The following is a 66,566-nucleotide window of genomic DNA, read 5'->3' as shown; positions in this document are numbered from 1 at the left end:
CACACTCTCTTCCCACTTAGCCATTTACTGAAACACATGCCCATTTGGAAGGGGCGTATCCATTCTACATTGCTGCAATCTCCCCTAGTCCCTGTTAACCTAGCATTGGGGAGTGCTTATTGGCCAATAGAGACTTGAGAGTCAGGCCTGTGCATTTCAAGTGTGATCATCTCTACACTATGACTGCGTACACGCAGCTCTACCTTTATAGTCAAAATGACAATAGGAGGCTTGGAATTCGCATCTTTTAAAAAGGGTTGTTTTTTTTTTTTTCAGGAGCAGATTTATTTATTTATTTAAATTTTATTTTATTTTTAAATTTTACAATATTGTATTGGTTCTGCCATATATCGAAATGAATCCACCACAGGCATACATGTGTTCCCCATCCTGAACCCTCCTCCCTCCTTCCTCCCCATAGCATCCCTCTGGGTCGTCCCAGTGCACCAGCCCCAAGCTGGTGCATCGAACCTGGACTGGCGACTCGTTTCATTCATGATATTATACATATTTCAATGTCATTCTCCCAAATCATCCCACCCTCTCCCTCTCCCACAGAGTCCAAAAGACTGTTCTATACATCAGTGTCTCTTTTGCTGTCTCGTATACAGGGTTATCGGTACCATCTTTCTAAATTCCATATATATGCGTTAGTATACTGTATTGGTGTTTTTCTTTCTGGCTTACTTCACTCTGTATAATAGGCTCCAGTTTCATCCACCTCATTAGAACTGATTCAAATGTATTCTTTTTAATGGCTGAGTAATACTCCATTGTGTATATGTACCACAGCTTTCTTATCCATTCATCTGCTGATGGACATCTAGGTTGCTTCCATGTCCTGGCTATTATAAACAGTGCTGTGATGAACATTGGGGTACACGTGTCTCTTTCAATTCTGGTTTCCTCAGTGTGTATGCCCAGCAGTGGGATTGCTGGATCATAAGGCAGTTCTATTTCCAGTTTTTTAAGGAATCTCCACACTGTTCTCCATAGTGGCTGTACTAGTTTGCATTCCCACCAACAGTGTAAGAGGGTTCCCTTTTCTCCACATCCTCTCCAGCATTTATTACTTGTAGACTTTTGGATTGCAGCCATTCTGATTGGCGTGAAATGGTACCTCATAGTGGTTTTGATTTGCATTTCTCTGATAATGGGTGATGTTGAGCATCTAAAAAGGGTTGGTTTTGGGGACTTCCCTGGCAGTCCAGTAGTTGACTCTGTGCTCCCACTGCAGGGGGCTATATGCTGTGCAGCACTGCTGGGGGAAAAAAAAAGAAAGAAAGAAAACCACAACACAACAAAACAAAAAACGATTGGTGTCATCTAGGTTCTAACTAGACACTCCAGTGATCCTTCTGTGTGACTTGTGTAGACAAAAGCCAGCACCTTCATTGAGGGTGTAGCAAACTTTCCTCATGGCTATGCTAGACTTTTCTCCTGTCTTTAGCTCTTTCAGGACATTCATTACCCTCCCCTCTGGCACTAAGGACACTTTAAGCCAATCCACCAGCCCTTAAGATCCTTCTTTTATTCTCTGTGATCTGTGTGGATGGAATCTTGCATCTCCTTCTAAGGTTACAGCTGACGCCCTGCAGCAATTTCTTCCCACGTAATTCAGTTCTGAATGCCTGCGGTCTTCCTGGTGCTCCACCTTGACTCCGGGTGCCTGGTTGGATTCTGCGCACCGGCCAAGCTCTCACCCGCTTCTGAGGCACATCCTGAGGTCAGGCGGGTGAGAGCTTGGTTGAGGATGGTGACTTCCTGTTTGGTGGAGAAGCCAAAGTGGCTGGAATTGAGAGAGATTTTGAGAGAGTTGACAGGATTTGTTGATAGACAGGATTTGTTGATAGATTGGATGGATGGATCAGGGAGAGTGTTTCAAGGGTGACTTCCTGTTTTCATCTTGAGCAGCTTGGAGGATGGAGGTTCCATTCCTGAGGAGGGGGGCTCAGAGAAGGAGCGCAGGCGCGGTAGTTACAGCTCCACATTCAGGGGACGCTCGGTATCCACCCAGCTCCCCGCAGGCCCGAGCACCCCAGTAACCCAGGAGGAGAGCCGACCTGCCTGGCAGCGGGGTGAACGCCACGGTATGCCACTTGTAGAGCCTGTTCTGCAGAGGTCGTCAGTGGCCCCTGCCGTGCCCACCTCCTCCCTACCCTTCGTCCCTGCACTCCCGCCCGTCCTTCCTGGAGACCCCAGGTCTCCCCACCTCCTCACTCATTCTAGTCTCTTTGCCTTTGAGATTTGAGCTTCCATCCCATTTTAGTGTGGATGGAGGTGCAGAGAACTGGTTTTCCGATGGGATTTGTGTGAGCCCAAGAGCACAGGGGCGCTGAGGACTGGAGTTTGGAAGAGGAGGGGGCCGTCCAGTGAGGAAATGGCCTTGGCCAGGGCAGCCATGGGCTCCGAGGACAGACTGTGCTCTTTTCCTGACTTTGCCCCTGACAGTAGGTGGTCGTCCGCTCCCCACCACTAAACTCATGGATGGACAGAGACCTCTGACCTCTGGGGTCGAAGAGCATCCTTCCTGCCCAGGAGTTTAGGGTTGAGGCCGACAGCCATGGCAAACCTTCCCCAAGGACTGAGTTGGAAGGCGTGTGCTGGGCCACACTGGTGTCCCTGAGGCCCTTCTGCAGTCTGTGTCCAGTGACACACGGCCAGACTGGCATCAGCCTCCGCCTCCTGCCTGCCTCCCTTTCCTCCTCACGCCCACAGAGCACTGCCCTGTACCTGCCTCTGTCTTTAGTTGAGGAGGTGGCGAGGAGGATGGCCACATTTCCAAGGTCACTTTTACCCCAGGTGTCAAGGATAAGGGTCAGGCGGCATCTAAAGAGACTGTAGGACTTCAGCATTGGGGTGCATGGATTGTGGATGGAGCACGGATTTGAGGGGAGAGCACAGATTTGATGAGTGAGCACAAGGGGGCGCTATTTACAGGCGGTCGAGGAGGGCCCAGAGAAGTAAATGTTTTGAATGGCAGAGACCTGGGGAAGAGCTTTCTAGGAAGGGTGAGCCGCTCTGCCCACTTGGACGAGGCAGTGACCAGGTGCGTTTGCTGTGCACCTGAGCTCTGCACATGCAGACAGAGGGTCTCCCCACGGTCGTCTGCATTCACACTGTCCGCCTTGTCTAAGCACCCTGACTGGGGTTACTGTTCGTCCTCCTCCTGGTCCTAACTACGCCTCCATCATCCCACTATTTACATCTACTCCTATTGAAATGTTTACAAGCCCCGGATACGCAGTAAATACCATAGAAGTGTCTGTAAAATCAAAGAAATGACCAGGCTGTCTGTGGGAGAACCAATTTAAGCCACCAGTCCCTTTCTGCAGCACGGATTTATTTCAAGACCAGAGCGCGGGCAAGGGGACGACAGATGCTGTCCGGAGGCCACAGTCTCCTCTGGCCCCAGGAGGCGGAGCTTCACGGCAAAGCTTCGGGAGAGCGCAGACCATGAGAGCAGGAGCACGGAAACGCGAAACGCGAGCACGGGCTTTCATTCGGGCCAGGACTCGCCCAGGGCCCATCTGGGGTGAGGGAGCTGGTTGGGGAGGGGAGGTGGCTCTGTGGCTTCTTCTCATGGTCCCTCGACTGTGAAGGTCCCACTGTTCCCAGCTCACTTGGACATTTGGTCCAGGTATTCGATGTACTTCTGTACCCAGGCCTGGCCTGGGTTGGCACAGATGGATCGCCCACTTCTGGTCTGGAAGCTGAGGAGCAAGAAGGAGAAAATGAAAAATGGAGAGTCAGCAGGCAAAGAAGAGTCCGTCCCACCACTCCAGCCTCTCCCCCGACCCCCACCAGCAGCGCCTCCTGTGTCACCCCCACCCCACCCCGCTCTTGTCACTGTTCCTAGAGAGTCCCGCCCCCTTCCCTCTCCCAGCCCTACTGGTTCTTGAGATTGCACCCTCTCCATTGTTGGGGGGGCTGTACTTACATGACCGCTTCCTGGGGGCACTTGTCACCGGTCCTTTCATAATTTTTCACCAAAGAGAGTGGGATTTTCCTTGTTACCGAGGAGAAACAGCAGACTCTCATGTTACCAGCTGGTTCTGCAAGGTAGAGGACTGTAAGATGCTGGAAGCTTCTCCATGAGAAAGCTTAGACCTCTATCTGCATTCCCCGCAGCCCCTGAGGAGGGGAGGGAGACAGGAGATGGGAGCACCTGGCAGGAAATGGCCTGCTCTTCCTCCTCTCTCCGCCTTTTAAAAAATGTTTTGGCTAAGCCACACTGCATGTGGGACCTGGGTTCCTTGACCAGGGATAGAACCAGCGGCCCCTGCATTGGCAGCACAGAGTCTAACTACTGGACGATGAGGGAGGCTCCCTTGCGGCCCCCCCAACCACCCCCTATCCCCGCTTAAATTGTCCTCCTCTAAGTCCTTTCCTCCCTCCGTCTGCCTCTCCAGCCCCTCCCAGCCTCTTCTCCCAGACCCTCTCCAAGGCTGGGATGGGACTCTGTGGTCCTAGTGTTTCAAATTTCTGGTTTTCCTCAGGATTCAGGAATATGAAATCAGAATTCCTGGAAATTCTCAGATCATAAATTATTCTATATTCATATTTTTTAAAAATGAGATAAAAATCATTTTAGGTTGTACTACATATTAATTTTTTTTTTCATTTTAAGGTTTTATTTTATTTTGAAGTATAGTTGATTTAGTGTTGTGTTAGGTGATTTTTTTAATATATAACACTTTATTCTCATGTTTTAAAAATAATGTGACTACACAGTAAACAGTGAATCATTTTTCTATGAAGGTTTTTTTTTTTTTCCCAAAAAAAGGTTTTCTATAAAAATAAATTCAAAGTAACAATAAGGGATGTTTCTATGTATGGTGACAAGATTATAAACTCAGTAACACATTTAATGTTCTCTAGCAGCTAAAGACAGTTGATAATAAAAAACATGAAAAGATGGGAACATTAACACAAAATAAAGGGCCAATGAAAACCATTTAAAAACCAAAAAAAGTGCAACAACTATTTAAAATATTTAAAGTTCTCATTCAAAAATAAAAATTTAAAACACAGGCAGCATCAATTGCAAACTGCTTGTAGTCTTTACCTTTCTTTTGTAGCAAGTAATTCCATAGAACATTTTTTCCATTCTGGATTGGCCCAACTGTTGAAAGAATGTCTAAATGCATTTTCAGTTGGAGTTTGAGTACTAAATGCTTCCTTCACGTGAGCTAATTTCCTATTTTAATGATGGACATATCTGGTCTGCTTCTCCTGAATTTGTTTTTCTCATTCAAATTGCTATTGCATTCTGCCCACACAACACGTGGAATCTTAGTTCCTGGACCAGGGATCAAACCTGTGTCCCTTTCATTGAAAGTGTGCAGTCTTAACCACTGGACCACCGGGGAAGTCCCCTGCTTTAGCTAATTTAGATTGTATATAAATGTTAGCAAATGTTTTTGGTTTCATGTCCCAGTATTCTGTGACATTTATGCATTTTCTCTTTGCATTTCCTCTTACGTGATTGGGCTTCCCTGGTGGCTCAGATGGTAAAGAATCCGCGTGCAATGCAGGAGACCTGGGTTCAATCCCTGGGTTGGGACTATCCCGTGGAGGAGGGCATGGTAACCCACCCCATTATTCTTGCCTGGAGAATCCCCATGGACAGAGGAGCCTGTGGGCTACAGTCCATGGGGTCGCAAAGAGTCAGACACAGCTGAGTGATTGTGAAGGTGTATGAATTTTACAAACTTACTAGCATTTCTTTGGAGAAGGCAATGGCACCCCACTCCAGTACTCTTGCCTGGAAAATTCCATGGATGGAGGAGCCTGGTAGGCTGCAGTCCATGGGGTCGCTAGGAGTCGGATACGACTGAGTGACTTCACTTTATTTTTTCACTTTCATGCATTGGAGAAGGAAATGGCAACCTACTCCAGTGTTCTTGCCTGGAGAATCCCAGGGATGGGGGAGCCTGGTGGACTGCCTTCTATGGGGTCACACAGAGTCGGACACGACTGAAGCGACTTAGCAGCAGCAGCAGCAGCATTTCTTAGCAGCAGACAGAGCTGTGAACTGCCATGTGTAACAGGGCAATGGTCTCAAGAAGCTGGATCAAGACCACTTCTCCCATTTGTGCTCCAGCCCACATCCCCCCACGTGCTGATCTTAACCTTAACTCCACGTGCCAGTGTTTCCTGCTTTCATGCCTGGTGTCAGCAAATTCCTTTAAGTCAGTGACATCTCTCTGTTGAATGTTAAGCTTTATTCCATCAACAGAATTAGAATACTTTTGCCCGTTTTCCCCAATTGCTCAACTGACTTTTCTTGGGATTTGGAATTTAGAAAAAACATATACTGTCCTGAGAAATGCTGAGAAGAATTCCCACTTGAAAATGCTAGTGGACATCCAGGGTGGGCCACAGCAGGGCAGGACTGTTCCCTGCGTCTAAGAGGACCCTCTCTCACAGGTAGGGGCAGGGTTGCTGCTAGAAGCGGACGTTTGCTCGGCTCAGAGGAGCAGGGCCTTGGCTAGGAGACAGGAAAGTTCAACTTGTCCTTGTTTTTTTTTTTTCCTGAAAGCTGTGTGACTCCAGGCAGGACACCCACCCTTTCCTTTGTCCTTGAAATGGCAAATAATGGCCTTGCAGCAATAGCCTTGTGCAAACTGATTTTTATACCGATGATTGTTTTGTGCAGTAAAGGCCTTATTACCCCCACGGAACAGACGAGGAAGCTGTGGGTCCGGAAAACTAAACAAGGCACAGAAGGTCACAGGCTGCCCAGAGCAGAGCTTCCAGACCCAGGCTCTCAGGGAGTGATGATCTGCTTCTGCTCCCAGTGCATTCCAGCGTGTTGCCCGAGCAAGTGGCACAAAGTCGGCTTTTTATGTATATATGGGATAGATCCTCTCTTGAGATGCTGTGCAGAGCAGCTGCAACTCTGGGTCAGGCATGGGATCATTGGGGTCAACACTGACGCACTTACCACCAGTCTGGACCCAGACAACCATTCTGTGGGTCATTTTCAGTACAGTGTTCAAAAACATTACCTGTGTTAGACAGCATTCCATCACAAAATAGGCCTGTGTTGGATGATGTTCCCTGACTGTCAGCTAAGGTGAGTTCTGAGCACCTTTGAGATGGGCGAGGCTAAGCTATGGTGTCTGGGAGATTAGGTGCATTATATGCATTTTCAACTTCCGGTATTTTCCATTTCCGATTGCGTTTATCGGGAGGTAACCTGAGAAGGAAACGGCAACCCACTCCAGTATTCTTGCCTGGAGAATCCCATGGCCAGAGGAGTCTGGTGGGCTACAGTCCACGGGGTCGCAAAGAGTCGGACATGACTGAGCAACTTAACTTTCAACTTTCAACTCAACCCCCTCGTGAGTCCAGGAAGATGTGCCCTGAGACTCTACTACAGGCCTGGTGCCTGGCTTAGTTCCCGATGTGACTCATCTCCCTTCCTCAAAACCACCCTTTGAGAAGTTATCACTGATCTGGTTTGCAGATGAGAGGTCATATGACAATAACTGAAATTATTGGAAAGCAGTGAAAAGCTCTTTCGCAGTCAAAATTTCACAGTCAAAATTGAAAAACAGCCATCATCCATCGAACTAGCAGGATGTCAAAGGACAGTCCTAGTGTGGAGTATTGGTTGGTCTCTGATTTCAGTTGAAATTCAGCTCAGGAGATCTGTTTACAATAGCCAAAACTTGGAAGCAATCTAAATGTCTATTGATAGAGGAATGGGTAAAGAAGATGTGGTACATGTGTACATATATACATACATACATGTATACATATATACATACATGTGTACATATATACAGTGGAATATTACTAAGCCTTTAAAAATAATGAAATGATACCATTTGCAGCAATGTGTATGGATTTAGAGATTGCCATACTGAGAAAACTCCGGGAGATGGTGAGGGGCAGGGAGGCCTGCGTGCTGCAGTCCATGGGGTCTCAAAGAGCTGGACACGACTGGGTGACTGAACAGCAACAATAGCGACATGCTAAGTGAAGTAAGTCACACGGAGGAGAAATATCCTACGACATCCCTTATACTCGGAGTCTAAAAATAAATGATACAAATGAACTTATAAAACAGAGACTCACAGACTTAGAGAATGAACTTGTGGTTGCCAGGAGGGAAGGATGGGGGAAGGGAGAGTTAGAGAGTTTGAGATGGACATGTACACACTGCTATATTTAAAATGGATAACCAATAATGACTTACTGTAGAGCACAGGGAACTCTGCTCAATGTTACGTGGATGGGAGAAGAGTTTGGGGGAGAATGGATGCGTGTATATGTATGATTGAGTCCCTTCCCTGTTCACCTGAAACTGACAACATTGTGAATCATCTATACCCCAATACAAAAATAAAAGTTAAAAAAAAAAAAAAAAAAAGAAATTCATCTCAGGAGAGTTGTTTCCTGGGAAGCCTCCTCCCAGGTCCCTCTGTGCCGCCTTATCCCCTGGCTCCAGCCCCCCGCAGTGAGGCAAGCAGGCCTGTTAAGGGCAGTGAGCTGGGGGTCAGGACACTGGGGTTTAGCCCTGCCTCCTCTTCCTGTAGCACAGGTATTTACCGAAAGCTCGTACACGGCTCTGTGCTGTGTACACACTGGACAGGTCTTGCAGGGAGAGGAGGGAAGCTGACCCGCGTGTCTCAGGCTCAAAGTCCCCCGAGACCACGCAGACCACAGCTGGGTGTGGCAGGCAGTGGGGACCCTGAGGCCTGGGCAGCGCCCCCTGTCTAAGGGGACAGCACCTCCACCTCAGTCTCATTTGGAGGTGAGCTTGTGGAAACTCGGGCTCATGTCTGCTTGGTCTTCCATATTTGTGAAAGAAATGGGCAATAGGGATTTTTAACGTTTCCAGTTTTCAATGCTGGCAACCATTCAAATACAGTCAACCCCTCATCTAAGCCGTGAAGAGAGCGTGATCCTTTGTGGGTTCCTCTTGCCCAGACTCTGCTCCTGTATGGAGGCAGCTGAGCAGACACCTGGAGGGCTCTGGGTCAGCTTCTCGAGGCTGGGGACCAAAGGCCAGGAAGGCTGTTTTCAGAGGCAGGTTTTCCCCACCCCAGGGGAGGCAGAAGTGAGCCCCGACCGGATATGGGGAGACACCCTCGGGAAAGACACTGTTTTGCAGGAACCCCAGACCATGTTTTCCAGACCACCCACAGCTCCTCACTGCAGCCCCACACCCTGCCCACCCCCACCTTCTGTCTCCAGCCCCTGTGTTCTCTTTGTTCAGAGCAGTGGGAGTAGCAGGCTCACCTTCATTGGCCTCCGAGTGCAGGACGGCAAGAGTGAGGAGGAAGGCCAGGGCAGCCAGGCTGACCCTCATCGTTCTGGGTGCCGACCAGCAACAGGAACAGGGCTGGGCTGAGGACTCCTGGGTTCTCTGGCTCCTTGAAATCTCGGCTCTGAGCCTCCTTTATAAAAAGTTGCTGCTCAGGAAGTCATAAGATCCAAAAATTTAAGCTTGCAGTTTTGATTCTTTGGAATTGTGACCAATGACATATGTAAATTATGAGAACTCAGTCAATTTAGACGAAGAAAAGAGGAAGGCAGAGAGTGGCCCTGGCTTTCACGTTTGGCTGATGTCTTGAGGGTGGTGGTGGGGGAGGCCTGAAGACCAGGAGCTATGTCAGAAATGGCCCCCCTTTCCTGGTCTCCCCTGGGAGGCTGGTTAAGCCCCCTCGGAGAGCCCGACCTAAGGGGTGGACCGTGAGCTCAGAGGCTGGGTGACTGTCTCAGGATCAGCAGCTCTGGCTGGACACCAGAGAGGGATGTGGGGGTGAGTGCAAGTTCACCCCGAGCACAAGACCCACGACTGATGGGGGCTGGGCGGGGGGAGCAGCGTCCAGGGGGGTCCTGGGACGGCTGGGCCTCACCAGCCAGGGTGGATTAGAAACCTTCACCTACGTGGAACAGAAGGGCCCTGCCCCCTGCCCAGCCCAGGGAGCTTCATCAGACCCTTAGCTACGCAGGCAGGGGCCTGGGCTCTCTGCTCAGCCAGGCCGGCCTCCAGGACAAGACTGAGGGACAGTTTCTTCTGGACTGAGCTGGGGGAGCCAGAGGCAGGGCAGTGTTGTCCACAGAATACAGTTGTGTCTTGTCACCCTAAGTGTGTGCGGCAGGGGCCGTGCTCAGGATGCCAGGATGGTTTGGTGACCGAGATGGAAGGTGCCAACCACCCTGGTTTGCCTGGGTAAGAGGGTTCCAGCAAATTTGGAAAACTCCACAGTGGCCACAGGACTGGGAAAGGTCAGTTTTCATTCCAGTCCCTAAGAAAGGCAATGCCAAAGAAAGCTCAGACTACTGCACATTGCACTCATCTCACACGCTAGTAAAGTAATGCTCAAAATTCTCCAAGCCAGGCTTCAACAATATGTGAACCGTGAATTTTCAGATGTTCAAGCTGGTTTTAGAAAAGACAGAGGAACTAGAGATCAAATTGCCAACATCTGCTGGATCATCGAAAAAGCAAGAGAGTTCCAGGAAAACATCTACTTCTGCTTTATTGACTACGCCAAAGCCTTTGACTGTGTGGATCACAACAAACTGGAAAATTCTGAAAGAGATGGGAATACCAGACCACCTGACCTGCCTCTTGAGAAATCTGTATGCAGGTCAGGAAGCAACAGTTAGAACTGGACATGGAACAACAGACTGGTTCCAAATCGGGAAAGGAGTATGTCAAGGCTGTATATTGTCTCCCTGTTTATTTAACTTATATGCAGAGTACATCATGTGAAATGCCAGGATGGATGAAGCACAAGCTAGAATCAAGATTGCCAGGAGAAATGTCAATAACCTCAGATATGCAGATGACACCACCCTTATGGCAGAAAGTGAAGAAGAACTAAAGAGCTTCTTGATGAAGGTGAAAGAGGAGACTGAAAAAGTTGGCTTAAAGCTCAACATTCAGAAAACTAAGATCATGGCATCCGGTCCCATCACTTCATGGCAAATAGATGGGGAAACAGTGGAAACAGTGGCAGACTTTATTTTTTTGGGGTCCAAAATCACTGCAGATGGTGATTGCAGCCATGAAATAAAAGACTTTTACTCCTTGCAAGAAAAGTTATGACCAACCTAGACAGCATATTAAAAAGCAGAGACATTACTTTGCCAACAAAGGTCTGTCTAGTCAAGGTTATGGTTTTTCCAGTGGTCATGCATGGATGTGAGAGTTGGACTGTGAAGAAAGCTGAATGCCGAAGAATTGATGCTTTTGAACTGTGGTGTTGGAGAGGACTCTTGAGAGTCCCTTGGACTGCAAGGAGATCCAATTAGTCCATCCTAAAGGAAATCAGTCCTGAATGTTTGTTGGAAGGACTGATGTTGAAGCCGAAACTCCAACCCTTGGCCACCTTATGCGAAGAGCTGACTCATTGGAAAAGACTCTGATGCTGGGAAGGATTGAAGGCGAGAGGAGAAGGGGATGACAGAGGATGAGATGGGTATGGCATTACCAACTCGATGAACATGAGTTTGAGTAAACTCCGGGAGCTGGTGATGGACAGGGAGGCTTGGTGTGATGCGGTTCATGGGGTCACAAAGAGTTGGACACAACTGAGCGACTGAACTGAACTGAACTGAAGAGGGTTCCTGGGATATGGGACTGTTATTTCCTGTATCTTTGAGAGTAGCCAACTAATGATGTGGGGTGGTAGTTCGTGGTGTTAAGTACCTGTGTTTTATCAGCTGTACATAGTAGGGTTCCAGTTTGTTGTCCCAAAAAAGTTTCCCACTGAAAGGTAAAAGCATTAACCCCCTGTTCTCATAGAAAGAGCAGAAACTTTGGACCTAGTCTGAGGCATTGTTTTAGGTCCCAGAGTCCACCACGTACAAGCTATGGGAACTTTTGAGTAATTTCATTAAGCTTGTAAAGCTTTGCATGCTTTCTGAAAGGTGTGTGTGACCTAACAATGTAAGTGAGTGAAATCTCCCTTAGGTGTCTGCATTGAGACCTTCCCGAGCGCTGAGGTTCACTCATTCAGTAGATTTAAAAATTTTAACCTTATTTTTAATTTTAATTAAAAATTTTTTTTAATTTAATTTTTAACCTATGTTTACAGATTAAAGATAAACAGATAAATGGTTAACATTGATTGACCATTCACCAGATAGTCAATACCAAAATCACATTGATTATATTCTTTGCAGCCAAAGATGGAGAAGCTGTATACAGTCAGCAAAAACAAGACTGGGAGCTGACTGTGGCTCAGATCATGAACTCCTTATTACCGAATTCAGACTTAAATTGAAGAAAGTAGGGAAAACCACTAGACTATTCAGGTATGACCTAAATCATGTCCCTCATGATTATACAGTGGAAGTGACAAATAGATTTAAGGGATTAGATCTGATAGACAAGGTGCCTGAAGAACTATGGATGGAGGTTCATGACACTGTACAGAAGGCAGTGATCAAGATCATCCTCAAGAAAAAGAAATGCAAAAAGGTAAAATGATTGTCCTAGTGGGCCTTCCAAATAGCTGAGAAAAGAAAACATGTGAAACACAAAGGAGAAAAGGAAAGATATACCTATCTGAATGCAGAGTTTTAAAGAATAGCAAGAAGAGATAAGAAAGCCTCCCTCAGTGATCAGTGCAAAGAAATAGAGGAAAACAATAGAATGGGAAAGACTAGAGATCTCTTCAAGAAAATTAGATATACCAAGGGAACATCTCATGCAAAGATGGGCACAATAAGGGACAGAATTGGTATGGACCTAATAGAAGCAGAAGATATTAAGAAGAGGTGGCAAGAATACACAGAAGAACTGTACAAAAAAGATCTTCACGACCCAGATAAGCACGGTGGTGTGATCACTCATCTAGAGCCACCTGTCCTGGAATGTGAAGACAAGTGGGCCTTAGGAAGCATCACTAAGAACAAAACAAGCATAGGGGATGGAATTCCAGTTGAACTATTTCAAATCCTAAAAGATGATGCTGTGAAAGTGCTGCACTCAATATGCCAGCAAATTTGGAAAACTCAGGAGTGGCCACAGGACTGGAAAAGGTCAGTTTTCATTCCAGTCCCAAAGAAAGGCAATGCTAAAGAATGTTCAAACTACCACACAATTGCACTCATCTCACACACTAGCAAAGTGATGTTTAAAGTTCCCATAGCCAGGCTTCAACAGTATGTGAACTGTGAACTTTCAGATGTTCAAGATGGATTTAGAAAAGGCAGAGGTACCAGAGATCAAATTGCCAACATCTGCTGGATCATCGAAAAAGCAAGAGAGTTCCAGGAAAACATCTACTTCTGCTTTATTGACTACGCCAAAGCCTTTGACTGTGTGGATCACAACAAACTGGAAAATTCTGAAAGAGATGGGAATACCAGACCACCTGACCTGCCTCTTGAGAAATCTGTATGCAGGTCAGGAAGCAACAGTTAGAACTGGACATGGAACAACAGACTGGTTCCAAATCGGGAAAGGAGTATGTCAAGGCTGTATATTGTCTCCCTGTTTATTTAACTTATATGCAGAGTACATCATGAGAAATGCTGGACTGGATGAAGCACAAGTTTGAATCAAGATTGCTGGGAGAAATATCAATAACCTCATATATGCAGATGACACCACCCTTATGACAGAAAGGGAAGAAGAACTAAAGAGCCTCTTGATGAAAGTGAAAGAGGAGAGTGAAAAAGTTGGCTTAAAGCTCAACATTCAGAAAACTAAGATCACAGCATCTGGTCCCATCACTTCATGGGACATATATGGAAAAACAGTGGAAACAGTGGCTGACTTTATTTTTTGGGCTCCAAAATCACTGCAGATGGTGACTGCAGCCATGAAATAAAAAGACACTTACTCCTTGGAGGAAAAGTTATGACCAACCTATACAGCATAAAAGCACAGACATTACTTTGCCAACAAAAGTCCATCTAGTCAAAGCTATGATTTTTCCACTAGTTACGTATGGATGTGAGAGTTGGACTCTAAAGAAAGCTGAGTGCTAAAAAATTGATGCTTTTGAACTGTGGTATTGGAGAAGACTCTTGAGAGTCCCTTGGACTGCAAGGAGATCCAACCAGTCCATCCTAAATGAAATCAGTCCTGAATATTCATTGGAAGGATTGATGCTGAAGCTGAAACTGCAATACTTTGGCCACCTGATGCAAAGAGCTGACTCATTGGAAAGGACCCTGATGCTGGGGAAAATTGAAGGCAGGAGGAGAAGGGGATGACAGAGGATGAGACAGTAGGATGGCATCACCGATTCAATGGACTTGAGTCTGAGCAAGCTCTGGGAGTCGGTGATGGACAGGGAAGACTGTGTGCTGCAGTCCATGGGATCGCAGAGTCGGACACGACTCAGTGACTGAACTGAACTGATCTTTATTGAACTTCTTCTGCATGCCAGATACTTTCTACAACCTGGGGATACTAAGGCAGACAAGAAAAGAAGGCTTCTGCTTTTTAGATGCTCAAATTATAGTGGAGAATCAGACAAACAGGGAGTAGGAGATGGAATTAGAAGTTAGAAAGAGGAAAAACCAAGGTGTTCTGATAGACCTGAGGGTCGAGTGGAGGTTGCTTACCAAGCCAGTCAGGGGAGCCTCTTCAGAGGGAGTGTCACTTCTGCTGGGGCTGGCCTGTTGAGGATGAGCCAGACTTGCTTGGGGGAGACTGGAGGAGGTGTGTCCTAGGAGTGGGAACAGCAAGACCAAGACCTAGAGGAGGAATGAGATTGGAGCATTCGAGGAATACACAGATGAGCAGGTGACTGAAGAGAAGGGAGGTGAGGGCCATTGTCCAGGTCCTTTCTGTCTGGTCACTCTACAGTTTACTTTCCCTTTCATCCATGTGGGCCCTGAAGGTAGCTGCATCCTGGAGAACAGGTGGGTGGATGTAACAAGAGCTCTTGTCAGCTGCTTTAAGGGAAAACAGGAAGAGAAGACTGTGAATGCCTCCCCCTGAGACTTCAGTCTCCCCCCTGTAGGTGGATGGAAAGGATCTGAGCTGCCTAATTTCTCCCAGCAAACCAGAGCCCAGTGGGGAGCAGGGCCTCTCCCAGTTCTTTTTAAGTTCAGAGAGATGGAGAGACATGTAGTGGATGCCTCTGATGGCTGCCTTTGTCCTCCCTGCTGACTGTGGGCTCCTGGGTGTGCACCAGGAAGGGGCAGGTGGCCGACACTGGTCTTTGTCCCTTGGTGAGCAGAGCGTCAGATGTGGGGGAGGTGGGGGACACACGTGGGCAGGAGGAGGGGAGAAGCTGATTCATTCACATCATCGCTTGCATCCCTGTGCCAACTTCTGGACTCTTGAATCTAAGTTCCTGTTAACACTCAGGTATCAGCTTTCCATACTTTTGTAAACAGCGTGTACCCTCCTCCTGAAGCTTTATTCTTGCATAACTGACCCTACTTCTCTACTCAGAAAAGAAGGGCTGGAGTGAGGCAGGAGGCCTGGGGAGGATTAAGGCTGGGTAACTTTTGGGGGGTTAAAGTTTTTGTTTTTTGCACTGGCACATGGGATAATGTACCAGCCCACAGTAGACAGTACATTAGTTTCCTGAGTTTTACTGTTTTCCTAGCTGGAGAAAATTTATTAAATGCTGGAGAGCAGAGCCTTTGCTCGCAGCTTTTTCCAGCCCATGGCTCCTCAGCAGTTCATTGCTGCTAGAGAAGGAAGTGAAGTTGGCCCAGCCTCATTGCCCCAGCTTCACCCATGCTGACTTGCAGTGAACACTTCCTTTTCAAAGTGCCAACAAAGGATGTCTTACCAAGAATTGCAAAAGCATAGAATCTTGCCCTTAACAGAGGTGGATGACCCCTCTCAAGTTCATGGAATCCCTCTTCTTTCCACTTCTTCTTTTTTTTGAAACTCGGTTGCTGTTTGTTCATCTTATTCTACAACCTCCCTGCCTCCTAAGAATCCACAAAGATGGTCAGTCTGTAAGGTGTCTGGGCTGCTAGAAAGGACTTCATCCAAGCCAAGGAATGAAACACCATACCCTCTCCTACCCATCTTGGGCTTCAATTTCTTCTCATCCATGGAATTTATACCCTTTTCGACTGTAATGGACAGAGAAGGAAATGGACAGAGAAGGGACAAATAAATATTGGAGACCAACTGTTGTGCTTTATCCCTTCCACCTGTTTATTCATCAATTCACTCATTTACTCTTTCATTTTTTCTGTAAATAATTAATGAATGCATCCTGTGAGTAGAGCGCTTCCAGGTGCCAGAGATTAAGCCATGAGCAAGATGCATAGAGTCCTCTGAAAGTGTACGTAAGCAGTAGGCTTTTGGCACATTCTTCTTCTTTTTTGGGGCCATACTGCACAGCTTGTGGGAGCTTAGTTCCCCAACCAGCTACTGAACCCGGGGCCTCCACAGTGAGAGAGCAGAGTCCTAACCACTGGACCACCAGGGAATTCCCTGGCTCATCCTTCTTAAAATGAGACAAACAAAAAGCTTTCATCATGATTTATTACTGAAAAAGTGGTACTGTGAAGGAGCTTAGAAAATACTTAAGCAAAATGAATTAAACAGAAATTCTGTGTGGTCACACAGTATCACTTTTAGGTGTATCTTTTTCTTTTGTCTCTGAATGCTTTCTCTGAGCTGGGATCATACACAAAAATGTCAATTTCATAGCCCAGGCTTTGACATATTGTGAGCAATATCATTTCATTATAAAATTCTATATGTGGCTGAAAGTAATTTTTCAATAAAAATGGTGCATAATTCTTACAGACTTTTTAAGAAAATCAAACTATAAGAAAAAACTCATTGTTTAATACTATTCATATTTTGATGTGCAATTTTCTAGTCGTTTTTATATATATAATCATTATACATATTAAATACATATACCTTTAAACAAAAAATGGGGTCATTCTAAATGTTCTTTTCTATAACCTGATTGTTATGGCTTTATAATTGCTTTTATTTAGCAATGAGTAGGCATTAAATCAGAGAAGGCAATGGCACCCCACTCCAGCACTCTTGCCTGGAAAATCCCATGGACGGAGGAGCCTGGTGGGCTGCAGTCCATGGGGTCCCACAGAGTCGGACACGACTAAGCGACTTCACTTTTCCTTTTCACTCTCATGCATTGGAGAAGGAAATGGCAACCCACTCCAGTGTTCTTGCCTGGAGAATCCCAGGGACAGGGGAGTCTGGTGGGCTGCTGTCTATGGGGTCGAACAGAGTCGGACACGACTGAAGCAACTTAGCAGGAGCAGCAGGCATTAAATAGGGCTTCCCTGGTGGCTCCAGATATCTGCCTGCAATGCAGGAGATGTGGGTTTGATCCCTGGGTTGGGAAGATTCCCCTGGAGAAGGGAATGGCCACCCACTCCAGTATTTTTGCTTGGAGAATTCCATGGACAGAGGAGTCTGGCAGGCTATAGTCCATGGGATCTCAAATAGTAGGACACAACTGAGTCACACACACACACACACACACACACGCACAAAACAAAGATTGAGAATGAAGAAAAACAGCATAACAAACATCCCTGCACTCACTACCCCATGTAGCCCTCTGCAGTTCTGTCCCTTTCCCCTTTCCTCCAAACAATCTCTCTTCCAAACATAATCTATGCTATACTCTCACTTTTCCTGTGATTTTATTACCGAGTCCAAGCTTGTACTGCTCACCCCAAATGGGCCAATTAATCAAGGGACAAGTTGCTAGGGCAAGGGATAGTGACTCTCTGCAGAAAACCCACAGAAGGAGAAGACTGTGGACTAGTGAACCATCTTTCCTGAGTTAGAATTCAGCCTTTTTTTACACTAAAAGGGGAGGGAGTAAGGTACTGTTTCTGGTCAGACTCCGGAGGAGATGTGTTAATTTCTCCTGTCCGGCAGCCATTCACAAGTGGGGCACAGTCTGGAAGTTTCCCATGAGCTAAACAAAGGTATTTTAGCTTGATGATCATGACATGGGAGCCAGGGATCCCAAAGATGGGTCACTGCATAATTTAAGCTTACAAGCAATATCCCTTTAGTGATTGTGTGAAAATACAAAGTTTCTTTCCTATTGCAGTTTCACCAAGCACACTTGAATCTTAAACCATCTATTTTTAGTTTTGTGTATTTTTGAACTTTATATGAGTAGAATCATTATATGTATTCCCTCATAGCATTTTTTCTCAACATTATACTTCTGAAAATTCACCCATATTACTGTATCTAGCTGTAGTACATTTTCTTTCACTTCTGGTGGTATTTCAGTATGTGAATATATCATAATGTATTTTTCATTTTCCCATTTAAATTTTTGCTAGTAATTGATTTTATTAATTTATTTCTGCTAATGCCAACAGGGCTGCTGTGAGTATTCTTGTGCATATTCCCCAGTGTACATGTGCAAGGGTATTTGGGGGATGTATTTAGGAGCAGGTAGGAAATGGCAACCCACTCCAATGTTCTTGCCTGGAGAATCCCAGGGACAGCGGAGCCTGGTGGGCTGCTGTCTATGGGATCGAACAGAATTGGACACGACTGAAGTGACTTAGCAGCAGCAGCAGCATGCTAGGTCCTTGGATAAGCTTCTGAAATGGAGCAGGACCCTATGATCATTGCCCCCCACCCATGTTCTTTGCCTGCCTTTTGTTTGTGGAAAACTTTAGTCAAAGAATGAGTTTAATTAGAGAAATGAGAAATGCAAAAACAGAGGGAAACTGTCAAAGGAGACCAAATAATAATAATGTAGTCACTAAGCACAGTTACGGAGAAGGCAATGGCACCCCACTCCAGTACTCTTGCCTGGAAAATCCCATGGACGGAGGAGCCTGGTGGGCTGCAGTCCATGGGGTCTCGAAGAGTCGGACACGACTGAGCGACTTCACTTTCACTTTTCACTTTCCTACATTGGAGAAGGAAATGGCAACCCACTCCAGTGTTCTTGTCTGGAGAATCCCAGGGACAGCGGAGCCTGGTGGGCTGCTGTCTATGGGGTTGCACAGAGTTGGACACGACTGAAGCAACTTAGCAGCAGCAGCAGCAAGCACAGTTAAGGACGTTTAGTTCCTTCTCAAGGACTGTAGCTAGTATTTTGAACCATATCCTGTGAGCTACCTTATGAAACCCCATGTGGAAGACTTCAATTATATGATGACCAGACTGTACCCCCACCACATAAGCTGCCACAATTCTGAGAACTGACCTCAAAGAAGTGGAAACAAACCGACCCTGGAACTGAAGATTAACTGTACCTAAAACAACCAAGATGACATTGGTCGCACCACCGATGACCAATTTGAAGACGATTGTCAGAGCTGATTGTGCTGTTTCTACATATAGCCCCCTCCTTCTGAATATAAGAGCTCTTACCCCACGGGTTGCCAGTGATGGGGAGTCAGCCTTTGAACAGATGTCTGCCTAGCCCCATCTCCCTCCACACAGTTGCCAGGATCTGAAATAAAGGAAGCTTTCCTTCCCACCCACCTGGCCTGTTTATTGGCTTTTGAGCAGTGAGCAGCTGGACCCCAGATACTCTTTTGGTAACACTTTTACTATACAGGATGACAACAGAATTTTCCGAAACCACAGGACCTAGTCACAGTGCCAGCGGCAGCATGTGGGTGTCAGTAGTTCTACATCCTCTCTAATATTAATACTCCTCAAATTTAATAATTAAATTCAGAGGGAGACACACAGGAGGATGGAAGGAAGGCCAACTTTATTCTTTCCAAATCCAGAATCCACAACTGGGTACACATAGTCAATAAATATTGCTGGTTTGATAAATTTCTTACAATGTCTGCCCTGGACCCAGCTGATTTCAGGCACTGAAATCCCTGTGTGACTGAAGGTGACAAAGTGAGGGGATGTGAGAGCAGGCCATGATCTCTCAGCATATTTTGTAAATAATACAATTTGAAGCTGGAAAGGAATTACAACCAGAACATAGCATACATAAATTTAGCATAAAGGGAAAGTGAGCCCTAGAGTTTGTCTGGAAGTGGTTAGTGAGATTGCAGGGACCTCACCTGGCACAGGTCCCTGTAGCCAATCTGTTCACGTCTCTAGCTCTTTCCCTGCTGATTGTAGAGCCCTCAGGGGTCTAATTCCAATTACTGATGTAATCCTGGATTCACACCTTGCTGGGGTTGGCACAGACTTTACAGTCTCTTATATGAAGGAAACAGTGGTAAAAGGGAAAAACGCATAAAAGAGACGGTTCAGGAGCAGAATATCTGTGGGATTCTTTCTCTTTCTACTCCGTGTTTCTCTCTGTGCTGGGGAGCTCAGATTCAGTCTAATTTCAGAGTGAGAAATATTTCCTCAAGCCCCAGGATCCCCTAGACATTTGTTTCATTGCTCATGGGGGCTGACTTCTGTCTTCTGCAAAAAGGTAGCTCTTTCTTGACCCCTTGTAGGCCCTGGGCCTAGGCAGAAACTCCCCAGGAATCTCTCCTGTGTCCTGCACACCTAGCAGGGCCCCAGGAGGCTGGTCCTTTCCAGGATGTTTTCTTGCCCACCTGTCTATGCTTTGTGAACTGTGCCCACTCCATGTCCTTCAGGATGTCTCTCCTATGGAGAGTCAGGAGGACTGGCTCTGACATAGCATCAGGATAGAAGGATAAGCTGCTGGTCTCTAATGGGAAATTTATGAGGGACCCAATGAGTAAAGTATGAGAAACAACAAGATTTATCAATTTCATTAATCTTTCCAAATGACCAATTTTTGAATTCACGGATTTTTCTCTTTTCTGATTTCTGTGTCATTGCTTGCAAATCTTATTCTTTTCTTCCATGAACTTTCTTTGGGCTTAACTTGCTCAGTTCTTCCTAGCTTCTTAAGGTGAAAGATTTATTTAATTTTTCTATATCTTTCTGGTTTTTGAATAGAAATATTAAAAGCTCTAAATTCTTTTGTAGGTCTGCTTTAGCTTCAAAATGACAGGTTTTTATATCATGTATTTTCATCATCATTCAGTTCAAAATATTTTCTTGTTTATCTTGTGATTTTTATCTTTGCCCCATGAGTAATTTAGAATTGCATTCTTTATTCCCAAATAGTTTAGTGTTTATTATATATTTTATTGTTATTGATTTCTAATTAGATCAATCAGATTTAATTGATTCTACTATGATCAGAGAATATACTCTGTGTTATTTTAATTCTTGGATATTTATTTAGACTTGTTTCTTGGCCCAGTGTGTCTTGGTGAATGTCCCATGTACACATGAATATGTATACTGTATTTGGATTTTCTGAAGTTGATTTTATTGTGCTTAGCTGTGGTCTTTTTTGTATTTATCTTGCTTGGGACTCCTGAGCTTTGTGGATCTGTAGTTTAATGTCTTTGACTTTTTTCCTTCCTAATTCTCTCACCCCTTCTGATACTCCAACAAACATACATATTTATTTCTTTATTTGATATTTTTATACATATCTTGAAGGCACTCTTCTTATTTTCAACATTTTTTTCACTTTTGGTATCTTAATTAGATATTTTCTATTGATCTATCTTCAAGTCTACTGGTTCTTTGCTCTGTCTAGTCTGCTGTTAGCCTAGCTAATGTACCCTTCACATATAAGATCTTATTTTTCATTTTTAACATTCCTCTTTGATCCTTTTTTAAGGGTTTTCAGTGTCTCTGATGAAATTCCCATCTCTTAATTCATACTGTTCACTGATCAGATTTCTGTCCTTATAGTTTCATCCTAGTGGAATAATTCAATATGTAGCCTTTTCAGTCTGGATTCTTAATGTTATGCTCCTGACATGTATCCGTATTTTTGCATGTATCAGTTGCTTCTGCTAAGTCACTTCAGTCGTGTCCGACTCTGTGTGACCCCATAGACAGCAGCCCACCAGGCTCCCCTGTCCCTGGGATTCTCCAGGCAAGAACACTGGAGTGGGTTGCCATTTCCTTCTCCAATGCATGAAAGTAAAAGTGAAAGTGAAGTCGCTCAGTCGTGTCCGGACCCTCAGCAACCCCAAGGACCGCAGCTTTCCAGGCTCCTCCATCCATGGATTTTCCAGGCAAGAGTGCTGGAGTGGGGTGCCATTGCCTTCTCCAATGTATCAGTAGTTGACTCCTTTTTGTTGCTGAGTAATATACCACTGTGTGAATGTATAGTCAGTTCTGCTATAATACTTGTTTAGAAAATGTGAATTTATTCTAATATGACTGACACATTAGGAAACAATTTGAGCTTAAAACAAGTTATTCCATTTGCTTACATGTGATTTTATCCTCAGTTCATTGCGTATGTTATGAGCCACACCCATCCACAGCTCGAATTACAAGTTTCTGATTTTAGACAACCCTCCTTCTACTGCTTCACAATAACTTACAAGCTGCAACCCCCTGACTCTCACTTCCACAAGCAAACTTTGGGCTTTTTTCCACGTGTCATACTTACTGTAGTATTTATGTTAACTATTTCACATACATAAAGTTGTGCTATTATTTTATTAGATTCCTAGTTTTTCCAGTGTATCTTTGAGCAAGTGTTTGAGTGTTGTGTCCCAATCCCATTTCCCTGAAGCCCTCTGGTTTTTATTGCACACTTTCTCATATTTCAGTGATTTTTAAGAATGTATGTTTCATGTTATAGCAGAATAACGGTACCACAGTTTGTTTATCCATCCACCACTTGAAAGATATTTGAGTTCTATTTGGAATGAAACTTGGGGGTATTTGAATAAAACTTGTACAAACATTTGTGTACAAGTCTCTGGACATAAGAGAAAAAATAGTGAGATGTCTGAGGAAGTAAATGTAAATGTTCTGATGTGGATGGAGCTGTGACCTTGTCTGGAGATGGGAGAATGTGGCATGGAGGTCACTCTTCATTTGCACCCCAAGCTCCCTGGCTACCTGCTATATCCAGTGCCATCAAACCTCCTCTAGATGGACTAATAGTAAGGAAAAATACTGAGAAAAGGAAAAGGAAAAATTTTTATTTCTTTTAAAAGCAAAATTTTGTGTTCTATATACACTTAGGTATGTAATATGTTTGTTATTTTTCTAATTTTTTGATATGTGAAGAATATTAACCATTACACAAGTAGGGTATATCTTTCCTAAAATTGGGGCCATACTTGTGATTTCCTAAGTTGCAGAGTTCTACTGTAACCTTATGAGTAATTCTTCTGCTTTATTTTCCAGGATCAGGCAGTGTCACTGCCCTCCATCTTCCTGAAATTTTCTATGTAATTTAATAAGATGTTGGTTGGGAATTTATCCTGCATAAAACTGTTGTCTCACCCCCCAAAGACAATTCCATATATCCCTTCCAGAGACAATATCCCCTGGAGATGGCAGGACTATCCCTGTATCTCTCTTCATCCTTCCAGACTATTGGAGCCGGAGATTGAAGAGAGAGGGAGAGAATCATTGCCCCGGGCAGGGAATGTTATTGCTGTACTACTCCCATAAATGCAGATGAGGGAAGACCAAGGGAAATACTTGTAGAGATCAGAGGTGCCATGAAGGATAGAGGAAGTCGTCTCAAAACCCAGGTAGATTCAACATAGACAGTATATTTGCTGATGTGCCCTGAATGTACCTGAGTAGGGGTAAGGGGAAAGAGAGGGATGGCAAACAGAAAGTTTGCCTATACTCTGACTTTTGTTTGATAAGCAAGCATAAAGCCAAGCTGCCATAGTGGGGAGAGGGACTTGAATCATCTTACCTTTGACCACCCAAGAGAATGATCTCTTGGCCAACTGCAAGCAGAGTACCAACTGAAACAGGGAATCATGAAACAGGGAATGTTAGGTTAAAACGTTTCAGGTGGAACCACACCTTGAGAGATGGATCTGATGGTTAAGAGCATGGGACATGGATGGACCCAGGTTTATTCAACATTGCTAACTACACAGCATTGCTGGCAGCACAGCTATAAGGAAGTTAACCTAAACTCTCCGAACTTTCATTTCCTCCTCTATCAACGGGGGGTGCAATAAAATTTGCACCATTAGTAATATTTTGAGGACTAAATGAACCAGTACAGGAAAATGCCTTATCTGGCCTACCATCTCTGCAGGGAGGGAATTTCATTTAGCCCATGAAGTCACTAAAAATAACAGGGATCAAACCTGGGCTATCTCTTATGCCACCAAGACAACAGGACTTTCGGGGATAACTAACATGAATCTGAACTTACCTGGCCCAGTGAGAAATAAATAGGCTTGGAGTATGTCTCTTGCCAACTTTCAGTGAATTTGGCCTCAGTTATTTCATCTGTAAAGTAAAATTAACCTCCCTTGCTCTTCCTTTCTGAACCACTTGGTAGAATATGATAGCCTGGACCCTCTGGAAAGAGTGACTTCCTTCTTGGGTTCAAGCCATTGCCATTTTTCTTTATAGAGAGAAAACCTCATGGCATTGAAAGACAGAAACTGGGGGTGACTGGAGGGGAATATTTTAATCACTGTGTTGGTGTCATGGTGTCAGTTGCACAACCCAGGGCTGTCAACACCCTTTGGTTAACAGAGGGGTGTTCAGAGTATCTGCATGAATATCTCCGTTTCCCCATTGGTTGGAAACACTTCTGGTGAAATTGCTTGTTCTTTGAGGTTCCTCTGAAGAAATGATTTCCTAGTTAGAGGGTGGCCAGGAGCTGGTATTGCAGCAGGCCTCCTTCAAGGTCAGATAGATCTGTGAAGCGTGTGCTAACTGCTGCTCCCCACAGAGCAGAAGGTGCTGATGTTCTTTCACAACTGATCTGACCACACAGATGTGATATCAGTGATGATGCCACCAGCGGTCCAGGTCAGAAATAGCCCTCACCATCTGGGCTGGAAGATCCACTTCTAAGACGGCTTCCTCGGTCACATGTGGTGCCTGGGCTGGGAATTTCACTGGAACTGTGTACATATGGCCCTTCTAGATGGCAGTCTTAGGGGTCAAAGATGAGTGTTCCAGGTGAATAAGGTAGAAGCTGCCTGGCTTTTTATGACTTAGTCACAGAAGTCCTATTGTATCTCTTCTACCATAATCAACTGGTTAAAGCAGTCACAAGCCTGATCAGATTCAAGGAGAGGGGACCTAGATCCCTGTTTCTGCACGAGAAGAGAGTCAAAGAAATCTTGGCCATGTTTTAAAACCACTATAGTATAATTTTATCCATAAGTATTTGTATTAGCTTCTTATTTTTTTATTTTTATTTATTTAAAAAATTTAAGTAGAATTGATTTACTGTATCATGTAAGTTTCAGGTGTACAGCAGTGATTCAGTTGTATTAGCTTTTTGTTGCTGCTGTAACAAATGACCCCAAACTTAGTGGCTTAAAACAATTCAAATGTATTCTCCTACATTTCTGGAGAGTCTGAAATGAGTCTCACTGGGTTAAAATCAAGGTATCTGCAAAGCTGCCTTCCTTTTTGGAGGGGTGCCCTCCTCTGTTATTTGGGGCTTCCCAGGTGATGCTAGTGGTAAAGAACCCGCCTGCCAATGCAGGAGACATGAAGGATGCATGTTGGATCCCTGGATTGAGAAGATCCCCTGGAGAAGGAAATGGAAGTCCACTCCAGTATTCTTGCCTGGAGAATCCCCATGGACAGAGGAGCCTGGTGGGCTACAGTCCATAGAGTTGCAAAGAATTGGACACAACTGAAATTAAAAGACGCTTACTCCGTGGAAGAAAAGTTATGACCAACCTAGACAGCATATTGAAAAGCAGAGACATTACTTTGCCAACTAAGGTCCGTCTAGTCAAGGCTATGGTTTTTCCAGTGGTCATGTATGGATTCGAGAGTTGGACTGTGAAGAAAGCTGAGTGCTGAAGAATTGATGCTTTTGAACTGTGGTGTTGGAGAAGACTCTTGAGAGTCCCTTGGACTGCAAGGAGATCCAACCAGTCCATTCTGAAGGAGATCAGCCCTGGGATTTGTTTGGAAGGAATGATGCTAAAGCTGAAACTCCAGTACTTTGGCCACCTCATGTGAAGAGTTGACTCGTTGGAAAAGACTCTGATGCTGGGAGGGATTGGGGGCAGGAGGAGAAGGGGACAACAGAGGATGAGATGGCTGGATGGCATCACTGACTCGATGGATGTGAGTCTGAGTGAACTCTGGGAGTTGGTGATGGACAAGAAGGCCTGGGGTGCTGCGATTCATGGGGTCGCAAAGAGTCGGACACGACTGAGCGACTGAACTGAACTGAAGCAATTTAGCGTGCACACACAAGGGATGATCCATTTTCTTGCTTTTGTTGATTTCTAGAGGTTGTGCCACGTTCCTTATCTATAGCCAGCAATGGCCCTTCAAGTCTTTCTCACATTGCATCACTCAGACATCGACACTCCTGCTATCCTTATGAGGATCCTTGTGATGACACTGGGTCATACAGATAACCCAGGGTAATCTCCTTATCTGAAAATCAGTTGAAGGCTATTTTGATTCCTCAGCGCTGTGTAATGTCACATAGTCACAGTTACTGGAGATTCCAGAGTGGCCACTTTGAGAGAGGGGTCATTATTCTGTCTACCCCACTACTTCAGTCTGTATCTTAAAAAAATAAAGATTAAAAAGACACAATCACACCACCATTGCTTATTTGCCATCTGTATGTATCCTTCACTGAAATGTCTGTTCATGACTTTGCTCCATTTTCCAATTGGATTGTTCATTTGTTTGTTTAAGGTTAGGATTTGAGTGTTCTTTATATACTCCAAATATAAGTGCTTTGTTAGACCTGTAGTTTGCAGACTTTTCTCCCTTTCTGTAGTTTGTCTTTTCATCTTCTTCATGGGTCTTTTGAAGAACAAACGTTTAAAACTGGTGAGGTCCAATTTATAGATCTTTCCTTCTATGGGTTGTATTTTGGATGTAAAATCTGAGAACTTTTTGCTTTGTCTTAGGTCCAGAAGATTTTCTCTTTTTTTTTTTCCCTAAAAGTTCTGTGGTTTTGTATTTAAGTCCATGATCCATTTTGAGTTAATTCTTGTGTGTAAGGTGTGAAGGTCAAGATGTCTTTCTTTTGTTTGGTTTTGGTCTATGGATGTCTTGTTTTTCTGGCACCATTTGTTGAAAAGATTATTCTTTCTCCATTATCTTGTCAATAAATGTTTGAAGCCAAATGTGCTTTTGAAGCCAACTAGGTATGAAGATTATTTCTTTTTTTGCAAAGGATTTAAATTACTGGTGTTATTTCCTTAATAGATATAGGACCATTCATATTTTCCATATATTCTTTGTTACATAGTCTTCTCATGTCAGTAAATTATATTTCTGATAAGAGAGGAAAGGGACTAAACTCCAAAGGAACAACAAAATATAGCACACATGTACCAGCCTGAGCTGGGAGAGTACCTTGGGTCTGGATTTTGAGAATGCTTGATCAAGGAAGCTGGAACACAAGAATGTATTAGGGGAAACTTATTGACTTAGGAGAACTCTTTCTGGACATAGGCTATTACTTCCGTTAAGGATCCCAGAGGTTGGTTCAATTTTGCAGACAGGAAAGCTCCAGAATCCTGGAGAAATTAATGACTCATGTGGAGTGAACTTAAAATATTTGAATTGCATGACAGATGGAGAAGGAAGGGATGAAAATGACCGTGGAAGTGGGCATGGTGGAGTTGGTGTACCACGTGAGGCTGAAAGGCCATCCACGTTATATTCTGTGGGAAGTCCCAGGGAACACTATTCATCAAGCCGTCAGGACTGGCTGGTGAGACAGGGACCAGCATCAGTGGTATTTCTCCTTTTCCAGCTAGTACTGAGGGTAGGAGTGGCTGATACAAAACTTGGCCCATTGGTAGCAATGGGGATAATGCCCTCCCTCCTTGTATCTTCAGAATTATATCTTTCATATGTTTTCTAAAACTGTTAGCTGTTATCTCTTCAGATCTGTTTGCTGTCTCATTCTCTCTTTATTTTTTTTGCCACTTTATTTCTTAATTGAAGGATAATTGCTTTACAGAAGCTTGTTGTTTTCTGTTAAACATCGATAAGAGTCAGCCATAATTACACCTGTGTCCCCTCCCTCCTGAACCTCCTTCCCATTTCTCTTTCTATCCGCTGCCCGCCACCCCCACCCCCCCAACCCCGCCCCGCCCTTTCTGGGTTGTCACAGAGCTCCTGTTTGAGTTCCCTGAGTCATACAGCAAATTCCCATTTCTCCTCTCGTTTTGAGATTCTGGTCACCCAGACCACAGATGCCCTGCTCTAGCCTCTGTGTGCTCTTATCCTCTCTTTTGTATTTTTTAGTTTTCTGTTTCCCCTTGCTTCATTTTGATCTGTTTGAACTTTACCGGTACGTCTTCTATTGGTTTTAACCTGTTCTGAGGTTTTATTTCAGTTTTTGCATTTTTTTGGTTACGGAATTTATTTTACTCTTACAAATCTGCAAGGATACTCATGATAACCTCCAGTTCCTCACCAAAAAGCTCAAGCTTCCTTGTCAGGCATTTGTGGCATCAGCATCTGGGATCGTATTTAAAAATACTCAATGAGTTTGAGATTTTCTAAATTCCCCAAATGATGGGAGCTGGCCTCCTCTTGTTCAGGGATGGTTTCCTTCTCATTTATTTTTCCTTCTAAGGCATCAGCCCAGACAAAGGATGGTTTCTTGTTGTCCCTTCATTTGGGCAGCCCTGGACTTTGTTCTCCACCAGTCCAGCAAGGCTGAGAAAGGTTCAGCTCACCTTCTTAGCCACCTCTTCTGAATTGCCAATATCCTCAGTCTAGAAGAGGTCTCAGTGCCAGGCTATCTCTGGATTTCTATCCTTTCTTTAACCAGCAACTCACTTCTGGCTCACTGAGGTAGTCTGTCTCTTGGCAGGGAATTGTGCATTCCTGGTAAATCTGCTTCAAGTGATTTACACACTAAGAGACAATTTCTTAGTGTTAAGTTGAGAGTGTGGGTCTTGCTCTCATCTGCAGGTTTGACCATGGCGTTACTAGCTGTATGACCTTGGATAAGCTCACTGAAACTGTTTTCTCATTTGTCAAAGGGAGATACTCAGAGTACACACAGCACAGTGATTTTGAAGAACAGACTATGCATGTAAATCCCTTAGTATAGACCGTGGTTCATAGTAAGTCCTCAAAAGCTGTTAGTCCTTATTCTTAAGAAAGCTTAAATACACATGATCGAATGCTTTGCTTTGGTGTTATTTAAGTGATGAATTTCCTTGCTGCACATTAGTTTACATTTGTTTTCAATCCTTTGCTTTTTTTCTGAACTACAAGAAGTATTTCTCTGGTATAAAGCTGGTGTGGTTGAAATGACACTTATCCTCATTCTCTTGACTTCCCTTTCTGCTCAGATGCCTCTATGCATTCTTTCTTATTCTTTCCAACCAATGAAACTGATTTGTCAAGGGGGAAAAAAAAAGTGAAGCCATAAGTCTAAAATATATTTAAGAAATAAAAATAATCTTTATTATTCTGACATTTTTAACAGAGGAAAAGTCTCAGAAAAACTCAATAAGCATCTGTTGATGGATGTGTAGCCAGAGACAGAGTATAAATCATTACTCATCAGCCTCCGCGTGATTGACTGGGAAGGGGCTTGGGAATGAGAGGGCATCATAGGATTTCTCAGAGAAAGCATCAAATGAATAAAACAATTTACATTTCAGTAGTTTAACTAAAGTAAAGAAAGTTTCCAGAATGTGGTGAGTGGAGGGGAGAGGGACTCATGGGAGAGGAAACTTCCGGGCTTGCAGTCCCCTTGCTCAGGTCCCTGAGGCCCAGTCTCTGCCCACATTTCAATAGGTTCCTTCTGGACCACTCAGGGGCTCTTCTCCAGGTCCCTGATGTATTCCTGGACCCAGCTATCAGCAGGATTGACACAGACAGATAGGCCTCTTCTGGTGAGGAAGCTGTGGAGAGGGCAGACGTATAGTACAGAGAATGAGTAGGGATGGTTTTGACCACCTGTGGTCTCTGCATCTTCATCCCTATGGGATTTATGGAGATAACCTCAGGCCACCTCCTTTCTGCTGCCACCTTCCTTTCCTCTTTTCCCTCCACTTCTGGCCACATCCTCCCTGGCTCCCTGCAAGCCTCGTCCCATGTCAGGAGACAGCCCATTGACCTCTCCCTGTGTCCAGTATGGACAAAAGGCCCAAGAGTGCTGAGCACCTTCCCAGGATGACCCTTTGCCATGAACTGGTGCTCTTGAGATCTGCTCCCTGCTCTGACCCCTATGGATACCCCTCACCCTCGCCTCCATGTCCTGAGTCTCCCCAGGGTTGAACAGGAGGACTGACACTTACATGATACCAGATTTGGGGCAGTTGCTGCTGGTCTTAAAATAGTTAACCACATTTCCACGGGGGATTTTCCCAGAGGTGTAGGTGAAGCAGCAAGTGGGTGGGGTGTGAACCCTTTCTGTACAGGAATAAGAATAACAGTTACGCAGGAGCAAAGACAAGCCCCAGAGGGTCAGGAACACATGGTGGGCAAAGGAAACTGGAAATCATTTGATTCTTTCATTTGCTAGTTTCTCATTAATATCCCTAGTCTTGTCTTTGGATTTGTCTCTTCATTTGATCTCTATCTTTCTCTACAGGGAACTAAACCCTAGAACATCTACTCCCTACTCCCAGCTTCCTTTGTGGAAATGTTTTCCTGATCAATTAAAGCATAAGTGCATGCTAAGTCACTTCTGTCATGTCTGACTCTTTGTGACCCCATGGACTGTAGCCCAGCAGGATCCTTTGTCTGTGGGATTCTCCAGGCAAAACTAATGAAGTGGATTGCTATGCCCTCCTCCAGGGGATCTTTCCAACCCAGGGATCAAACCAGCATCTCAAGCATCTCCTGTATTGCAGTCAAGATTCTTTACCATGGAGCCACCAAGGAAGCCCCCCTCTACCTCATGCTAACAAGCAAACATGTTAGACTTCAAGTTTCTCACCTAAAAAGTAGGATAAAACTTCTCCTAACTCCAATCTGCAGCCCAAATCAACGCACTCCTTTTGAAGCTTCTTGAAAAAAGCAACCATGTCATTTTTGAAACCCCATTCAATGTTCTTTAATTTCACACAAGGGTTCTTACGCCACAGCACTCGGGCTGGACTTCGGACTACAGTATGAGTAGCAACTGACAATGGATAGCAGACTTACTTCGTGCACAGGAGCAGAGGGCCACAGTGCAGAGGACAAAGACAGCAGCCACGAGGACCTTCATGATGCTGGACAGGCAGGCAGAAGAGTGTGGGCAGAGCTGAGAAGGGGCTTGGGAACTCACTTCTGCTTGTCTCCTTCTTGGATGTGAGCTGTCTTCTCTTCTTTTTCTGGATGCCCTGGGCTGTGGAAATATAAAAGTCAGAGGTGTCTATGGTGGAATTTTAAGTGTAGTCATGTCCTGTGAGTTGCACCACGCAGGGCTGCCTTTGATTACCAGAGGAGCTCAGGGAGCACATAACACATAGTTCAGTTACCAATTTGCTTGGTGCTTATGAGAAAGTTGTTTCTCCAGATGGTGGACCAGAAGTTGGCACCGCCCAGGGATCAGCCTTAGCTGTTTCCTTTCCATGTGACAGATTTCTCTCTGAAGTGAGTGATCACAGCCTTCTTCCATAGATCAGGGTGCCTTGATGCTGCTGCTGCTGCTGCTAAGTCGCTTCAGTCGTGTCCGACTGTGTGTGACCCCATAGACAGCAGCCCACCAGGCTCCCCTGTCCCCGGGATTCTCCAGGCAAGAATACTGGAGTGAGTTGCCATTTCCTTCTCCAATGCATGAAAGTGAAAAAATAAAGTGAAGTCGCTCAGTCATGTCCGACTCCTGGCGACCCCATGGACTGCAGCCTACCAGGCTCCTGCATCCATGGGATTTTCCAGGCAAGAGTACTGGAGTGGGGTGCCATCACCTTCTCCGAGGGTGCCTTGATAGACTCCCATAATTGTCCTAAGTGTCTAAATGTGACATGTAAAAACTCCACTGAGCCTCAAGAAGGATACGCTGAGCTTAACCACTTCCTAGATGGAAAGAACAGAATTGGAAAGCCTGGAGGTGCAAGGGTGGTGAAAGTCAGGATTAGCTTTCCAGTAACTGGACTATTTGCCAAATAATCATTGCAGCCCTACAATAAAGTCTGGATTTAATGCTGGATGAGGGTCAGCAGATGTAAAAATGTCTATACTCTGAACCAGAAATTCTATTTTTCAGAATCTATCTTATGGAAATGAACTCATAAATGGGGAAAATTTTAAAGACAGTGTTATTTGGGGTAGCTAATCTATGATAAAATAATTGACACTAAACTACATACTCTACAATGTTGGAATAATAGAATAAATCCACTGATAGACATAAAGGCTAATGTATAGGAACCTAAAGCCAGCCTCTTAAACAAATAGAATGACAAGAACAGACTTAATTTTTTTAGCATTAATTTTTATGGGAGATCAATCCTGGGTGTTCATTAGAAGGACTGATGCTGAAGCTGAAACTCCAATACTTTGGCCACCTCATGCGAAGAGTTAACTCATTGGAAAAGACCCTGATGCTCAGAGGGATTGGAGGCAGGAGGAGAAGGGGACGACAGAGGATGAGATGGCTGGATGGCATCAGTGACTCGATGGACATGAGTTTGAGTGAACTCCGGGAGTTGGTGATGGACAGGGAGGCCTGGTGTGCTGCGATTCATGGGGTTGCAAAGGGTTGGACACGACTGAGCGACTGAACTGAACTGATAGTTTCTTTACAATGTTGTGTTAGCTTCTGCTATATAGCAAAGTGAATCTCCTATTTGTTTATGTATGTCCCCTCTTTTTTAATTTTCCTTCCCATTTAGGTCACCACAGAGCATCAAGTAGATTTCCCTGTGCTATAGTAGATATGCAATAGTTATCTATTTTATACATAGTAGTGTATATATGTCCATCCCAATCTCCCAATTCATCCCATTCCCCTTTCCTCTATGGTACCATATGTTTGTTCCCTATGCCCATGACAGACTTGATTTTTAATATTAAATATTAAAAAGCAAGATGCAGAAAACATCCTGGGAAGAGGAAAAAACAGAAAGAAATAAATCTACTATCTGTGCTTATCTGCTTTTCATCCCATGTCCCATGGGTTGTCTTCCTCCACAAGCCTTGCCTGTCTCTAGGAAGCAGGAATGATCCTGATATGATACCAGGGTAGGAGCATGGGCTGGAGGTACTACCATGATCATCAACAAATTTGTGGTGAATCTGGATAGAAATAAGAGAAACAGTAGGCACTGAGGTGTCTGCCCTAACCATGAGGAAGTGGCAATCAAGAGCCACTTCAAAAGAGCCACAATCAAAAGCCAGGTCAATTTCTTCCCCCGTTGGAGGGCGGCCGGCCAGAAGTTGGTGGAGATGTTAATGCTCAGGGCCTGCAGAGTAGGGCACAAAATGAACCAAGTAAATTAAGCATTTCTTCTTGACCGTGAATTACTGTTTTGAATCTCTGCCTGTCTTGTTCTCAGTCTCTGGCTCCCTCTTCAGCGAATATAGCTATTGGAGCAGGGAGCCCCTGTTCGTCTCTTTCGGGGGAACTTCATCTGGTCCATAGAGACATTTGCTAGCAAGATGCCACCTTCTGTACATCACCCGAAGAGTGGAGCTCCTTGGGAGAGTCGAGGGGCTCTGTCATTTGGCTTATCCTAGGAACCAATCAAACCTGGCATTTGCATCTTGTTAATGAATGCTGAAACTCCAATATTTTGGCCACCTGATGCAAAGAACTGACTCCTTGGAAAAGACCCTGATGCTGGGAAAGATTGAAGGCAGAAGAAGGGGACGACAGAGGTTGAGATGGTTGGATAGCATCATCAACTCAATGGACATGAGTTTGAGCAAGCTTTGGGAATTAGTGATGGACAGGGAAGCCTGGCGTGCTGCAGTCCATGGAGTCACAAAGAGTCAGACATGCCTGAGTGACTGCACTCAACTGAATGAATGCATTAGACCTCAATTTTCCCCACTAAAAGTGGGTCCTAGTCCTCTTCTGCCTATCTAAGAGAGCTACAAGTTTTGGGGAAGTTTGGGAAACAGCTTGGAGCATTTTGAAAGCTTCTGTGAAGTTTTTTGCTTTCATGTGGGGAATCTCAACCCATAGGCTTAAGTGATGTGGTTTAGACATCTGTCCAGAGCAGTGAGAAGCAATTTTAAAAGGAAGAAAGGGTGAGAGTTGAGTCTTGTGATACAGACAAGACTCGTGAACTGAGGCTTGTGGTGAGGAGATGGTTGATTAGGGCAGCATGGGGACTTGCGTGGGGAAATCATTGATGATGGGCAGGAAGAGGGCAAAGTCAAGATAGAATGGGGCAAGTGCTGCTGCCTCCATCCTTCGGGAGTCCATCCTGTATCCTTGTCCCTTTATAGGCAACTCTAGAGCATGAGAAGCTGGAGGCTGGGCGTGATCAGAGGGGAAGTTGCTGCATGGTGTCTTGTTATGAGTTGCACATGTTGGGGTCCCTGGGGTCACACAGAGGTTCAGAGCATCCAAGAAGAGCCCAGTTGCTCATTTTTGGGGGCTGATTGGCTGGAAAGTTTTTTGCCAGTGACAGGAGGTGAGATGATGCTAGTGTCAGAGCCGTAAGGACATGGAAAGATCTACAGATTAATAGTTCCTCCCACAGAGCAGATCTGATGCTCTGCTGCAGCTGTTCTGATCATAGAGGGTGACACCTACGGGTAATGTCACAGCACCCTGAGCACACAAGTCCCACTGGAAACCGCATCCTGGGTGAAAAGGACCATGACATCATGTTGCTCGGACCGCTTCAGAGGAAATGATTCACAAACAAGGAGGTGGGGGAGCCAGGAGTTGCCGTCATTAAGGGACCAAGCTTAGCTGGTCTTCTACCACGAACAGAGCTTTATGGATCATACCATTCCCTTTTGCTTTTCTCAGAGCAGACATTTCTAATGTTCTTCAAGGTGTTTTGACTATGACATATCTACTGATGCCATCGAGTCTTCAGTAGCCTGAGCCGTGTTTGATCCAGACTCAGATGGACAGAATGGAATTGGGGAAGTCTGGGCTACAGACACGACCATGGTAGATGAAGTCAGCTTTTAAATCCACTTTTCCCATTCATCAAACGTTCACCAGTCCCCACAATATGCCATCATCTTGTTTAACAGTTGGGTATAGAAATGAACACACATTAGACATAGGGTGTCTCTATAGATCAGGAGCCCTAAATGTCTTTATTTTCTGGCCCAGAAAGTCTACAACTAGAAAAATATCCTATGGGAAAACACATCATTTGTCGAAAAGTTTTATGCATATAGATATTTGGTGCAGTGTATTTATAGCAAATAAAAATCAAAAACAGTCCAAATGAGCTACAGTAGCACATGATAATATTAATGCACTATGTTGATGGATGAGTAAATTAAGCAGCTCTTAAAAATACTGGAATGATTTGGGAAAGTCTTGTAATGTTAAGTATAAATAAGAAAACTACAAATTGCATCTGTTAGGTAGGTAGAATAGGGAAAAGGAGTCCAAAATGGCAGTGGCTAAAAGACAAGAAAGGGAAAAGCCGGTGAAAATAGAACAAAGGAAGGTCAGAGGACCCGAGTGAGGACCTCAGGTAAAACAAACACCACTCCTGGCTGACCCAATTTACATAGGACAGGCCCAGGGAGGGAAACATATAAAAAGAGGAGCCAAAGCTAGCTCTCTCTCTCTCTCTCTTTCTCCCCCGCGCGCTGGGGCGCTCTTCTCTTCATGTCTTTGGGTCGATGTGCCCTCACGCCTCGAAGATGGATTTTCCTGCTATCTTCTAAATAAAATAGAGCTGTAACACTGATTTGTCTAAGAGCTATAACACGGTCCGCTCAAGACCTGAGAGCTATAATACCATCTGTCCAAGACCCAAGAGCTATGACACGCCGAGGGGGGCCTTAATGTCCGTTACTCCAAATCTTTGTTGTGACGAGACAAAAACCGAGGAACATACACTCCCTTGACACATCCATATCATGACTACAGTTATGTCCCTTCCCCTGGTAAAAAGTAAGTAACTGAAATATCAAAAGCCTAGGGAAAACTGCACTTGAAAGAAATAAACCAAGTTAATAGTGGTTAAGTTTGGGTAATAGAACTTTCCCTACCTTTAAGCAAAGACATTGTATTTAGATGAGCCTCAGAATTCATTTAGGCCACAATAAGACAGGAAGAATGTAGATGAAAACTCCTCACATTCTTACTTACAGTTGCCATGCTGCCTACCCAACTTTCAGAAATGAAACAATATTTTTCTATTTTCTATATACTTAAAATCAATTTTTACTACTTTTGAGGGTAATCTATAGTTAGTATCACAAATTATGTTAAAAAATTAAATTAAAAGCAGTAGTAACACTGCTTTTTCTCTGCCTCTCTGAGACTCCCTCCTATACCTGTGGATGAGGCTTTCTGTGAAGACCTGATGCCTGAGCAACACAAGAGAAGACTCTGCACATGGACACCACCAGATGGTCAACACTGAAATCAGACTGGTTATATTCTTTGCAGCCAAAGATGGAGAAGCTCTATACAGTCAGCAGAAACAAGACTGGAAGCTGACTGTGTGGCTCAGATCATGATCTCCTTATTGCCAAATTCAGACTTAAATTGAAGAAAGTAGGGAAAACCACTAGACCACTGAGGTATGACCTAAATCAAATCCCTTACAATTATATACTGAAAGTGAGAAATAGATTCAAGGGTTTAGATCTGATAGACAAAGTGCCTGATGAACTACGGACAGAGGTTCATGACATTGAACAGGAGGCAGGGATCAAGAACATCCTCAAGAAAAAGAAATGCAAAAAGACAAAATGGTTGTCTGATGAGGCCTTACAAATAGCTGAGAAAAGAAGAGAAGTGAAAGGCAAAGGAGAAAAGGAAAGATACACCCATGTAAATGCAGAGTTCCAAAGAATAGCAAGGAGAGATAAGAAAGCCTTCCTCAGGAATCAGTGCAAAGAAATAGAGGAAAACAACAGAATGGGAAAGACTAAAGATCTCTTCAAAAGAATTAGAGATACCAAGGGAACATTTCATGCAAAGATGGGCATAATAAAGAACAGAAATGGTATGGACCTAACAGAAGCAGAAGATATTAAGAAGAGGTGGTAAGAATACACAGAACAGAAGAACTATACAAAACAGATCTTAACGACCTCCAAAAAAGATAATCACGATGGTATGATCACTCAGAGCCAGCCATCCTGGAATGTGAACTCAAGTGGGCCATAGGAAGCATCACTATGAACAAAGCTAATGGAGGTGATGGAATTCCAGTTGAGCTATTTCAAATTTTAAAAGATGATGCTGTAAAAGTGCTGCACTCAATATGCCAGCAAATTTGAAAAACTCAGCAGTGGCCACAGGACTGGAAAAGGTCAGTTTTCATTCTATTCCCCAAAAAAGGGAATACCAAAGAATGCTCAAAGTACCCCACAGTTGCGCTCATCTCACACGCTAGTAAAGTAATGCTCAAAATTCTCCAAGCCAGGTTTCAACAGTATGTGAACTGTGAACTTCAGATGTTCAAGCTGGATTTAGAAAAGGCAGAGGAACTTGAGATCAAATTGGCAACATCTGTTGGATCATCGAAAAAGCAAGAGAGTTCAAGAAAAACATCTACTTCTGCTTTACTGACTATGCCAAAGCCTTTGGCTATGTCAGTTCAATTCAGTTCAGTCGCTCAGTCGTGTCCAACTCTTGGCGACCCCATGAATCGCAGCACGCCAGGCCTCCCTGTCCATCACCAACTCCCGGAGTTTACCCAAACTCATGTCCATTGAATCGGTGATGCCATCCAACCATCTCATCCTCTGTCGTCCCCTTCTCCTCCTGCCTTCAGTCTTTCCCAACATCAGGGTCTTTTCAGATGAGTCAGCTCTTTGCATCAGGTAGCCAAAATATTGCAGTTTCAGCTTCAACATCAGTCCTTCCAATGAACATCCAGGACTGATCTCCTTTAGGATGGACTGGTTGGATCTCCCTGTAGTCCAAGGGACTCTCAAGAGTCTTCTCCAACACCACAGTTCAAAAGCATCAATTCTTCGGTGCTCAGCTTTCTTTATAGTCCAACTCTCACATCCATACATGACTACTGGAAAAACCATAGCCTTGAGTAGACAGACCTTTGTTGACAAAGTACTGTCTCTGCTTTTTAATATGCTGTCTAGGTTGGTCATAATTTTCCTTTCAAGGAGTAAGCGTCTTTTAATTTCATGGCTGCAGTCACATCTGCAGTGATTTTGGAGCCCAGAAAAATAAAGCCAAATACTGTTTCCACTACTTCCCCATCTATTTCCCATGAAGTGATGGGACCAGATGCCATGATCTTCGTTTTCTGAATGTTGAGCTTTAAGCCAACTTTTCACTCTCTTCTTTCACTTTCATCAAGAGGCTTTTTAGTGCTTGTTCCTTTTCTGCCATAAGGGTGGTGTCATCTGCATATCTGAGGTTATTGATATTTCTCCTGGCAATCTTGATTCCAGCTTGTGCTTCTTCCAGCCCAGTGTTTCTCATGATGTACTCTGCACATAAGTTAAATAAGCAGGGTGACAATATACAGCCTTGACGTACTCCTTTTCCTATTTGGAACCAGTCTGTTGTTCCATGTCCAGTTTCAACTGTATGGATCAAAACAAAGTCTGGAAAATTTAAGAGATAGGAATACCAGACCACCTGACCTGCCTCTTGAGAAATCTGTATGCAGGTCAGCAAGCAGCAGTTATAACTGGACATGGAACAACAGACTGGTTCCAAATAGGAAAAGGAGTACGTCAAGGCTGTATATTGTCACCCTGCTTATTTCACTTATATGCAGAGTACATCATGAGAAATGCTGGGCTGGATGAAGCACAAGCTGGAATCAAGATTGCCGGGAGAAATATCAACCTCAGATATGCAGATGACACCACCCTTATGGCAGAAAGTGAAGAAGCACTAAAGAGCCTCTTGATGAAGTGAAAGAGGAGAGTGAAAAAGTTGGCTTAAAACTCAACATTCAAATAACTAAGATCATGGCATCTGGTCACATCACTTCAGGGCAAATAGATGGGGAAGCAGTGGAAACAGTGACTTTATTTTTTGGGGGTCCAAAATCACTGCAGATGGTGACTGCAGCCATGATATAAAAAGATGCTTACTCCTTGGAAGAAAAGTTATGACCAACCTAGACAGCATTATTAAAAAGCAGAGATATTACTTTGTCAACAAAGGTCCATCTAGTCAGAGCTGTGGTTTTTCCAGTAGTCATATATGGATGTGAGAGTTGGACTATAAAGAAAGTTGAGAACCAAAGAATTGATGCTTTCGAACTGTGGTGTTTGAGAAGACTCTTGAGAGTCCGTTGGACTGCAAGGAGATCCAACCAGTCCATCCTAAAGGAGATCAGTCCTGAATATTCTTTGGAAGCACTGATGCTGAAGCTGAAACTCCAATACTTTGGCCACCTGATGCAAAGAACTGACTCCTTAGAAAAGATTCCGATGCTGGGAAAGATTGAAGGCAAGGGGAGAAGGGGATGACAGAGGATGAGGTGGTTGGATGGCATCACCGACATGATGGACATGAGTTTGAGCAAGCTTTGGGAGTTGATGACGGACAGGGAAGCCTGGCATGTTGTAGTTCATGGGGTCGCAAAGAGTCAGACACAACTGAGCAACTGAACTGAACTGAACTGATGCCTGAACAGCAGCAGCCATGTTAGCACCATGAGATGAAAGCCCAAAGAAGAAAAGCCAACAAAATGATGTGGGAAGGGGAGATGTTAAAGAGTTTTTAATGATGCCACTGAGCTACCAGACAAACCCTGGAGTTTTCTCCTTGATTTTACAATAAGGAAATAGGAAATGTCATTGTTACTTAAAGAAAGTATAATTTCTTTACTTTCACAGTTTCTAATGGTGAATTATTATTACAAGAGGTGAATATACCTCATGTAATTGTAAGCCATCTTTTAACTATTATAAATAAGCTGTAACAAACACTATTATGCATACAATCTCATCATTGTGTTTATGTTCATAGGATAGGTCCCTGGCAGCTGCTGCTGAGTCACTTCAGTCGTGTCTGACTCTGTGCGACCCCATAGACGGCAGCCCACCAGGCTTCCCTGTCCCTGGGATTCTCCAGGCAAGAACACTGGAGTGGGTTGCCATTTCCTTCTCCAATGCATGGCAGAGAGCTTTGCTATTCAAAGAGTAACAACATTTTAAAGCTCCTCATATTAGCTCCCAGTTAGTCCAGCTAACCCAGAGACCAGCGGTCTTGTGTCAGCCTCAGCCTGTTGATGGTGATGCCTGCAGGCACTCACCTGAGCTACATTTTTTGTGGGAGCCCCACTGACATTTCCCAACTGGAGCCAAAGTTGAAGCTGCATCAGCCATTGTGGTTCTTACTGTGATTGCAACACACACCTCAGCAACAACCATCAGGGGAGTTTGAAAAGACAAGGTTTGTTACTCACCGTCCTGGAGGGTACCTGGAACTGCTGAGGCCACACAGCAAGGTCTCACAGAGGGAGAGAGCTCAGACCTGGGCTCTGCTTTTATTGGGGTGAGGGTGGGGTGCCCAGGGTATTGCATGTTCACTCTTAATTGGTGAATTTAAAAGATAAGACAGAAAGTGTGGAAGGGAAAAGGGAAGCCACTCAAATGGTCAGTTATCTAGGTCATCCAGAACTTTCTAAAAGGGGAACTCCATGGGTAGGGCAGCCTGGCCCATCATCTAGTTCTGTATCGGGGGATGTGCTTATTCCAGATGGATATCTTTGAAATGGATGCCTCGCAATCAAAAGCTTAAGGTACAATGTTTGAGGAATGAGCCAAAGTCTGAAAGGCCAGCCTCACTCCGGCCCCTTCTGCAGCTGAGTATTCCCCAGATCTGTCCCCACCCAGGATGTGCTTTTAGCTTGGGTTGGGGGGCTTCTCAAGACTCCGTGGTATTATCGTCTAGGTCAGAGCTGTGTTGTCGGGACAGCTGGGGGTGGGTCCCAGAAGGTTCAGCTCTGTGGGGAGATGCTTGGTGTACAGACCTGCCCTTGTGAGAAAGCACCACATAACCTTGTCACAGGGTCACACCAGCCTCTCACCTCCTCTCACTGGGGAAACCATTTCCCCATCAAGTAAGCAACACGAGCGTTCCTGCAAATACGCTGAGCCCTTGTGGTGACCCGAAGCTTTGCTGGCTTCTGCCACTCACAGCATGATACCAACGCCGTGACAAAAAACACACCCCCCGCCTCGGTCTCCACAAGTTTCCGTCCTCTAGTGTCCCAAGGCTGCCTATAAAGAGAGGACACAGCCCAGACCCCAGCAGGAGGCTGCAGCTTCAAGTCTCGAGTCCAGCTCCACTGGGCCCACCTGACTCTCTCACCCGCCCAGCATCATGGAGGTCCCCGTGGCCGCCCTGGCTGTCCTGCTGCTCACCGCGGCCCTCTCTGCCCACACCTGCTCTGCCAGCCGTGAGTCCGCCTTCCCTTCCTTCTGGCCTGTCCCCAACACTTGGCCGGGGCTTGGGCCACAGTGCCGAAGTCTTTCACCTGAGCCCTTAAGTAGAGAGCTTCAGAGAGACTTCAGACACTATTTCCTGAGCAGAGTTTTCCTGCCCAAAGGGGATTTTAACAGTTCTATTCTCTGGCTCTGAGAGAGTGTGGTGGGGAGGCCCATTTTATGGATTCCTGGGAAAATGAGGCCCAGGTGGGATTCTGACAAAAGCTGGAATCTGTGTCCAGTGGGCTCCCAGTGTAGCCTTTGGTCTCCTCTGGAATCCAGTTGAAATAACACCACTTCCTCCTGGATTCCCCCACCCCCACCCCCACCCCCCGCACTGCCTCCTGCAGGTCTGCCTGACCCTCGAGGGGCCGCTGGCTGCCTTTCCCCCTGAACAAGGACTTACCACGGTCTGTCCCCTCTCTCACAGTTGGTGCCAACACCCCGACCGCCTGCTGCTTCTCCTTCGTCTCCCGGCAGATCCCACGCAAATTCGTGGACGACTATTATGAGACCAGCAGCCAGTGCTCCAAGCCCGGCATCATGTAAGGGCCAGCCTTCCTGCCTGCCCTGGGGAAGAAGCCTGGGGGTCTGAGGCACCTCCTCGGAGCTCAGGACACCAGGGGGGCCCCTGCCATCTTTTCTCACCTGGTTTGGGGCCTGCAGAGGGTCCTGAGGGTCTGCCCCTGGGCAGAGGAAGGAGAGGGAAGGGGTGACAGCAGGAAGCTGTCCTCTCTCATTTGCCAAACAACGATGCTGGCTTTCCGAGGGGATCCCCATAGGAGACCCAGGAAGGTCTGTGAACCCCAGAGTTAAGGGGACATGATTTGAGCATGTGGACAGGCCCTGAGATGTCCGGGGCAGAAGGAGGGAGAGGTCTCTGGGGGCTCAGGATCCCCCCAATGCTGCACTCACCAGTGTGTAACCCTTCTGCTGCTCTCCACAGCTTCAAGACGAAAAGAGGCCGGCAGGTCTGTGCCGACCCCAGTGAGGACTGGGTCCAGGAATACATCACCGACCTGGAGCTGAATCCCTGAGTGGCCTGGGAGCTGCAGGGAAGATGTTCCCTCTATGGACAGTCGGGGAAGCAGGGCAATGACCCTGGGACTCCAAAAGGCACCTCTTCTGTGGGTCACACCCCATCCCCAGCCACTCACTGGGGCCCTCCTTCACTTTAATGTCTCCTATTTAACTTTTGTCATTTATTTCCGCCGTCGAAGTGTGTGATGTCATGAATATCTGCTCTGACCCCCTCTTCCCCTTCCTCCGTAACTGTCCTCACTCTCAGTACTTGGATCAATCAGTGTGATTGGCGCTCTCCTGGCACCACTCGTATCATACATGCCAAACAACAAATGCTGGTTGAGTGGTTTTGCCCAGGACTGTGATTCAAAATATTGAAGGCTCTTCCATAAAAGGTAAACCAGCCTTTTCCTTGTGGTGACTCTTGATTTTGTCTTCCCAGCAGCCAGAATCACAGATTGAGACTAATATTGGGGGGAAAGTAGGGGAATATGAAAAGAGGCAGAAACCACGAGAAAGAAAAAGCATCCTAGAACAAGAACACCAGACATTCCCCTGGAGATGCTGCCCTGGAAAGTTGAAACTGACACTTTTTTTTTAATTAAAAAATAATTTTAAGTAAAAAGATTTTCATTTATCTATATTAAAAATTGTTTATATTTTTAACTGTGTTGGGTCTTAGTTACAGCACAAGGGCTCTTTAGTTGAGGTACCAGGGCTTAGTTAACCCCTGGCAGGTGCCATCTTAGTCCCCTGACTAGGGAAGGAACTCGAGGCCCCTGCATTGGAAGGCAGATTGTTAACTACTGAACCACCAGGGAAGCCCTAACACATTATTTTACAACCAAATCATAATTGATACAGTCTAGGAAGTTTTCCTACTTAAATGAATACCAAGGTGATGTGTATTTGTACACACAAATGTGTTTTCATGAATGATTTCGTCAAAATGATGGCTAACTCTTATTGAGGGTTTACTGGGTGCTGGGTTTGATGCTAAGTGCTTACAGTAGTGCTGTGCTGAGTGTTTGCCTTGGTGACAGTCTAGCCAACCCTGCCTGCAGTCTAGCAAGGATCCCCTACCCGCCAGTTGACTGAGAGCTTTGCTCACCTTCTCCATTGTTCTGCACTCTGCTTTGTGGGGGAATGTCCTTCAAGCCACATCTGAGCTGAGGTTTGGAAGCTAGAGTGGTCAGTTACATATAATTATAGGGGGAAGAATTCTTTAATATAAGCATGTCCCATGCAATGCTGAGACATGCTTATACAAAAATTATTTGTTGTGTATCTGAAATTCAGTTTTAACTGGCATTCCTGTCTTTCACCTGGTAACACTACTTGGGGTGCACATCTCTCATAAAGGCTGCCTATTTCCTGTTAGAGTTGAGTAACCCAGGGTTGGTTTGAAGGCAGAGTAGTGCTTTTCAACCTCGAATTCACATTAGAATCATTTGGGGGAGCTTTATACTTTTTAATTAATTAATTTTAGCTGCACTGGGTCTTTGTTGCAGTGCACAGGCTTCTCACCGAGGTGCCTCCCTCCTGCTAAGTCACTTCAGTCGCGTCCGACTCTTTGCAACCCCATGGACTGTAGCCCACCAGGCTCCTCTGTCCATGGGATTCTCCAGGCAAGAATACTGGAGTGGGTTGCCACGCCCTCCTCCAGGGGATCTTCCTGACCCAGGGATTGAACCCTCGTCTCTTATGTCTCCTGCATTGGCAGGAGGGTTCTTTACCACTAGCGCCACTGGGAAGCTCCTCTCACTGAGGTGGTTCCTCTCACTTTCGTGCATGGGCTTCACTAGCTGTGGCATGTAGACTCTAGACCTTGTGCTCAATAGTTGTGGCAAACGGGCTTAGTTGCTCCTTAGCAAGTGGACTCTTTCTGAACCAGGGATCAAGCCTGTGTTCCCTGCATTGGTAGGTGGATTCTAAACCACCGGACTACCAGACAAGTCCAGGGGGAGCTTTCTAAAAACTTCATTGCCAGGAGCTCGCCTCCAAAGTTAAGGATTTAGTGAGGTCTAGGTGAAACCTGGGCGTCAGTAATTTTAAAATGTTAATGTACAGCTGGTTTGAGAACCGATGTTGGAGTGTAGTCATAACCTGTTTTTGGCTGGTCTTGGGGTTTCAGAGGAAATACAACTCCCTTCCAGTTTTTCAAGGCTTCTGATCTGTTTTTTGGTCAAGTCCGTTGGATGGTTAATTAGCAGAAAATCTGTCAGCTACTGTTACTTTTAGAACAGGGATTTAAGACTCTTCCTCTCTCACAGTGCTGGGAGCTCTGGGCCTCCGTTTTTGCCACCACAGCCCCCATGTAACTGGCTGTGGGCTCCACACTGCCCTCTGCTGATGAAACGATGCCACAGGCGGGGAGGTTGCCCTGATCAGCTCCCTGCCTGCAAACGCATCCCACAAGCCCACCTCCTCACAGGGAACACGAGGGTTGGTTTCGTTCACAGGATGAATTTCTTAGAGGAGGGGTCTGAGAACAGGATGAACCGGGCTGTTTAAGGATTCCACTTTTTGTCCTTTCTAGTCTCCCATCCTGTCATTTCTGCTGATACTAACCTTAGCTTGGAGGGGAGAATTCTGCTTTTCCAGATGACTGATTTCTCAACCAGCAAGCAAAAAGGGTTTCTCTTAAGCAAACTAAAATTTTTTTTTCCTTCTCTGCTATCGGAGGAGGGGCCAGTTTCAAGGTGAATTAGTCTCTTTCTTAGAGGGCTTTGCTGATGTAACATGAAGCAATCAGTCTTCAACATTCTGCATTTTCCTTTTTGATGCAAACTTGGTAGGCAGATTCTCATCTTGACCAGCTGTCGTGCTGGTTAGAGATGTCCTCCCTGACTTTGACCTCAGCTACTGCCCTCAGCCAAGGTCACTTTTGCAATCTGCTGCTTGCAGCACTGCCGTCTATGTCATGTATACCTGTGGCGGATTCATTTTGATATTTGGCAAAACTAATACAATTATGTAAAGTTTAAAAATAAAATAAAATTAAAAAATAAAAATAAAAAACAAAAAACAAACAAAAAAAACACCTCATAAATATGTCAGCTCAGGATGACAGAGGATGAGATGGTTGGGTTGCATCACCAACTCAACGGGTTGGTGCAAGTTTGAGCAAGCTCCGGGAGATAATGAAGGACAGGGAAGTCTGGGGTGCTGCAGTCCATGGGTTTGCAAAAAGTCGAACATGACTGAGGGACTGAACAACAGCAAATCAGAAAAGCTGGCTCCATCTGACTTAACTGATGATACTCGGAACTTGTTATTAATAGTTTGCATAACTAAAGTTACAAGAAGTAGATTACCTTCAGGCAAAACTTGATCCAGAAAAAAAAAAAAAAAGGGAAAAAAGCCAACTTGATCCAGTGGTCCTTAAAGTATCACCACAAACCATGTTCCTTTCTGAACTTCTGATCTCCCTTCAATTTGAGAGCTTCCTCCTAGGACATCAACTGTAGCCAGCTTGCTTGCAGTCCCCACCAGCCCGCCTTGAAACGCCTTCGTGTGGTTTCAAGGAAAGAGGTAACGATCTCTCCTCACAAAGGGTGGAACCCAGCAGGTGGGCCACTCTTGCTTCTTCCTGTGGATGTAGAATGAACTTGTCCCCTTCCTGAGCCAGACTGAGTGGGAGAAAAGAAACTGACATAAGAGACAGGGCAGAGAAAGGAGTGTGGGGGCAGCCATGCTCCCATCACATGGAGTGAATTTCCTCTTTGTCAAACCAACTTGTGGAAGGTTCTGGAGCTTTTTTTTTCCCCTCAAAAAAAGCTTTGAATTTTGTATCGGGCTATATATTGGGCTATAGCTGATTAACAGTGTTGTGATGGTTTCAGGTGGACAGCAAAAGGATTCAGCCATACATATATTACATGTATCCATTCTGCCCCAAACCACCCTCCCATCTTGCCTGCCACATAACATTGAGCAGAATTCCCTGTGCCATGCAGTAGGTCCTTGTTGGTTATCTGTTTTAAATATGGCAGTGCGTATGGAAGGTTCTGGAGCTTGAGCATTCTTCTCATTGACACTACACAGATTGGGGAATTATATATCCCACCTCATCTGAAGAAGACCCCATTTTTGCTGGTTATGCTAGAATATTACTAACAGTATCCTCTTTGACTCTCAAAATCGTCATCCTAACAATAGTAGGTCTACGGCTTGAAGGGTCTCCAGTGACATGTGCTGGTGAGATGGTCTCAGGGTTGATATCCATAAAGGTCCCTGACTGTGTGGGCAACGGATGCTGAAATCCAGTCTGCATGCCACCTAGACAGTCTTACATCCAACACAGGGCCAGGTGTGCTCCAAGAGGGAGCCTTTTTTTAATGTCCTTAGGCTAGCAACGGCCCAGGTGTGCTGCCAATGGTGTGGGTGGAGGGAGAGGTGAAGGATGCAGGCAAAAGTGGGGTGCTGACATCAGGGAACTAGGCAAAGAAAGGACCCACAGAACCCCCTCCATGCAAAGAAATGCATGTGCTGCCCAAGAGAGCATCAGTGGCTTGTTGGCATTAAAAAGAGAGGCAGAGAAGACAAGCAGAAGGGAACAGGGACTACATCTGTGTACATTTACAAGAAGTTCTCTTTACTCCATTATCACCCCACATAGACGCCTTCTCCCCAACACACCAGAAGAATTAGGCCTTTAAAAGAGAGGAGGGGAAGGGGTCCAGGACCACCTAAAGCCTCATCTTGCTCCAAAAACCTCTAAGCCTGATTTGCACCAGTGGGAGGAGTGGAGGGGGTGAGAAGTGGAAATGAGATCAAATTTGAATTGGAGTTTTAAACTAAAAGAATTTTAATTACTGAATGTGGCCAGAAGGTTATGTAATCTGCCCAAATGATGTTAAGGTTGGTGGAAGAAAAGTTCAGCATTTTATGTTTATTTTCTGTAACAGTTAGGATCAGTTCAGTTCCGTTCAGTTCAGTCGCTCAGTCATGTCCAACTCTTTGTGACCCCATGAACCGCAGCACGCCAGGCCTCCCTGTTCATCACCAACTCCTGAAGACTGCTCAAACTCATGTCAATCAGGTTGGTGATGCCATCCAGCCATCTCATCCTCTGTCATCCCCTTCTCCTCCTGCCTTTAATCTTTCCCAACACCAGGGTCTTTTCCAATGAGTCAGTTCTTTGCATCAGGTGGTCAAAGTATAGGATAAGGCAGTTAGGATAGGACAGGCTATAGCTGACTAACAACCCCTCAATGGATTAACAAAATAAAAGTTTCTCACTGGCACCAGATCTGACGTAGGTCAGGTTGCTGGTTCTCAAAACTGAGTGTGCGCCAGAGCCAGTGGAGGGCCTGTCTAAGCACAGAGTCCTGGTCCCCACGCGAGAGACTCTGATGCTGCGTGTCTGGGGTCTGGCTCAGCTCTGCTTTTCTCATGGGCTTTCCGGTGTGATGCTGATGGTGCTGGTCCATGAACCACACTTGGAGTAGTGCTGACCCCAGAGCAGCTTGCCTCTAGGTGGTGACGCAGGAATCCAGGCTGCTTCCATCCTGTAGCTATCGATTCTGGAATGAGAAAGGAGACAGAAAAGCCATACTGCTTTTAACTGTCCTGGCCCAGAAGGGACACACATCACCTCTGCTTATAGTCCATTGACCAGAAGTAGTCACAAGAGACCAATTCGTCTGCAATGCAGGGAAACACATAGGCTATTAATGTTTAGGGAGCGCTAACGTCTCTGCCAGTTACTCTCAACAAGAGGTTAACCAATGAAAGGGGGCCTTCCAAGGTGAACTTTTTTCTGGATACACCAGGTGGCTAGTGGGATCTTAGTTCCCCAGAGACTGAACCTATGTTCTTGGCAGTAAGAGCCGAGTCCTAACCACTGGGCCACCAGGGAACTCCTGACCAGTGTGAACTTGCAGTCTACGCGGGTACTTACAGCTGCCCAAATGAAAGGTATATTCCATATTCAGAGTTTTAAAATAATACCATTGACATCTTTTCATCTCAGCACATTCATATCAATACTTCTTCCTTTTCAAGGGTTTCATATGTATTATGTGGGCGTACTAGGGTATTTTTAACATTTAGAACGCTTGTGCACTGGTTTTTTGTTAGTTTGTTTTTGGCTGCGCTGGGTCTTTGTTGCTGAGAGCAGGCTTTCTCTAGTTGGAGCCATCGGGGGCTTCTCTTCATCGTGGTGCACAGGCTTCTCACTGCAGTGGTTTCTCTGGTTGTGGAGCGTGGGCTCTAGGCTTATGGGTGAAGCGTATGGGCTTCAGTAGGTGCAGCACACAGGCTCTCAGGAGTTGTGGCTCGCAGGCTTAGTCGCTCCTTGGCATGTGGGGTCCTCCCAGACCAGGATCGAACCCTTGTCCCCTGCATTGGCAGTCAGATTCTTAGCCACTGTGCCACTAGGGAAGTCCATGTACTATGATGTTTTAGACTATTGTCTCTCTTTCTTTTTTTTGATGAATTTGTTTCTCTTTCATTGCTTTCACTAACAGGTCTGCAAAGAACTGTGCGCCGACACCTTTATATCTTTACGTGGTGTTTCTTGAAATAGATTCCTCGAAATAAGATAGATTGAAGGGTTTGTACATTTTAAAATCTGCTAGAAACTGTCATTATGCTTCAAAAACCCTGACCATCAAAATTCCACTTTTTAATACTAAAAAAATAAAGTGCTAGTGTTAAGTTGCTTCAGTCGTGTCTGACTCTGTGACCCTGAGGACTGTAGCCTCAGGCTTGTCTGTCCACGAGATTCTCCAGGCAAGAATACTGGAGTGGGTTTGCCACGCCCTCCTCCAGAGGATCTTCCTGACCCAGGAACTGAACCCTCGTCTCTTGTGTCTCCTGCATTGGCAGGTGGGTTTTTTTTTTTTTTAAACCACTCATGCCACCTGGGAAAACAGAGATTTTAAAACAAAACAAACTGAGTAGGGCTTAACAAAAAGTAATATACAAAAAAAAAAAGTAATATACATTTGCATTTCTCATAAGCATGTAGAATTTCTCCCTCTTGAATTTTACAACAGAGACTCTGATTTAGTCTAACTTTCTTATTCTTAAAAACATAATCTAGGCCAGGACTCAGGAAAGTTTTCCACGAAGGGTCAGATAGTAAATGTTTTGGGCTTTGCAGGCATACAGTCTCAGTGGCAATTATTTAGCTCTGCCATAGTAGTGGGAAAGCACCCACAGACTCTATGGAATGGAATAGATATGGTTGTGTTCCTCTGAAATGTTATTTGTTAAGACAGATATCGTGTTGGATTTCTGTTTTTTGGCCATGACACATGGCATATAGGGATCTTAGTTCCCCAACCAGGGATCAAGCTGGTGGCCTCTGCAGTGGAAGCTTGGAGTCTTAACCACTGGACCACCAGATAAATGGCTTTGTGCTGGATTTGTTCTGAGGACTGTAGTCTGCTAAACCTGATCTTGGAGAAGGCAATGGCACCCCATTCCAGTACTCTTGCCTGGAAAATCCCATGGACGGAGGAGCCTGGTGGGCTACAGTCCTTGGGGTCGCTAAGAGTCGGACACGACTGAGCGACTTCACTTTCACTTTTCACTCTCATGCCTTGGAGAAAGAAATGGCAACCCACTCCAGTGTTCTTGCCTGGAGAATCCCAGGGACGGGGGAGCCTGGTGGGCTGCCGTCTATGGGGTTGCACAGAGTCGGACACGACTGAAGCAACTTAGCAGCAGCAGCAGCAAACCTGATCTAGATAATTGATCTAATAAACCATTTGTCTGGAAGTCTTGTTGCCTATATCAGCTGATTATTTTTTTCTTCTATGATGTTAGCCATTGATTTTGTGGCTCCATGGATTCTAAGAAAATCATATTCAGGTAACATGTTTACTGCCACATGCATCTTATTAAGAAGAGTGGTAAATTCTATTGACTAATTCTGTGGTTTTTGGTTTTTTGGCTTCATGTAAATCACTTGGGAATTTGGGGAAAAAAATCTAGATTCCTTGGTCCAAATTCAAGAAATTCTGATTGTGACTATTTTAAACAATCTTGCCAGATGGTTCTGAGCTGCTTGGAGAAATGCTGATATTGGCTTGTATTTCAGTTATACTATTTATTAGCTATATGACAGTGGGTGAATTGTTTCAATTCTCTGATCCAACAACATGTTTACTTCTATCAAATGGGGATACTTAGCTCTTGGTGGAATTGTTAGGATTTAAAGAACGATATATAATTCTTGGGCTTCCCTGGTGACTCAGATGGTAAAGAATCTGCCTGCAATGCAGGAGACCTGGGTTTGATCCCTGGGTCAGGAAGATCCCCTGGAGAAGGGAATGGCAATCCACTCCAGTATCCTTGCCTGGAGAATCCCGTGGACAGAGGAGCCTGGTGGGCTACCGACCACAGGGTCACAGAGAGTCAGACTCGACTGAGCGACTAAGCACAGCACACAGCACAGACTTCAGTGCATGAATATATTACAAGATTGAATTTACCTGAATCATATATATGATGCACCAGGTGCTAGCATTTTATAAAAGAATCATTATTTTGCAAAATCGTCTTCCAGTTTTAACTTTCAGGGGTATGTTGCCTCTAGATGTGTTTCAAACCTAAAGCCCGGCCCTCAGGCTGGGGCACGAGGGGAAGCCAACAGGCCTGTTTCACAGAGAGGCTGCTTTGTTTCAGCGTGCTGTTCATGCCGTGCCCTGAGGCTGGTAGCCTGTTTTCCCTGATTGTTACAGTCTGGAGGGACCCAGGAATGCAAGCCCCTGTGGCCACTGGAGTCAGGCGTTCACTGGGCATCCCCCGGAAGCAGCTGCAAAGCCCGGACACCAGATGGAAAAACTTGGGCCTCATCTTGCTCCTCCAGGTGTGTGTAAAAGCCCTTCTCTGGGGGACGCACATGTCCTGGAGTGTGGCGGGGATGAACACAAAGACAGTGCCCACTGGTTGGAGGATAAAGATGTCATGGGCGGAGGAAAAAACAAAACCATCACCACCACCACAAAAAACCCAGTGCTGACGACTGGCTTTGGTAGAGAGCAGGAAAAGAGCAAAATGGTTCTACCATGCCCTATCCTGGAGACTGTCCCAGCGGCCGGCCCCTCAGGCCGCTGCTTTGCAATGAGTGAATGTGAGTCTTTGTCATGAAGCCTGGTGCTTCTGTGCTGGGTCCTGGGGTGAGTGAGCTTGCCTCAGGAGCCCCTTAAGAGGCATTTCTCAGTTTGCTACAGCCCTTTGGGTCTTGGGGACACATGCCCCATTGGTTTTCGAAGCCAGATGTTTAGAGAGCTCATTTCTAAAGGGCAGTTCTTAAAAGTTGGGCAAAGAACTTTTCAGGTAAAAGTTCTCAGTAGTTGGGTTGCAAGTCCTTTGCTTCTTGGGGAGAAGCTCCTAGTTTGTGTGTTCTCTCCTGACTGTGGGTGGTCATGCTGAGGTTGAGGTCAATGGCCAGACCACATTTCAGACTCTCCTATCCCCCTCTCATGAGGCACTTTGAAAAAAAAAAATTGAGATTTTTTTTACAATACTGCATTAGTTTCAGATGAGCAATGTGGTGATTCAAAATTGGTATAAATTATACTCCATTTATAGCTATTATGGGGCTTCCCAGGCTGTGCTAGTGGTAAAGAATCTGCCTGCCAATGCAGGAAATATAAGAGACGCAGATTTGATCCCAGGGTTGGGAAGATCCCCTGGAGGAGGAATTGGCAACCCACTCCAGTATTCTTGCCTGGAGAGGCAAGAGGAGCCTGGCGGGCTACAGTCCATAGGGTTGCACAGAGTCGGACATGACTGAAGCAACCTAGCAAGCACGTAGCTACTGTAACATATCGGTTGCATTCTCTATGCTGTGTATACCTGCAGCTTATTTATTTCACATATAGTTGCATCTCATTACATGTAGCTTGCATCTCTTCATCGTCTCCCTCATCTTGCTCCTCCTCTGCTCCCACTCCCCACTGGTGACTAATAGTTCTTTATATCTGTGAATCTGTTTCCTTTCCTTACTATTTACTGATTTATTTGTTATATCCCATACGTAAGTAATAACACACAGTATTTGTTTTTCTTTGTCTGACTTATTTTACTAAGCATCATGCCTTCCAAGTTCATCCATGTTATTGCAATTGGCAAAATTTCATTCTTTTTTAATGGTTAACATTTCCTTGTACGTATATAACCACCTACTCTTATCCATTCATCTATTTAAAGACTGAGGGCAGTTGGGTTGTTTTCATGCCTTGGCAATTGTAAATAAAGCTGCTATGAACACTGGGTTGCATGTATCTTTTCAGATTAGTGTTTTCTCTTTTTCCTGATGTATACCCAGGAGTGGAATTGTTGGATGGTATGGTAGTTCTAGTTTTGTTTTTTGAGGAACCCCCATACTATTTTCCACAGTGACTGCATCAATTTTCAATCCCACCAACAGTGTTCAAGGGTCTCCTTTTCTCCATATCCTCACCAAAATTTGTTACTTGTGGTCTATTTGAACATAGCCATTCTGACCAGTTTGAGGTGATAACTCATTGTGGTTTTGATTTACATTCCTGACAATTAGCAATGTTGAATGTCTTTTTATGTTCCTGTAGGCCATCTGATGTCTTCCTGGAAAAATGCCTATTAGTATTTTCTGCTCATTTTTTAATTGGGTTGTTTGTTTATTGTTGAGTTTCATGGGCTGTTTATATGTTTTGAGTATTAACTCTTTACCAGTCATATCACTTGCAAATACTTTCTTCCATTTTGTAGGTTATCCTTTCATTCTGCTGAGAGTTTCCTTTGCTGTGCAAAAACTTCTAAGTTTAATCAAGTCCCATTTGTTTATTTTTGGCTTTGTTTCCTTTGCTGAAGGAGACAGATCCCAAAAAATATTGCTATGGTTTATGTCGAAGAGTGCTCTGCCTCTGTTCTCTTCTTGTAGGGAAACAGAGCAGGGCCCTGTGGTCTTTGACCTTCCCCTCCCCCGCCACCCTGCCTGTAGTCTGTGGAAAATTTTAGGCAAAGAATAAGTTTAATCAGAGAAGTGAGAAATGCAGAAACAAAGGAAAACAGCCAAAGGAGACCAAAAATTAATAACGTAGTCATCGAGCATAGTCGAGGACCTTTGGTTCCTTCTCAAGGGCTGTAGATAATCTTCTGAGCCATATCCTGGAAGCTGTCCTATAGATACCAAAGAAGTTAACTAGATAATGACCAGACTGTATCTATGACATAAGCTGCCACAACTCCGAGAGCTGGCCTCGAAGAAATGGGAAAAAGCAGACCCTGGAACAGAAGGTTAACTGTACCTGAAACAACCAAGATGATGCTGGCAGACCCCTGATGAGCAATTTGAAGATGACTGTTAGAGCTGACGGAGCTGCTTTGCAGCCCTCTCCTGTCTACGAGAGCTCTTGCCCCGCTGGTTGCCAGTGAGGGGAGAGCTGGCCTTTGGACAGATGCGCACCTTCACTTCCCACGCCCCTACTTTATTCTGAAATAAAGCAAACTTTCCTTTCCACCAACCTGGCCTGTTTATTGGCTTTTGAGCAGCAAGCAGCCAGACCCCACACATTCTTTCAGAAAGGGTAGTTTTATGGTTTCCAGTCTTATATTTAGGTCTCTAATCCATTTTGAGTTTATTTTTGTATATGGTGTGAGAAAATGTTCTAATTTCTTTCTTTTACATGTAGTCGTCCAGTTTCCCTAGTACCACTTACTGAAGAGACAATCTTTTCTCCATTCTTGCCTCCTTTGTCATAGATTAAATTGAATATAAGTGTATTCATTTATTTCTGAGCTCCCAGTTCTGTTTCATGGATCTTTGTGTCTGCTTTTTACCAGGATCATATTACTTCGACTATTGTAGTGATGTAGTATAGTCTGAAGACAAGGAGTGTGATTCCTTCAGCTCTGTTCTTTCTCAAGATTCCTTTGGCTATTCCGAGACTTAATTTTTTCTATGTAATTTTAAAAATATTTGTTCTAGTTCTGTCAAAATTGCCATTGGTATTTTCATAGGGATTGCCTTGAATCTGCATAATGCCTTGGGTAACATGGTCATTTTAACAATATTAATTTTTCCAATTAATCATTAATAACATGGTATCTTTTCATCTGTTTCTGTTGTCTTTGATGTCTTTCATCAGCGTCTTACAGTTTTCCAAATGCAGATCTTCTACTTTCTTAGGTAGGTTTATTCCCAGGGATCGTATTCTTTCTGATGCAATTGTAAGTGGAATTGCTTCCTTAATTTCTTTCTAATAGTCCATTATTAGTGTATAGAAATGCAACAGATTTCTGTATATTAATTTTGTATCCTGCAACTTTACTGAATTCAATGATGAGGTCTAGTAGTTTGTGTGTGTGTGTTTGTGTGTGTGTGTGTGTATTATAGATTTTGTGGTTACTCTGAGGTTTATAAATAGCAATCTATATATATATATTATAGGTTGCTGATCTTTTAGTTTCAAGCACATTTTAGCAACCCTCCATTTTTATTCTCTTCCCCTTATGATTACTGATCTTGATATCATATTTTACATCTAATTGTTTTGTTTATGCCTTAAACTGCTTATTCTGGATATGGATGATTTTACTACTTCTGTCTTTTAACCTTCCTACTAACTTAGTAGAGGCTTCCCTGGTGGCTTTGTGGTAAAGAATCCACCTGCCAATGCAAGAGACATGGGTTCAGTCCCTGGGTTGGGAAGATCCCTTGGAGAAGGAAATGGCAGCCCACTCCAGTATTCTTGCCTGGGAAATCCCATAGACAGAGGAGCCTGGTGGGCTACAATCTATGGCACTGCAAAAGAGTCAGACACAGTTTAGCGACTAAACAACAATAACTAGCTTTGTGCATGGTTAATTTACTGATAAACCCTTTCCTTTCATGGTTTTCATGCTTCTAGTTATGGCCTTTTCACTTACAGATGTCCCTTTAACATTTCTTGTAAAGCTGGTTTGGTGGCGTTAAACTCTTTTAGCTTTTGCTTGTCTGTAAAACTTGATCTCTGCATCAAATCCAAATGAAAGACTGTCAGGTAGAGTGATTCTTGGTTGTAGATTTTCCCCTTTCATCATTTTAAATGTATTATTCCACTCCCTTCTGGCCCGTGGAGTTTCTGCTGAGAAGTCCTCTGAAAGCCTATGGGAGTTCCCTTGTGATTAACTTTTTGCTTTGTCAATGCTGCTTTTAATATTCTCTTTAATTTTTGCCATTTCAATTACAATGTGTTATGATGTGGTTCTCTTTGGGCTGATCCTGTTTGAGACTCTGTGATTCCTGGACTCGGGTGTCCATTTCCTTTCCCAGGTTAGGGAAGTTTTCAGCTATTATGTCTTCAGATATGTTATCTGCGGTACTTCCTGGGTGGCGCTAGTGGTAACAAACCCACCTGCCAATGCAAGAGACACAGGTTCGATCCCTGGTTCAGGAAGTTCCCCTGGAGAAGGAAATGGCAACATACTCCAGTATTCTTGCTTGGAGAATCCCATGGACAGAAGAGCCTGGCAGGCTACAGTCCCTGGGGTCACAAAGAGTCAGACACGACCGAGCCACTGAACACACATGTTCTCTGCCCTTTTCTTTCTCTGTCTCCTTCTGGGACGCGTATAATGCACATGTGATTGTGCTTGATGTTGCTCCAGAGGTCTCTTAAACTCTTCTCTTTATTCTTTTTTTCTGTTCATCCTCAGTGATTTCCACCACTCTCTTCCGGATGGCTGACTCATTCCTGTGCATCATTTAGTCTATTGCTGCTTCCTTCTAGTGTAGTTTTCATTTCAGCTATTGTATTCTTTATCTCTGGTTGTTCTTTATATTTTCTCTTTGGTAAAACTTCCAACTTCTCCCTCTGTTTGTCCCTTCTTCTCCTAAGCTCTTTGATCATCTTTACAATCATGACCTTGAACTATTTCTTGAGTAGATCGGCTATCTCCACTTCACTTTCTTCTTCTGAAATTGTATCTTGTTCCTTCATTTGGAATATGTTCCGTTTTCACCTCATTTTGTCTACCTTGCTATTCTTATTTCCACGTATCTGGTAAGTTGGTTATGTTTCCTGACCTTGAAGAAGTGGCCTTTTGTAGATGTCCCAGGAGTCCCCATAGCACACCCGCTGTGGTCACTAGAGCTATGTTCTATAGGGATCTCCCCTATATGGGCTGCTTGGATCCTCCTGTTGTGGTGGGCTACCAGTCAGTAGCGGTGGTAGTCTAGCAGGCTTAGTTGGCTCCTGGTCTGTTGATTGCTAGGCCCTGCCTTGTGTAGAGGTTGACAGTCAGTTCTTGGTGGGGCCCAGTCATAGGGCAGAGTCAAGTGTCAGTCTGGCTGGGGGACCCTGGTGTTAATGCTGGCTCACTCGTGGGAAAAGTTGGGGTGCAGGAGGTCCCCAGGCTGGTGCCCACCCACCAGTGGGTGAATTCAGATCCTAGGGCTAGTGGTTGCCCACAAGTGGACAGAGTTGGGTCTTCAGGTCTGGCTGCAGGTCCAAGAGTTCCAGAACTGGAGTCTGAGTGCTGGTGGGTGCAACTGAATTCTGACACAGCTGGCTGCGGGGTCTAGGGTATCCTGAGGCTCGTGTGGCCATGCTGGGGGCAGGGCCTGAGGCTGGTCAGTCCCCGGGCTGATGTTGGCCCACTGGTGGGTAAGGCTGGTGCTGAATTTAGGGCTGGCTCTCTGGTGGGCGGGGCCAGGGCCCAGCTGGTCTGAGGTCTGGTGCTGGCCTGCTGGTGAGTGGGCTGGACCCACAGGCCCAGGGCTGAACCCACAGGCCCAGGGCTGAGGTTTTCCGGGGGCTTGTGTTAACCCATTGGTGGGTGAGACAGGTCTAGAACAGGCTTACTGGAGGGAGGGGCTGGGGATTCTGAGGCTATTGCCTGCCCACTGTGGGGTGGAGCTGGGTTCCGGGGTCTCTGGCTATAGGACTCTGGGGGTCCCAGACTTGGCGCCTGCTCACTGGTGTGTAGGGCTGGGTCCTGGGCCCTCTGGTGGGCAGGGCCATGTTCAGAGACGGCCATGTGCTCAGGCAGTCTTAAGGCAGCCTATCTGATGGTAAGTGGGGCTGCATCCTTGCCCAGTTAGTAGCTTGGCCTGAGATGTCCCAGTACTGATGCCTATGGGCTGGTGGGTATGGATGGGGCTGGATCCTAAGGCTAATAGGCTGGAGGGAAGATTCCAAAATGTTACTTACCAGCAGCAGTCCAGGTAGAATGGACTCCCCCAAATGGCTGCTGCCAGCGTCTGTGTCCCCAGGGTGAGCTGCAGTTGCCTCCTGCGTCTCTGGGAGACTCTCCAAGATAAGCAGGTAGGTCTGCCTCAGGCTACTGTCAAAGGACTGCTTCTGCTCTGATCCTGAAACAGGTGAGACTTTTGTGTGCCAAAAAGAGTCTCCTTTAAAAGTGGAGACTCTATTTCCCACAGCTCTCTGGGACTCCCAAAAGTAAGCCCACGGGCCTTCAAAGACAAACATTCTGGGGTCTCATCTTCCCGGCCCAGGACCGCTGGCCTAGGGAGCCTGAGGTGGGGCTCAGACCCTTCCCTCCTTGGGGAGAACCTCTGTAACTGTAATTCTCCTCCTGTTTGTGGGTTGCCCACCTGGGTGCCCATCTTGACTGTACTGTGACTCCTCCCTTCCTGTCTTGTCGTGGTTCCTTCTTTATATATATAGTTGTAGAAGATCTTTTTTGGTAAGTTCCAGTCTTTTTCATTGATAGGCGTTCTGTAAATAGTTGTAATTTTGGTGTTCCTGTGAGAGGAGGTGAGCACAAAGTCTTTTTAGTCCTCATCTTGCTGTGCTGTTCACTGTGGCTCTTTTCCTGTTTGCTGATGTGAAGTAGCTGCTCAGCTAGTTTTCAGGTCTTTTTGCAGAGGAAATTGTTCAATATGTACCTATAGATTCAGTGTGTCTGAGGGAAGCGGTACATTCAGGATCTCCCTAAGTCACCATCTTGGAATCTTAGGTTTGGTCTCTATCTCCCTCTGCAGGGAAGACAGCTAACTGAATGGCCTGCCTCTTGTTTCAGTTCTGTTTGGGGCTTCCTTGGTGGCTCAGATGGTAAAGAATCTTCCTGCAATGCAGGAGGTCTGAGTTCGATCCCTGGGTCAGGAAGATCCCCTGGAGAAGGGAGTGGCAACCCACTCCAGTATGCTTGACTGGAGAATCCCATGGACAGAGGAGCCTGGTGAGCTATAGTCCATGGGGTCCCAAAGAGTTGGACACGACTGAGTGATTACCACTTTCACTTTCAATCTGATCTAAGAAGAGATTTTTCCTGGTCTAAGAAAAGATTTTTCCAGTGAGAGGCTAACTCTGTAAATCACCTATAAAGTAGCAATGAGGTGACTTTACTACTCAGCTGATGACGGGGAAGCAACTGAGCCTGGATTCCGCCTCCTGTTGAAAACCCACTCAATTTTCTCAGTCCCACAATAGGACAAGCCCCCACCCCATCTTCTGGGTGTATAGAATTGTATAGAATAGAAATCTACAGCTCCTCCAGAAAGAAAAGCCCCTCTAAACAGATAGCCCAAGGCATTTTGAAAATCCACTGGGACGTCCTGTATTTCATTTGGTACCTCTGTACGTAGGGCTTTGGTGATGTGGTCTGACCTGAGCCAGGACCTGGAGGTCAACAGCAAAGGGCAGCAGGAGGACACCCACAAGAGGAGGCCTGGGAGCAGAGGGCCATGGCGAGGGGGCAGTGAGGGCCAGAACTGCTTGCTGTTGCCCCCTTCTGGGGGCCAAGCGATGTCCCCTACTCTTAAGACCTAAGCCACGGGTTATGGGGAGATAGAAACTGGGGGTGACGAGAGAGGAAGTTATTAAGCACAGTGGTGCTTTGTTGACTTGTATATGCAAGAGGGGTCTTGGGTAACCACAGGGCTCAGGGTATTTGCAAGAATAGTTCAAGTGCTCACTTAATTTGGGCTGTTTACAGGGAAGTGGTTTCCACAGCGAGAGGAGGTGAGAGATGGGTGTCATCCTGGGACCACACTTAGTTGGTTCCTTCTCATTAGAAGCCCTGCAGTCATAGTTTCCCCCAGCAGAAACTTTTGTTATTCCACAGCTGTTCTCACGGCAAAGACGTGGCCTTTGCAGTGACTCCATGAGTCTTGAGCAGCACGCCTCACTTTAAACCACACCCAGGTAGACAGAGTTGCATGATCCCAAATTGGGCTGCAGAAATGATGAGAGGGTGGGACGCCTTTCAGACACTCACTAGTTCAAGAGAGGCTTATCAAGGGCCTCAATACGCACAAAGCAAAAACATGTTACGTATGTATGTATATGCTCAGTCACTCAGTCATGTCCGACTCTCTGTGGCCCCATGGACTGTAGCCTGCCAGGCTCCTCTGTCCATGGAACTTTTCAGGCAAGAATACTGAAGTGGGTTGCCATTTCCTACTCCAGGGGATCTTCCTGACCCAGGGATCCAACCCACTTCTCTTGCATCTCCTGCATTGGCAGGTGAATTTCTTTACCACTAGCATCATCTGGGAATGGTGCTAACATACATGCTGCTGCTGCTGCTGCTAAGTTGCTTCAGTCGTGTCCAACTCTGTGTGACCCCATAGACAGCAGCCCACCAGACTCCCCCATCTCTGGGATTCTCCAGGCAAGAACACTGGAGTGGGTTGCCATTTCCTTCTCCAATGCATGAAAGTAAAAAGTGAAAGTGAAGTCACTCAGTCGTGTCCGACTCTTAGTGACCCCATGGACTACAGCCTTCCAAGCTCCTCCATCCATGGATTTTCCAGGCAAGAGTACTGGAGTGGGGTGCCATTGCCTTCTCTGGCTAACATACATAAGGAACCTTAAAATGATCTTAAACTTTGACCAAGATAATCCATGTTGAGGAATAAATTTCCTATGTAAACCCATTTAATTTTTTAAATTTACCAAGGCTAGATTTGTACCCCAGGATGTGATCTATGCTGGAGAATATTCCATGTGCACTTGAGAAAAAGGTGAAATCTAATATTTTGGGGTGAAAAGCCCTGTAGATATCAATTAGGTCCAACTGGTCCACTGTATCATGTAAAGCTTGTGTTTCCTTGCTAATTTTTTGTTTGGTTGATCTGTCCATAGGTGTGAGTGGGGTTTTAAAGTCCCCAACAATTATTGTGTTACTGTTAATTTCTCTTTTGATTCATGTTGATGGATGGCAAAAAAAAAATCACAATATTGCAGCGTAAATTATCCTCCAATTAAAATAAATTAATTAATTAAAAAAATGAAAACATACATTTAAATATGGAAAAAAAGTTTATGCATAAGAATATTTTGTCCCCAGCATATTGATAACAATTTAAAATTAGACCTAGTCAGAAAGAGAAAAATATCCTACATTAATGCATATATATGGAAGCTAGAAAAATAGTACTGATGAACCTATTTGCAGGGCAGGAATATGGACACAGAGGTAGAGAATGGACTGTGGACACAGCAGAGAAAGGAGAGGGGGGGACGAGTTGAGAGAATAGCACTGACATATATGCACTACGGTGTGTGAAATCGCTAACTAGTGAGAAGATGCTGAGTAGCACAGGGAGCTCAGCCTGGTGCTCTGTGACGACCCGAGGGGTGAGATGGGGGCGGGGCAGGAAGGAGGCTGAAGAGGGAGGGGATGTATGTATACTTACGGCTGATTCACATTGTCGTAAGGCAGAAACCAGTGCAGCACTGTAAAGCAACTATCCACCAATCAAAAATAAATTTTAAAAAAAGTTTGAAAGGAGAAAAAGAAAAATAGACCTAATTTAAATTGTTTACAATATGAAAATGGTAAAGAAAATTATGGTATCTTCACTTGGTTTGCTATTAGGCAACCTTTTCAAACAATATGATGACATGGGAAATACTTATATTCTAATGATGAGCTTAAAAAAAAATCCAAGATGAAGATTGACCCATTTTGGGACTGGGGAGGTGGTTAGTTCCATTCAGTATTTTTTGTGGATACTGTTCCCAGGAAAAAGGGAGAATAGAAGGAGCAAGGATAGTGTGTCTCCCGTCATCTACCCTTGGTCGATTTAATAATAAAGGGTTCTCCTCTCTTCCTCAATATGGGCAGTTTCAGTAATGATGACTCACTATTCTGAGAGTTCTCTTGATTGCCACCTTCCCCCATCTTCTGCTTTTACAAAGCAGGGTGGGTAGTGTTTGTGGCGGGACCAGTTCTAACCCTCTTAGCATGTTCTGGAATGAACACTAGGCCTATTTTGGGGTTGTGACTTTGCCACCATGAAGAGCTTAATGTCTCAGATTTGGGTAATAGTCATTTACAGAGCAACAGGAAATACACAAATCAGCATCTTCTTGAGAATTAAGTCATTCTGGAAGGGGGAAGACTAACAGTTTATTATCTAGACAGCAAAGGAAAAACATATTTATCACACCTTAAGTGTTAGTGTTGTTATCTCAAGAAAGAGAAAAAAAAAAGACAGGAAAAAGACAAAAGACATGTTTTTCCTGACCACCATCTACTCTACGTCCTTCTTGATATCAGAAACCCACAATTCCTTTGGGAAGCCACTCTATCGCAAAGTTCTCAGATTTTAAGTTTATGTGAAATTCATCTAACCACAATCCAGGATATGGTTTTTCCAGTAGTCATGTATGGATATGAGAGTTGGGCCATAAAGAAGGCTGAGCACCAAAGAATTAATGCTTTTGAATTGTGGTCCTGGAGAAGACTCTTGAGAGTCCCTTGGACTGCAAGGAGATTCAACTAGTCAACGCTAAAGGAAATCAGTCCTGAACATTCATTGGAAGGACTGATGTTGAAGCTGAAACTCCAATACTTTGACCACCTAATGTGAAGATCAGACTCATTAAAAAGGACCCTGATGCTGGGAAAGATTGAGGACAGGAGAAGCAGGCAACAGAGGATGAGATGGTTGAATGCCATCATCGACTCAATGGACATGAGTTTAAGCAAACTCCTAGAGATAGTGAAGGACAGGGAAGCCTGGTGTGCTGCAGTCCTTGGGATCGCAGAGTCGGACATGAGTTAGTGACTGAACAATAACAACCTTAATTAGCTTAAGCAGATCAATGAAATGCATCCCCTCAGCCACAGCAACTGGTTAGGAGTTGGATTTCTGACATGTCAGTCAAATCCAAGAGAACCCAGTGATTTTTTTCCAGTGAAGACACAGCCTCTTTCTTCCCTGAAGAAAATGAACAAGAATTCATGTAACATGATGACCTAGAGAGGTGGAATGGGGGAGTGGGTTGGAGGGAGGCTTAAGAGGGAGGGAATATATGTATGTGCTCTGCTGTGCTGTGCTTAGTTGCTCAGTTGTGTCCAACTCTTTGTGACCCCAGGAGCCTGCCAGGCTCCTCTGTCCATGGGGATTCTCCAGGCAAGAATACTGGAGTGGGTTGCCATTTCCTCCTCTAGGGGATCTTTCTGACTCAGGGATCCAACCGTGTCTCTTACGTCTCTTGCTTTGGCAGGCAGGTTGTTTACCTCTAGTGCCAAGTGGGAAGCCCAGAAAGGGCTTTAAAACCCGACAACTGTTGTCAGTAATCTGGAGTCTCAAAGGGCTGTGAATGCAGATATTTATTTCTACTTCAATCTAAAATTAATGTGAATAGACTGTTATATTTAAAGTGGATAATTAACAAGGACGTACTGCGTAGCACAGAGAACTCTGCTCAGTGTTTTGTGGCAGCTTGGATGGGAAAGGAATTTGGGGAGAACGAATACATTAGTCACTCTGCTGACTCTAGTACACCTGAAACTATCACAATATTATTAACAGGCTTTACCCCAATGCAAAATAAGAAGTTTTAAAAAAAGTTAATGTGAATAGAGACAAGGAGATGAGAGACTTAACAGGAGAGCAACCTGGGCTCTGACTGGGTCCTAAGTCCCCCTCCTCACCTCTCCTGTGAAATATTTGCTTATTTGAAGTAGACAATCACCTGCTTGTAAAGGAGCAGGTAAGAGGTAGCTTTGGGCATCAAATATTCATCACTTCTGCATGTTGCCCCATCTCTGCAGGGGCCAAGATAGAAGCAGAGGTCTCCCAGCCCATGGCTAGAGGTAGGGGTGTAAGGGGTGACTGTGGTTTTGAAGGCTGTGCTAGGAGACACACGTTCTCAACCCCAGATAAACTGCAAGATATATGACTAGACAAGCTCTGTCTTTTGGGTTATCAAGCTCATGGAATTGATCGGAAGCAAAGAGATCAGAAGCCTGCTGTTACTAGAAGGGTGTTACTTGCCAGAGAAACTACAAGATCACTCCAAAATAGCTGTAAGCTGCTCAACACCTAGGACAAACTCTAGGCTCCTAACTCACATGGTCAAGAAGTTGGCTGCCCCCCGGGAAAGGGCTTCTCCTCAGCACGCGTGTGTGTCCAAGGAGGACAGTCCCCAGGGAGGTCAACCAGAAAGACCGACCAAGGACCTCAGTCAAGCCTTGGACTCTGAAATGCCCTATACGTTAGTTAGCAGTGCAGTTCCCATGCTCTCCATTCTCCTTGCTCTCACACTCTTTGTTCACAACACTTGTATTGAGGGGGTAGTGGGCACAATTGTGCTTCTGTTTGCCTTTGGGCTTCCAGACCGTGAGAAGCAGTTCAGCATAAATGAGCAGATTTTGTTTGTCCTAAGATGCTGGAAACCAACAGAAAAGAAATGGTGACACCTCCACTGCTTCTTTGGGGACAAAGCTCTTCCTCCCATTCTCCTGATAGAATCTTCACACTTGTCACGGGTTGACCGGTGCGGTTTTAGGGGAATGGGGCATTTCTTAAAGGAAGGGGATTGTAAAACGCTTTTGGGAAGGAGCTCCATGTGTGTGTACATGTATGTGTGTGTGTGTGTGTGTGATAGGAAAGCCTTGGGTGAAAGGATTTGTTCCTTGCTTTGTTCTCATTTGATGAAAGCCATTATGAGGACTTCCCTGGTGATACAGTGGATAAGAATCCACTTGTCAAAATAAGGGACATAGGTTTGATCCCTGGTCCAGGAAGATTTCACACACCACAGAGCAACTGAGCCCATGGGCCACAAGTCCTGAAGCCTGTGCGCCTAGACCTGTGCTCTGCAACTGCAATCAGAAGCCTGTACACAGCAATGAAGAGTTAGCCCCCACTTGCTGCAACTAGGGAAAAGCCTGCAGGCAGCAGTGCAGACTCAGTGCAACCCAAATAAATAAATAAATAAATACATTAATTGAAGAGACACATGTACCCCAATGTTTATCGCAGCACTGTTTATAATAGCCAGGACAGGGAAGCAACCTAGATGTCCATCAGCAGATGAATGGGTAAGAAAGCTGTGGTACATATACACAATGGAATATTACTCAGCCATTAAAAAGAATACATTTGAATCAGTTCTAATGAGGTGGATGAAACTGGAGCCCATTATACAGAGTGAAATAAGCCAGAAAGAAAAACGCCAATACAGTATACTAACGAATATATATGGAATTTAGAAAGATGGTAACGATAACCCTGTATGTGAGACAGCAAAAGAGACACAGATGTATAGAACAGTCTTTTGGACTCTGTGGGAGAGGGAGAGGGTGGGATGATTTGGGAGAATGGCATTGAAACATGTATAATATCATATAAGAAACGAATTGCCAGTCCAGGTTTGATGCATGATACTGGATGCTTGGGGCTGGTGCACTGGACGACCCAGAGGGATGGTATGGGGAGGGAGGGGGGGGGTGAGGATGGGGAACACGTGTACACCCGTGGTGGATTCATGTTGATGTATGGCAAAACCAATATAATATTGTAACGTGATTAACTTCCCATTAAAATAAATAAATTTATATTAAAAATAAATACATTAATTAAAAAAAAAACTATTATGACATCAAGACTGTGAGCTCCCCTGAGCTCTATTTTCTTCATGCCAACTTAGAGCCCCAGCCAGAAAGTAGTTTTGATAGATGGAATATCATCCATCAAAGGGTAGCTTTGATGATCTCAACTTTGATGATCAAAGTTGAGAATGGAAAGGTGAGCAATACATGTTTATCAAAAAGTAAACCAAATTTAAAATGACAGACTTGTGGTCCAGTGGTTAAGACTTTGCCTTTAGTACAGGGGTGTGGGTTCATTCGATCCCTGGTCAAGAAGTTGAGATTCCCCCATGTCTCATAGCCATAAAACCAAAACATAAAACAGAAGCAATTTGTAACAAATGAAATAAAAACTTTAAAATAAAAATTTCTACATTAAAAAAGTACAGAAAATAGTCTCTATTCCTTTAAAGAAAAAAGAATAAAAATTCCATTTCCTCTAAGAAACCACCATAGTTAGCTATTTGATATGTATCTTTCCAAATACGCCTTTGCAAATATGTGTTTATAGTTGTTGAAAGTAAAAATAATATTGCTGTATATGTGTAGTTGTGTAGAACATGTGTAGAGTATCCTTGCATTTACTAGAGGTAAACAGATATCTTTTGCACCTAATATTATGGACAATTTCCACAGACATAGATGTGTGTTATCTTTTTTACCAACCACTGAATATTGCATTGGTGGACACCTCATTTCTCTACTGATTTTATCTTCTGATTGTTTAAGTGTTTGTTTCCATTTGTTTGATGTTTGTAAACCATGCTGCAAAGAATATCGTTGTGTCTGTATATTCCTGACCTCTGGTTGTGTTGCTTCAAAACAGATTCTTAGAAATGGAATCAGCACAAACAATATTTTGGTCCAACAGGATAGGCATCTTAATGTTTGCATATTGAAAAGCAGAGACATTACTTTGCCAACAAAGGTCCGTCTAGTCAAGGCTATGGTTTTTCCAGTGGTCATGTATGGATGTGAGAGTTGGACTGTGAAGAAAGCTGAGCGCTGAAGAATTGATACTTTTGAACTGTGGTGTTGGAGAAGACTCTTGAGAGTCCCTTGGACTGCAAGGAGATCCAACCAGTCCATTCTGAAGGAGATCAGCCCTGGGATTTCTTTGGAGGGAATGATGCTGAAGCTGAAACTCCAGTACTTTGGCCACCTCATGCAAAGAGTTGACTCATTGGAAAAGACTCTGATTCTGGGAGGGATTGGGGGCAGGAGGAGAAGGGGACGACAGAGGATGAGATGGCTGGATGGCATCACTGACTCGATGGACGTGAGTCTGGGTGAACTCCCAGAGTTGGTGATGGACAGGGAGGCCTGGCGTGCTGCAATTCACGGGGTCGCAAAGAATCGGACACGACTGAGCGACTGAACTGAATTGAATGTTGAATTG

General features: G+C 44.8%; 3 protein-coding genes across 3 annotated transcripts; 1 reads left to right on the top strand and 2 right to left on the bottom strand.

Moving 5' to 3' along the window:
* Positions 1-3,312: 3,312 nt before the first annotated feature.
* On the bottom strand, positions 3,313-9,594 carry LOC504773 (regakine 1). The gene is made up of 3 exons (NM_001034220.2): positions 9,256-9,594; positions 3,941-4,055; positions 3,313-3,713 (listed from the first exon to the last, which is right to left on the bottom strand). The coding sequence occupies exons 1-3, from the start codon at positions 9,323-9,325 to the stop codon at positions 3,620-3,622; spliced, it is 279 nt and encodes a 92-aa protein (NP_001029392.1). The 5' UTR covers positions 9,326-9,594; the 3' UTR covers positions 3,313-3,619.
* A 19,696-nt stretch (positions 9,595-29,290) lies between these two features.
* On the bottom strand, positions 29,291-40,399 carry LOC100297044 (C-C motif chemokine 14). The gene is made up of 4 exons (XM_002695646.6): positions 40,345-40,399; positions 31,010-31,193; positions 30,157-30,271; positions 29,291-29,760 (listed from the first exon to the last, which is right to left on the bottom strand). The coding sequence occupies exons 2-4, from the start codon at positions 31,071-31,073 to the stop codon at positions 29,670-29,672; spliced, it is 270 nt and encodes an 89-aa protein (XP_002695692.1). The 5' UTR covers positions 31,074-31,193; positions 40,345-40,399; the 3' UTR covers positions 29,291-29,669.
* Positions 40,400-41,189: 790 nt separating this feature from the next.
* LOC616364 (C-C motif chemokine 3) lies at positions 41,190-42,796 on the top strand. Its single transcript, XM_002695625.6, has 3 exons — positions 41,190-41,340; positions 41,799-41,913; positions 42,315-42,796. Exons 1-3 carry the CDS (start codon positions 41,265-41,267, stop codon positions 42,403-42,405), a joined length of 282 nt encoding a protein of 93 aa, XP_002695671.1. The 5' UTR covers positions 41,190-41,264; the 3' UTR covers positions 42,406-42,796.
* Positions 42,797-66,566: the final 23,770 nt, after the last annotated feature.

This window comes from Bos taurus, chromosome 19, assembly GCF_002263795.3.
Source record: "Bos taurus isolate L1 Dominette 01449 registration number 42190680 breed Hereford chromosome 19, ARS-UCD2.0, whole genome shotgun sequence".
NCBI lineage: Eukaryota > Metazoa > Chordata > Mammalia > Artiodactyla > Bovidae > Bos > Bos taurus.
The sequence above is the reverse complement of the archived record's forward strand: the minus strand, read 5'-3'. Positions and strand labels throughout refer to the sequence as shown.

Bases quoted from the DNA above. Each gene is read 5' to 3' on its own strand.
- LOC504773 (NM_001034220.2), bottom strand. From the start codon at position 9,325: ATGAGGGTCAGCCTGGCTGCCCTGGCCTTCCTCCTCACTCTTGCCGTC. The intron at 4,056-9,255 runs GTGAGCCTGCTA...TCTACCTTGCAG, and splicing joins GCACTCGGAGGCCAATGAAG to AACCAGCTGGTAACATGAGA. The intron at 3,714-3,940 runs GTAAGTACAGCC...CTTGCTCCTCAG, and splicing joins TGCCCCCAGGAAGCGGTCAT to CTTCCAGACCAGAAGTGGGC.
- LOC100297044 (XM_002695646.6), bottom strand. From the start codon at position 31,073: ATGAAGGTCCTCGTGGCTGCTGTCTTTGTCCTCTGCACTGTGGCCCTC. The intron at 30,272-31,009 runs GTAAGTCTGCTA...ATTCCTGTACAG, and splicing joins CCTCTGCTCCTGTGCACGAA to AAAGGGTTCACACCCCACCC. The intron at 29,761-30,156 runs GTAAGTGTCAGT...CCCTCTCCACAG, and splicing joins TGCCCCAAATCTGGTATCAT to CTTCCTCACCAGAAGAGGCC.
- LOC616364 (XM_002695625.6), top strand. From the start codon at position 41,265: ATGGAGGTCCCCGTGGCCGCCCTGGCTGTCCTGCTGCTCACCGCGGCC. The intron at 41,341-41,798 runs GTGAGTCCGCCT...CCTCTCTCACAG, and splicing joins CCACACCTGCTCTGCCAGCC to TTGGTGCCAACACCCCGACC. The intron at 41,914-42,314 runs GTAAGGGCCAGC...TGCTCTCCACAG, and splicing joins TGCTCCAAGCCCGGCATCAT to CTTCAAGACGAAAAGAGGCC.